This window comes from Ranitomeya variabilis, chromosome 2, assembly GCF_051348905.1.
Source record: "Ranitomeya variabilis isolate aRanVar5 chromosome 2, aRanVar5.hap1, whole genome shotgun sequence".
NCBI lineage: Eukaryota > Metazoa > Chordata > Amphibia > Anura > Dendrobatidae > Ranitomeya > Ranitomeya variabilis.
In genome coordinates this window covers 219,903,871-219,975,959 of record NC_135233.1, presented here as the reverse complement: position 1 = coordinate 219,975,959, position 72,089 = coordinate 219,903,871, and the positions used below count along the sequence as shown (strand labels likewise).

Sequence of the window (72,089 nt, the reverse complement as noted above, 5' to 3'; positions counted from 1 at the left end):
ACTCCGGTAGTTCGTGGTGGGTGAGGTTAGTTGACACTCAGGACATGTGTCACAGTACTTTGTAACCTCAGCGTAGACACCAGGCCAAAAAAAACTCTGTAATATGCACTCTAACGTCTTTTTGGCCCCCAAGTGCCCCCCCAACATGTGAGTGTGAGCCATGTCGAGCACCGCCCAACGATAGGGTTGGGGCACTACCAGTTGTTCCACCACCTCATCCGGATTTTATCAACCCTGTACAGTAACTCCTGGTTGATCATCATCCAGGGAAACTCCTTTTCTGCACCAGGTTGTTGTGCCACCCCATTCACCTCGATTACTCTTTCCCTTGCCTGGGTCAGAGTGGGATCCTGGAGCTGGGCAGTCCCAAACTTACCAGGTGACACCTCCAGCTCAGGAATTGGTGGATTCTCTTCCACTTCTCCTACCAACACCTCTAGGGGAAACCTATCGGGATTACACACTGTCCCTATCGTGGCGACCCCTACGGCAGGTGTCCCTGACTCGGGATCTTTGGGTTCTGCACCCGGAATGTTTTTTACCCTGAGAGGGTTAACTCTGGTCTCCCAGAGGGACCAGAACAAGGGCAAGTCTCTACCCATCACAGTCCCATACGGAAGAGTCTTTACCACTCCCACCACATGTTTTATCTCTCCACATGGGGTGGAGAACGTGACCTCCGCAGTCGGGTACTCTCGGAGGTCCCCATGTATGCACAATACCCCCACCTTTCGTCCATTAGGACTGTCCCCAGCAACCAGGGACCTGTGTACGAGGGTCACCAAGCTCCCCGAGTCCAAGAGAGCATCCATCTGGTACCCGTTAATGAGTACTCTGCACAGCTGAGGTTCGGTACCGGCAGGGTCTGTAGTGGCAATGCAGACTGGCTGGGCATACATAGACACCCGGCGGGTATACCCGCAGTCCATGGGTTCTGTTGTTAGGGGGCAATTAGCAACCACATGTCCAGGTTCTTGGCACCGCCAACACGTAACGACTGTGGCACGAGGTAACATTGGGGCCAGTTTAGGGGACACAGGTCTGTGTTCACTCTCCTTCCGAGACAACCCCTCAGCACAGACTCGGTCCGGTTTTGTCCCAGTGGAGGGTCGTGGACTTTTCTCAGACTCCTGAGCTGGTGGAGCCTTTCGTGACAGCCGAAGCGGAGCAGTGTCCCGTATAAAGTCCTGGGTGGCCTTATATCGCTCTATCAGACCTACAACCTGGTCTAGGGTACCCGGGTCCCCTTGACCCACCCAACGCTGTATGGCTGCTGGCAGAGCCCTCACCAGTCGGTCGACCACCACCCTCTCCACTATCTGACTTGTGGTTAAAGTCTCAGGTTGGAGCCACCGTTTCACAAGCTGCAGTAAGTCAAAAATCTGAGACCGGGCAGGCTGGGCTTCCACAAAAGTCCAAGAAAACACCCGTTGAGCTCTCACATAAGTATTAACCCCCAGTCGGGCAAGGATCTCACCTATTAGCTTGGAATAGTCCTGGGCATCCTCCCGACTGAGGTCAAAGTAGGCCTTTAGCGCATCACCCCTCAAGAATGGAGCCACAACTTCAGCCCACTGTGCTGCTGGCAGATTCTCCCGCTCTGCCGTGCGCTCATAGATGGTGAGGAAAGCTTCCATGTCATCTTCCGGACTCAGTTTCCTCAAAGAGGAGCGGACCTTGTCTCGGGCATCACGACGTTCCGGGGTCGGTGCTGGAGGTGCCTCACACAGGGCTGTAATTTGCTGCAGCAACAGGTTATTAGTTTGTTGCTGTTGTTGCTGAGTGAGGACCAGCTGCCTCAGGATCTCCTCCATTTTGTCTGTAGGCCTGAATTGTAATGTAGCAGGCTTGATAACAGACATGCAAATGGTGTTGGGGTATGCCTTAATTCACACTGCCCGCATTCTCCACCATATGTGATGTAGCGATGTCCTTGCTGTGCAGTGAATAGGCAGTGACCCATATAAAGTTCAAATAAAGTCTTGTTTATTTCACAGCATACTCACAAACCGGAAAAAGTAAGCAAACAAGTCCTTCGGTATGCAGCCGGGAAAAATAACAACAGTCCACAATCCGTTGCGGTGAACGTATTACACCACCGTGTAAGTTGGGGTGTCAGGCTTTTCAGGCTCTGCCTGGCCCGTGTTGCACCACACGGACAGAGCTCCTCATAAAGCTCCTGCTAGGTCTGACTCCCAGACCAACACTGACACACCCAAACTCTCTTGCAGGGTTTTTTTTTCTTTCCTCCAGAGTCTATGGCCATGGGCCACTATAAGATCTGGGCTGGAGGAAACGGACCGGCCCCACTACCTTCCTGCAGTCCGTTTCAAAAATAAAAGCCCATACCGGGTTTTCCTGAATAATTTCTGGGTCAAATAACTTGATCCAGTTCACACTCACTTTTATTCTTCCCTGTGGCTCACAGGCAAACCTGCTGTGAGCACAGGGCACTCCAAGCGGATCTAATATGCTTCTAAGCACATCCTGGGGGATACATAGCGACCCTCGCATATGACACCGGTCACTGCCTTACAATGGGAGAGGGGAGAAGGGAGGGGTGGATATAGAGTGAGTGACCAGAATGTGTTAAAGGGCGGGAGAGTTGTGAGAAAGCAGAAGTAAAAACAAATAAGAAGCAGATTGCTATGATCAATGCATAATGTAGTATGACTGACCAAGAAGCATGATTTTTTGGATAACTTAAGCACCTTACCTGTCTCCTGCCATTGTCTAACTGCCATTGTCTAACTGCCATGCACTTTAACCCCTTAGTGACAGAGCGAAATTTTTGAAATTTGACCAGTGTCACTTTATGTGGTAATAACTCCGCAACCCTTTAACAAATTCCAGTGATTTTGAGATTGTTTTTTCATGACACATTATACTTTATGATAATGGTAAATTTAAGTCAATATGCTTTGTATTTATTTATAAAAAATATAAAAAAATTAGCAAAAAATGTAAAAAAATTTTTAATTTTCTAAATTTGAATGATTATCCCTTTAATCCAGATAGTCATACCACAGCAAACCATTAATAAATAACATTTCCCACATGTCGGCTTTACATCAAGACCATTTGTAAAATGTTATTTTATTTTGTTAGCGTTTTAGGAGGTTTAAAAATGTTCCCAAATTTCAAGGAAATTTACAAAATTAATTTTTTTAGGGACTTATCCATGTTTGAAGTGACTTTAGGGGTCTCATATATTGGGAAACCCCCAAACGTGATACAATTTTAAAAACAGCACCCCCTGACATATTGAAAACTACTGTCAAGTAGTTTATTAACCCTTCAGGTGCTTTACAGGAATTAATGCAAAGTGGTATGACAGAAATGAAAATGTGTATTTTTACCACCTAAATGTCTCTAACTTGTGAACAGATTATTATAGCAGTCAGACTCTAAGGCCGCTATTTGGTCATGAATTGCCATGGCAAACATCAGGACCATACAATCATGATCTGAGGGCACCAATTTGGATAAAGAGGGAGCCCCCACAGTCTGTTAACCATTTATAATGATGTAGTCACTATTGACAGCAGCATCTAAGGGGTTAAACAGATTTGGATGGGGCAAACAGTGATTGTGGCTGATACAGCAAGTTGTCAGCTATAGTGGACAGCTGACAGCTTCTGGATTGTCACCTGTATGGGGAGGCTATTCTCTTATATCTCAGGTCAGTTAAAAGACATATTGTCTGTCATTAAGGGGTTAAACCGTTGCATTTAAAATCTGTTGCACATGCGACCACGCACGCGTCCTATCCCAGCCAGACTAAATATATATGAAAGGAAATGACTGCTAGCATCATGAACCAAATGGTCACAATCAGCAATTAACCAATTAGCATAAGGCCAGAGCAGGCATTACTATGCAGGGTAAACAACCAATGCGGAGCAAGGCCATAAAACGGTGGGAAGAAAAAAACAAAAACAAAAAAAACTTTGAACACTTTGAATCAGAGACCAAAAGCAGAGGAAAAAAAAAACAAAAACAAAAAAAAACACAGGAGCGATGGAAAAATTACCATGAGCAAAGCTTGCTAAATATGGATCTGTTCACACTTGCAGTCAGCACACAAATGGATGATGGAAAAATTACCTGTGTGAAGAAGAAAATACACTCCCTATAGTCCTCCATATATTAAAATACAATGCTCAATCCTCCATATAGCATAATACACTCCTCATAGTCCTCCATATAGCATAATACACTCCTCATAGTGCTCCATATAGTATAATGCACCGCCATAGTCATCCATGTAGTACTATTCACGTCCCATAGTATAATGCACTCCATAGTTCTTCATATAGTATAACATATTCCCCATAATCCTCGATACAGTATAATGCAGCCCACATATAGTATAATGCAGCCACCACCCTACAGAATATAATGCAGCCACCCCAGAGTATAATGCAGCCACCCCATAGAATATAATACAGCCCACCTCCCCATAATATATAATGTAGCCCCCATAGAATATAATGCAGCCCCCCCATAGTACAACACAGCCTCCCCATAGAATATAATATACCCCCACAATAGTATATAACAGCCACATAGTATATAACACGGCCTCTCCCATAGAATATAATATACCCCCATAGCATATAGCACAACCCGCATAGCAGATAACACAGCCCACGTAGCAGTATACAGCACAGCCCATGTAGCAGTATACAGCACAGCCCACATAGTAATATACAACACTGCCCACATAGTAGTATACAGCAGAGCCCACATAGTAGTATACAGCAGAGCCCACACAGTAGTATACAGCACTGCCCATACAGTAGTATACAACACTGCCCACATAGTAGTATACAGCAGAGCCCACATAGTTCTATACAGCACAGCCCACATAGTAGTATACAGCAGAGCCCACACAGTAGTATACAGCACTGCCCACATAGTAGTATATAGCACAGCCCACATAGTAGTATACAGCAGAGCCCACACAGTAGTATACAGCACTGCCCATACAGTAGTATACAACACTGCCCACATAGTAGTATACAGCAGAGCCCACATAGTTCTATACAGCACAGCCCACATAGTAGTATACAGCAGAGCCCACACAGTAGTATACAGCACTGCCCACATAGTAGTATATAGCACAGCCCACATAGTAGTATACAGCAGAGTCCACACAGTAGTATATAGCACAGCCCACACAGCAGTAGTATATAGCACAGCCCACATAGTAGTATATAGCAGAGCCCACATCTCTCCTCCCCCCTAGAATGGCCCCACAGTCCAGTAAAAAAAAAAAAACACTCCTCACCTCACCTCGTGCCTGCGGTGCTCCCTGCTCCTGTCTCGGCGGCTGCCACTGCACTGCCTGGGACACAGTGAGTGCGCGCGCACCCGCAGTGTCAGAGGCAGAGCGGGGAATGATGGGAGAGGGAGCGTCAGGTGACACTCTCTCCTCCATCATTGCATTCAACTGTACCGGCGTCATAGACGCCGGTATAGTTGAATTCGGCAGCGGCGGCGCTGGGGGGGAAGGGTGAGTCGGCGCGCAGCGGCCCACTACTAGCACCGGCCCTTCTGGCATTTGCCAGAACTGCCCGATGGCCAGTCCGGCCCTGAATCTACCTGTCCAAAAGATCAAATCAGGTGCTAAGAAGAAAACAGGTGTAAATCGGCTGAGGTGATATTATGAGACCCCCTGGGATGGCACACTGAGTAAAAATAGATCAAAACCCATAATACAATGCCTATAGATATAACAGGAGCTCTAAAACACTTAATCTAAGGATACCCCGGTATCTATTATTATGGTACCGCTAACCTGAGGGAAGTCTCTACTCAGGCATATAACTTGCAACAGCTGCAGTCAGTTCCAAGATCTTCATCATGCTAAAGCATGTCAATCTGGAGTAAGTGAAATTTGAATAGCAATACGGCTTTGGAGGATTAGGAAACAATATGAGAGGCTTAGCATAAAATTTGGCCAAATACTATGTGCCCATCAACCATCGTCAAGGTGGTCTCAGCCTGGTGGGTCCCTGGCCTGTGTGAATACCTCTTTTTTGTATATGGTGTATGGGAGGTAGCTCCTCCTGGTATGCACCTATTCACACTAGTCTGGATGTGCCAGTCAGTTTTTTGTCTTTTGTATGTTAGCCTACTGACAGAGCACTCCGCCCTCCACCAAGTGGTGATTTTAATTACAGCAGATCACTAATTACCCATAAATGCAGGCATTGCTGACAGAGGTGTCCACATTCACCCAGGAATTCAGTCATCAGCCTAAGGCTACTTTCACACATCAGGTTTTTTCATTCTGGCCCATTACGGCTCTTTTTCGAAAAAAAACGGAATCGGCGGGAAAAAAAAAACGGATCCTGTTTTTCCCAATTGACTTGTATTAGCGCCGGATTGTGCCGCATTGCCCACCGTTCCTTCCTGTCTTTTCTGGATCCAGCAAAAATTTCCATTCCGGCTTCTGGAAAAAACATCTACAGTAACGTTTTTTTGTCTGCGGCGAAAAAGCCAGAAAGGCTCGATCCGGCGCTTCTGGCTTTTTGCTACAATGCAAGTCTATGGGCACAGGAATGCGCCGGATCCAGAAAAAGAACCAATTGGCCGGCCCCAGGAAACATAAATAAACAATGCCAGTGAGGTCCTCACTCATTACCAACCATCAAGAGAGCCTGCCTCCCAGCAAGAGAGCCAGCCAGCAAGAGAGCCTGCCTGACATATAGTTTTCAGGGGGCCAATCACATTTTGGAGCCTCCCAGGGACGTTTTTGAAAAACCAGATAAAAAATGGAAGAAATGGACGCAAACCTGAAAAACCGGATCCGTTCCATCAGGTTTTCACAATTTACACTGGATCCGGCTCTGCGGCACGACGCCGGAATCGGCATGGCGCCAAAAGCCTGATGTGTGAAAGTAGCTTTAGAGAGGTATTCACACAGGTCAGGGACCGATGAGACTGAGACCATCTTGACGTTGGTTGATGGGCACATAATATTTGGCCAAACTTTAAGCTAAGCGTCTCATATTTTTTCCTAATCCTCCAAAGCCGTATTGCTATTCAAATTTCACATATTGCACATTGACATGCTTTAGCACGATGGAGTGCAACCTTTGTTTGTGTATTGTATATGGAGGTAGCTCCTCGTGGTATGCACCTATTCACACTAGTCTGGATGTGTCAGTCAGTTTCTTGTCTTTAGTTCCAAGATTTTCGGTGCCAAAACAGCTATAGAAAAACAAAGTTCTGCATCTTGTCGGCCGATGCCGAGCCCACATGCCGGGGACTTACAGCTCTGTAGCCTCAGGATACAGTACGGGATAGCACTTCAACGGGGTTGTCCGGGTCCCTCTCAACACAGAAGGTACAGGATACCGTCTCTCTTTCAGCAGTCACTCACGAATTCTCCTGAGAGCAATCCGCCTGAATCTGCACAGGATGTTTTCTATTGCTTCTAAGCTCAGCACAAAAGGTACTCCATAGAGCTCCACAGGCACACAGCTCTGAAGAATGCTCTGTCCTTGTTCCACAGCAGAACCACAGGTTCCCAAGATGAATTGGTTAACACCTTGACACACACGCTGGCAGCAAACTGTCTTTACCAGTTCAGTCTCCTTGCTTTTTCTCAGCTGCATTTCCTCTCCGCTTTCATCATCGAGGTCGTACAATGAGTGGAAACTGTCTTTGTTGCCTATAGCAAGCAATCAGAACAAAGCTTTCATTTTTTAAACAGCTCTGGTAAAATGAGAGCTTCGTTTTGATTGGTTGCTATGGACAACAAAAAGATGTCCTGTTAGACAGTTTAGGCTTTTATTCACATGGGTGTATTATAATCTCTGAGTATTACTGAGGTCATACAGTACCTCAATGTGCCCCCAATTCTATACAAAGACTTCCAAACATTTGTGGCAAGCTCTGTATGGGAAAGTATTCTCCCATTGTTCAACCACTGTTTTACAGCTGTTTTCAGGGCATGCTGGGAGTTGTAGTCTCACAACAGCTCGCGTGCTGGAGGTTGCCGTTCCCATTTAATAAGCACAGTAATTAGAGATTATTGGATATGCCTAGATTGGAATTTGCCGAATCGCATGGATTTTACAGAAAAAATAGATTTGCAGCTAAATTATTTTCTGCAAATTGAATATTCCTTATTATGTTCTTTCATCTCTCGAGGCCTGCAGAACATAAAAAATGTAAAAAATAGAAAATAAAAAATTAATATTCACCGCCAGGGCTGGCTCCAGGTTTTTGTGGGCCCGGGCAAAAGAGTCTCAGTGGGCCCACATACCACGATTCATGATGCAGAGATACGGCAGAGAAATAAAGATATACTACACAGGGCCTAGCCTTCCCCCTCATCCTTCACATAGGCAGATATGTACACACACACAATACGCAGACATGTACACACATCTACAGTACACAGACATGTACACACACACATACAGTACGCAGACATGCACACGCATACAATACGCAGACATGCACACACACACACACAATACGCAGACATGTACACACATCTACAGTACACAGACATGTACACACACACATACAGTACGCAGACATGCACACGCATACAATACGCAGACATGCACACACACACACACACAATACGCAGACATGTACACACATCTACAGTACACAGACATGTACACACACACATACAGTACGCAGACATGCACACGCATACAATACGCAGACATGCACACACACACACACAATACGCAGACATGTACACACATCTACAGTACACAGACATGTACACACACACATACAGTACGCAGACATGCACACGCATACAATACGCAGACAGGCACACACACACACACAATACGCAGACATGTACACACATCTACAGTACACAGACATGTACACACACATACAATATGCAGACATGCACACACATGCAGTACACAGACATGCACACGCATACAATACGCAGACATGCGCAAACACACACACAATACAGACATGCGCACACATACAATACGCAGACATGCGCACACACACACACAATACGCAGACATGTACACACACATACAGTACGCAGACATGCACACGCATACAATACGCAGACATGCGCACACATACAATATGCAGTCATGCACACACATGCAGTACACAGACATGCACACGCATACAATACGCAGACATGCGCACACACAATACGCAGACATGCGCACACACAATACACAGACATGCACACACATACAATGCGCAGACATGCAAGCATACAATACGCAGATATTTACATACATATATTTGAAGACAAATTCACAAAAATACATAAATATATACAGTCATACACATTGATATACACAGATATGCACATCATACATGCATACACAGACATACAGACACAAGCCTCACTCACCTCCCCCTGGCTTGTCGCTCATCAGGCTCCTCTGGCATGTGGCTATGGAGGGCGCGCTGTTTGATGGCTGTCACTTAAACAGACATGGCCGTGCACAGTGCACTCTGCAGCTGTGTCTGCTACTAATGATGTGGTCAGGCTGGCACTGTGCCTTTAACTTTGCTTGTGTGTCGGCCACGTCATTACTAGCAGACATCGCTGCACAGTGCACTGTCATATTTGTTTAAGTGGCGGCTGAGCTCAAGTAGTGCCGAAGCTGCTGGGGGAGCAGCCAGGCCCCCTGGTGTCCCGGCCATGAGTGGGCCCCCCATTTGTTCATGGGCCTGGCACTTGCCCGGGTACGCCGGGTGCTGACGCCAACCCTGTTCAGCGCTCACCTGTCCCTTCGTCTCCAGACCCCGCTGCCTGGTCCTCGGCAACGCTTCTTTTCACCTTCCACCATTGCGCATATTGTGTTCAGTCTCTTCAATCCACACCACGACTTGAATAGGCCTTGGAGGTTATTTGGGCGCTGCGTTTTGTATCGCAGTGACATCCGGGACCTAGTCACGCCACAAGCCTCGGGATAGATTGAAGAGGCTGAAAAAAAATACACAAGATGGGGAAAAGAGAATATAAGAGGCGCCGAGGACCGGGCGGCGGGTCACGGAGATGGCGTGACAAGTGATCAGTGAAATGAGTATTTTTTATCAATTTAACCATTTACCGTCTTTCTATGGTTGAGTAAAATGGCGCAGCTGACCGCCGTTTTGAGTGAATTGCAAACTAATTCCTATTCTGGAGAATACAAAAATGCCCAGACTCCTATTAGTTAGTAAACTAAGCATCATCGCCTAGCTACCTGTATACCACTCCATTACAATATGCTAATAAAGAAGAAACAAAGGAGTTTTGTGGTAGAAAAAGCTTATAACAAATCTTTATTAACAAAATCACACATATATTGACAAACAATTGTTAAAAGATGTGATGGTACAGGATACCAATGAGCAACATACAGCACCATATAAATATAACGTCCAACAAACGGGACCAAAAGTGTGTGGTAAATAGCCCTACCCAATAGTGTGTCCAAACATATCCCCTCAAGGCCTCTAGAGGGAGCACAACACAGATTCTGTCCCAATGGTTAATGCATGATAATGTCCACAGTTCACAATAGCATACCTCCCAACTTTTGAAGATGGGAAAGAGGGACAAAGTTTGCAGCGCACAACGCGCGCCGCGGCAAATTTTAGGCCACGCCTCTGACCACACCCATTCATAATTAGTCACACCCATATCCACGTCCCAACCACACCTATTTAGCACTGCTGATCACACTGTTTCATATACAATAATTATAAACAAAAAAATATGGCCACACAGTGCTCCATACTGTATAATGGCCACACATGATGCTCCATACTGTATGATGACCACACATGATGCTCCATACTGTATAATGACCGCACATGATGCTCCATACTGTATAATGACCACACATGATGCTTCATACTGTATAATGACCACACATGATGCTCCATACTGTATAATGACCGCACATGATGCTCCATACTGTATAATGATCGCACATGATGCTCCATACTGTATAATGACCGCACATGATGCTCCATACTGTATAATGACTGCACATGATGCTCCATACTGTATAATGGCCACACATGATGCTCCATACTGTATAATGACCGCACATGATGCTCCATACTGTATAATGACCGCACATGATGCTCCATACTGTATAATGGCCACACAGTGCTCCATACTGTATAATGACCACACATGATGCTCCATACTGTATAATGACCACACATGATGCTCTATACTGTATAATGACCACACATGATGCTCCATACTGTATATTGGCCGCACATGATACTTCGTACCATATAATGGCCACACATAGCTACTCCTACACATGCAGCTGCGCTCCGTACACTTTGCACACACGGCTCCGCACACCTTGTACACATTTAGCTCCCCTCCGTACACCTCATACACACACGGCTCTGCTCCATACACCTCATACACACACGGCTCCGCTCCATACACCTCATACACACACGGCTCCGCTCCATACACCTCATACACACACGGCTCCGCTCCATACACCTCATACACACACGGCTCCACTCCATACACCTCATAAACACACGGCTCCACTCCATACACCTCATACACACACGGCTCCGCTCAATACACCTCATACACACACGGCTCCGCTCCATACACTCCACACACCTCGCACACACACGGCTCCGCTCCACACACCTCACACACACACGGCTCCGCTCCACACACCTCGCATACACACGGCTCCGCTCCACACACCTCGCACACACACGGCTCTGCTCCATACACCTGGCACACACACGGCTCCGCTCCATACACCTCTGTTGTGAACTCTATTTTTGGGCTCCCTCTAGTGGTCACAAGCGGTACTGTGTAGTGTTGTCTTTCTGCAGGTTGCAGCATCAGCTGGTTCGTTATCCTTGGTTGGTTTCCTATTTAGCTCACCTGGATACTCAGTTCCTTGCCTGCTATCAATGTATTCAGTGCTCTTCAGATTCCTTGTGGCTACCTTGCTCCCAGTCTCTCCAAGACAAGCTAAGTTTTTGTTTGATCATTTTTTTGATTATCAGCGTTCATTATGTTTTTAGTCCAGCTCGCTAAAATGTGATTTCCTCGCTTGCTGGTTGCTCTAGGGGACTGAGTTTCTCCCCCCACACCGTTAGTTGGTGTGGGGGTTCTTGAAATCTCAGAGTGGATATTTTGTAAGGGTTTTTTACTGACCGCATAGATTCCCTTTTCTATTTTCTGCTATCTAGTATTAGTGGGCCTCATTTGCTGAATCTGCTTTCACCCCTGTGTATGTGCCTTCCTCTTACCTCACCGTTATTATTTGTTGGGGGCTTCTATATCTTTGGGGATTATTTCTCTGGAGGCAAGAGAGGTCTTTCTTTCTCTCTAGGGGTAGTTAGTTCCTCAGGCTGGCTCGAGACGTCTAGGATTTTTAGGCACGTTCACCGGCTACTTCTAGTGTGTTTGGATAGGTTCAGATTTGCGGTCAGTCCAGTTTGCCACATCCCTAGAGCTTGTCCTATGTTTGTTACTTAGCTGGAGTAATTTGTGATCCTCAACCACTAAGGATCATAACACACCTCGCACACACACGGCTCCGCTCCATACACCTCGCACACACACGGCTCCGCTCCATACACCTCACACACACACGGCTCCGCTCCATACACCTGGCACACACGGCTCCGCTCCATACACCTCGCACACACACGGCTCCGCTCCATACACCTGGCACACACAAGGCTCCGCTCCATACACCTGGCACACTGTTATGGTTCTCAATGGCAAGAGAACATAGCCCAGCATACATAGGAACTAGCTCTTGGAAGGATGGAAACTTAAACTGACCATGAACTAAACCTGCCGCACAACTAACAGTAGCCGGGTAGCGTAGCCTGCGTTTTATCCCTAGACGCCCAGCGCCGGCCGGAGGACTAACTAATCCTGGCAGAGGAAAATATAGTCCTGGCTCACCTCTAGAGAAATTTCCCCGAAAGGCAGACAGAGGCCCCCACATATATTGGCGGTGATTTAAGATGAAAATGACAAACGTAGTATAAAAATAGGTTTAGCAAAATCGAGGTCCGCTTACTAGATAGCAGGAAGACAGAAAGGGTACTTTCATGGTCAGCTGAAAACCCTATCAATACACCATCCTGAAATTACTTTAAGACTCTAGTATTAACTCATAACATAAGAGTGGCAATTTCAGATCACAAGAGCTTTCCAGACACAGAAACGAAACTGCAGCTGTGAACTGGAACAAAATGCAAAAAACAAACAAGGACAAAAGTCCGACTTAGCTGGAAGTTGTCTGGTAGCAGGAACATGCACAGAAAGGCTTCTGATTACAATGTTGACCGGCATGGAAGTGACAGAGGAGCAAGGTTAAATAGCGACTCCCACATCCTGATGGGAACAGGTGAACAGAGGGGATGATGCACACAAGTTCAATTCCACCAGTGGCCACCGGGGGAGCCCAAAATCCAATTTCACAACAGCACACACACGGCTCCGCTCCATACACCTGGCACACACACGGCTCCGCTCCATACACCTGGCACACACACGGCTCCGCTCCATACACCTCGCACACACACGGCTCCGCTCCATACACCTCGCACACACACGGCTCCGCTCCATACACCTCGCACACACACGGCTCCGCTCCATACACCTCGTACACACACGGCTCTGCTCCGTACACCTTGTACACACACGGCTCCGCTCCATACACCTCGCACACACACGGCTCCGCTTCATACACCTCGCACACACACGGCTCCGCTCCATACACCTCGCACACACACGGCTCCGCTCCATACACCTCGTACACACACGGCTCCGCTCCGTACACCTTGTACACACACGGCTCTTCTACATACACCTCATATACACATGGCTCCGCTCCATACACCTCGTACACACATGGCTCTGCTACATCCACACTGTACACCTCCTGACCCCACACAAGGCATTACTTACCTCATCCTGCAGCACCATGTGGCAAGTTGGCAACCAGCACAGGCTGTGCAATCCACGGAGGTCCTGATCATGTGACCCCTGACTCCTCCCCTCCTGTGACCTCATAACAGGTCATGTGCGCAGAAAGCAGGCAGCCATACGGAAGGGTAAGGGCCCGGGGCATGGCTTAACACAAGGGGGCGTGTCGGTCCTGCTGTCTGCGGGAAGCAGAGTGTTCCGTGCTGGACAGCAGGGCAAAGGCTCAAAACCGGGACAGTCCCGCACAATGAGGGACGGTTGGGAGCTATGCAATAGCTCCGTCTCACATGCCACCATCTAGATACATAATTCTAACATGAGTGTTAGCCAGAAGAAATAAGGGTTACCAGTGCTGAAGTGCACAACTGGACGCACCCTGACGTACGTTTCACCTCTTCACAGCATGGCTTTCTCAAGGGGAGGTGTGCTTCCGCTCCCCTGCAGGACCTTAAGTATCCCTGGTAACCGGTCACATGATCGGCTGCTGCTGGGCTGTGTGTATACGGCGCAAGCGCCCGCGGTCGGCCCCAGCAAACCCGCACCACCCGGCGCGCCACCGCCCGGCGTCTGAGCAGAAGCAGGAAGTAACCATGGCTCCCAGTCAGACGCCAGCGGCGACCATTCCCGGACCCCGCATGGCAGCAGAAGACAGCAAGCGGGAGCACGCGCACCGCAGTCACAGCAGCAATTGTAAATATCAATGAGCCTCAGACACAATTACAATAATGCATGTATCATAAAAAGAATTTAACCGGATTATAACATTTTATGGCATCATGATGAAAATAATTAATTCTTCCAGTCTCTTATCTTCGTAGTCCCAAACCCAGTAAATTCTTCAAGGAGTATTCAAACAAAGATGGGGATAACAAAGATGTAAGGATCTGATGTAATTCATCATACCGCAGGGGATAGATTAACATAAAAAAAAAACTATTGAAAAAGAAAAAAAAAACAATAATTAAAATCTGATAAAAACACACACAAAAAACAGTTAAAAGTATACAAGTGGAAGAGAATACAAACAAAAAATAAATCAATGTCACCTCTAATTTTATCTACAGAAAGGGTGCAAAATTAAGGGCCTCATTGAGCCCGAATGGTTGCATTGTCCCCAGTGTAACAATCCATTTTAGTTCCCGCTGCGCCAATAATTTCTTGACATTTCCCCCCCTAATACCTGTATGGACCACATCAATTCCCCTAATCAAAAGTCCTCTCGGGTCACAATTATGAAAAGATCTAAAATGCCGCGGAATTGTTTTTAGTTCCGCTGGATCCTCTATGGACCGGGCTGCGCCAATGTCCCACACATGCTCCCTTACTCCTATTCTCAGCTCTCTTGATGTGAGCCCTATGTAGATCAACGAACAGCTGCACGTAGCATAGTATATTACATTAACACTGCCACAATTAATGTATTCTTCAATCTGAAATTGTTTTTTACCATCTGCGGAACAAAATGAGGAGCTGCGAAGGACATTGGCGCAAGCTACACAATGGCTGCAGGTATGACATCCCTTTGCTGGTTTGACTGACCCAAATAAACTTTTTGTTGGTGCTACATAATGGCTCTTAATTAGCATGTCCTTCAGGTTTCTCGCCCTCCATGAGGTCATAAGAGGACGGTCGCTAAGATATGGTCCCAGGGAGGGTTCTGTGCATCTTTTAACAATTTGTTGTCAATATATGTGTGATTTGTTTAATAAAGATTTGTTATAAGCTTGTTCTATTCTGGAGAATGTGGATTTTTGCAAAATTTGAGGAGAACTTAATTGCTCTCGAACTTATGGACTCATGTTTAACCCCTTAATGACCGCCAATATGTCTTTTAACTGACCTGAGATATAAGAGAATAGCCTCCCCATACAGGTGACAATCCAGCAGCTGTTGACTGTGCACTACAGCTGACAATTTGCTGTATCAGCCACGATCAGTGTTTGCACCATCCAAATCTGTTTAACCCCTTAGATGCTGCTGTCAATAATGACTACATCACTATAAATGGTTAACAGAGTGTGGGGTCTTCCTCTTTATCCAAACTGGTGCCCTCACATCATTATTTTGTGGTCCTGATGTTTGCCATGGCAATTCACGACCAAAAAGCGGCCTTAGAGTCTGACGGCTCTAGTAATCTGTTCAGAAGTTACCGACATTTAGGTGGTAAAAATGCACATTTTCATTTCTGTCATACCACTTTGCATTAATTCCTGTAAAGCACTTGAAGGGTTAATAAACTACCTGACAGCAGTTTTCAATATGTCTAGGGGTGCTGTTTTTAAAATGGTATCAAGTTTGGGGGTTTCCCAATATATGGGACCCCTAAAGTCACTTCAAACATGGATAAGTCCCTAAAAAAATAAATTTTGTAAATTTATTTGAAAAAATTTAAAATTGCTGCTACATTTTTAAACCTCCTAAAATGCTAACAAAATAAAATAACATTTTGCAAATGGTGCTGATGTAAAGCCGACATGTGGGAAATGTTGTTTATTAATGGTTTGCTGTGGTATGACCATCTGGATTAAAGGGATAATCATTCAAATTTAGAAAATTGCTAATTTTTTAACATTTTTCTCAAATATTTTATATTTTTTATAAATAAACACAAAACATATCGACCTAAATTTATCATTATCATAAAGTATAATGTGTCACGAAAAAACAATCCCAAAATCACTGGGATTTGTTGAAGCGTTGCAGAGTTATTACCACATAAAGTGACACTGGTCAGATTTTAAAAATGTGGCTCCGTCACTAAGGGGTTAAAAGTAATGTATGTTGTGGCACTTTTACTGAGTCACAACTGAGACGAGAGGAAGTTTCTTAAGGCGGCATGGCAGGTGCACTTTAAGACTCTCTCACAGCTCCCTGTTTAGCATTTCTCATTTTTGTAGGACTCAGCATTCAATGTCTTCCAATGCATGAATCACATGACTGGCAGTCAGCTGACGGCCGCTGTGGTCCTCATCACTGATTTCCTTCCTCAGCTGCAGAGATCACAGCAGACGGAGCAGAGACTGCAGGGGGAATCAGGAAAAAGTTCCAGTATGGGAGAGAAAAGTCGCCTACAGCGGTGGAGAGAGCGGATCAGTACCGAGCTGGACAGAGTCATGGAGTTCTGGACTCAACACTCCGAGGACAAGGAATTTGGGTAAATATGGCTTATTAAACGTCGGCATATTCCATCGAGCGAAGGGCTGGACGGCGCCGCTAACTTCCGAGCCGCGCTGATGACTTGTACCTTCACACACCTGCTCATATCAGCTTCCAAACCTGGAAATGACCCCTGAAATGTAGCTGGAAAAATATCTAGTATTCCTGTGCCTCCTAAGCGTATATGCACACCATGTATATTAGATGCTGGCGTACTTACCCACTGAGTCTTGTAAACAGAAGATGCAGTTGTTTATTGCGGCGAATTCGCCGTTGGCTTTTTAAAAAAAAAATATATATATGTAAAGCAGCAGCATCTTTCTGAAGCCGCCAGAATGGTCAGCTCACTACTTTTAACCGCTCCGCATCCTTACAAATGTAAAGCAGTTAAAAGAAGCTCGAAAGATGGGACACGTGCACAGCAAGTCGTTCTTACATATAAATGCATTTTGTTTATTCTTTTTACCAATTATTTACCGCTTTTTCAGGCACATTACTGAGCATACCTGCCCCCAAAAAGGCGTTGTGTGTACATAACCTAAATGGCCAAGAAACAGCTATCCCAGAAAGTTGTGGAATATGTCCCGATTTCAACGATATCTGCATCCTCAAGACCAAGCTATAGTTGACTACAATGGTGGAGAAGGGAGCCATCCGCTCTCTGCTCCACTGCTCAACCTGTGAGGCCGGGGTCACACTATCAGTATTTGGTCAGTATTTTACATCAGTATTTGTAGCCAAAACCAGGAGTGGAACAATCAGAGGAAAAGTATAATACAAACACGTCACCACTTCTGCATTTATCACCCACTCCTGGTTTTGGCTACAAATACTGATGTAAAATACTGACCAAATACTGATAGTGTGACCCCGGCCTGAGTCTGAGTCTCGGAGTTGCAGGTGCAATGAGGTCATTAGATCTCATCGGCTCCACAGACTGGAGCGATGTATTGTAAGAATGGTGGTAGGAGAGGTACGCTCTGGGGGATATATCTACTGCCGGGGCATCATACTGTGCATGTGGGGCATCCTACTATGTGTGGTGGGCATAGTGGGAGTGCTGTGTACGAGAAGGGACTGTGGAGGCATGATAATGTGTGGAGAGGGTATCATCCACTTGTGAAGACATCATATTATGTAGAACCCAAAAATGAAAAAGTAGTATCAGCACACCTCTAGTATTACACTTCTAGTTTTAAATGAATGCACAGGTGCTCAAATACGCTCTGTGTCCAATATACTAATATATATATATATATATATATATATATATATATTAGATGGTAGCCCGATTCCAACGCATCGGGTATTCTAGAATCTTTATGTAGTTTATTTATGAAGATTTTAGAATAATACATTAAATACACAGGATTCGGCCAACCGCGACCAATTAGCGAACCGTGGTTCAAATGCCGCGCTAATTCGCGGCCGGACTGCGCCTGTCGCTGATTGTTTACGGCCGGCCACGTAGTATATAGCACAGCCACGTAGTATATAACAGCCCACGGAGTATATAGCACAGCCCACGGAGTATATAGCACAGCCCACGGAGTATATAGCACAGCCCACGGAGTATATAGCACAGCCCACGGAGTATATAGCACAGCCCACGGAGTATATAGCACAGCCCACGGAGTATATAGCACAGCCCACGGAGTATATAGCACAGCCCACGTAGTATATTGCACAGCCCACGTAGTATATTGCACAGCCCATGTAGTATATTGCACAGCCCACGTTTTATATAGCAATGTGGGCATCATATCCCTGTTAAAAAAAAAAAAGAATTAAAATAAAAAATAGTTATATACTCACCTTCCGTTGGCCCCCGGATCCAGGCGAAGCGTTTACCGATGCTCCTCGTGCGCTCCGGTCCCAAGAGTGCATCGCGGTCTCGCGAGATGATGACGTAGCGGTCTCGCAAGACCGCTACGTCATCATCTCGCGAGATCGCAATGCATGGAGCGGTCACCGGAGCGTCGCGAGGAGCGGTAAAGGCCTGTTCTATTTTTTTAATTGTTTTTAACATTAGCTCTTTTTACTATTGATGCTGCATAGGCAGCATCAATAGTAAAAAGTTGGTCACACAGGGTTAATAGCAGCGTTAACGGAGTGCGTTACACCGCGGCATAACGTGGTCCGTTAACGCTACCATTAACCCTGTGTGAGCGCTGACTGGAGGGGAGTATGGAGCGGGCACTGACTGCGGGGAGTAAGGAGCGGCCATTTTGCTGCCGGACTGTGCCCGTCACTGATTGGTCGTGGCTGTTTTGCCGCGACCATTCAGCGACTTGGGATTTCCGTGACTGACAGAAAGACAGACAGAAAGACGGAAGTGACCCTTAGACAATTATATAGTGGAGATAGATAGATAGATATATATATATATATATATATATATATATATATATATATATATATATATATATATATATATATATATATATATATATATATATATATATATATATATATATATATATATACACTGTACATGATGCGTCAGGACACTGCGACTAATGAATACATGAACTCCAATATTGCTATAAAAGTACTTAGCGTTTTTTTTTTTTTAATCAAAGAGCGCAAAAGCCATCCATCCACGTCAAGGTGACCTTTAAATATGGATGGTCCCTAACCGCTAAATGTCTTACTTCTCTATGCGCCAAAACAGCCTCATGTGAATGGGGAATGAAAAGGAAACTAGGCATAGCTCGCAATTAAAACCTTATGTGAAAGAGATGGGTGGATGCTGAGCCCTTTTCTAGGGACCATCCATATTTAAAGGTCACCTTGACGGGGTTGGATAGATTTTGAGCTGCTTTTTTTTTTTAATCAGAAGCTGCTAACTGCTAAGTACCTTAACGTTTGCAGAAATATTGGAGTTCATATATCTATATGATCAAATTATGTAGAGTTGCATTGTGGGGGCATTTAAACCTATATATTCAATACAAAAATCAATTAACTTATTTTTCTTATGAATGAACAACATAAATGGTTAATCTGTACATTATACTATTTTTATGGTGTCAGATATCTGTTTCCTGGTATATGTACACTATATAAGATAAACCTTTACTCGGAGACTCTTTACTTAGAAGCAGCCCCACCGTTGGCTATGTTTGGTATTGGGGGTCTAGCTCATTAAAGTTGACAAAACTGAACTGCAATACCAGACACAACCTGTGCTATGAGTGGCGCTGTTTCTGAGACAAAAGCATGACTGTACATATTAATATGCATTGACTATCTGATATTACTCTGTTTGATGTTGTTAGGGGATTCTTCACGTGCCTCGGTCAGGAAGGAGCGGTGTATGATCCACTGAAGTATATCTGGCTGCAGGGCAGGCAGGTAAGGAGGCTGCAATATGGTAGGTCATCAATATGTAGTTGGTACACAGACTGGCGGTATGATGGCTTGTTTTTTGCAGAACAAGTTGTGTATATATCTAATATATAGAGCTGAATGTGTGTGTGTGTGTGGAGTGTGTGTATATGTATGTGTGTGTGTATGTCCGGGATTGGCATCTGCACCGTCGCAGCTACAGCCACAAAATTTTGCACAGTCACACGTCTGGACCCTGAGAGCGTCATAGGCTATGTTGTGAGGCGAAATTTTAACCCCGCGCGTTCCAATTCACCAATTTTGCCCCTATCTACATAATGGGGAAAAAGTGAAAGGAAAAGTGTTGGAGGCAAATTGACAGCTGCCAGATGTGAACAAGGGGGACTTAAAGAATGAGAGCGATGGCGCCAAAGAGTATATACCGTACAGTTGCTAAGGTGGGGCCCCGACATGGGATACTCACCACACACAGGGATATGAACACACACACAAAATGCGCCACACACTACCACGTGCTTGAACACATATACCACCCTCAGCACACATTTCACCACACATACACCAACCTTGCCACGTAAAATTCGAAACACAAAAGTCGCCGCTCAAAACTCGCCACGCGCAAAACTCGCCACACGTGCAAAACTCACCTCATGGAAAACTCGCCACACACAAAACTTGCACACGCGGAAAAATTGCCACATGCACAAAAGTTGCAACACATGCAAAAGTTGGCTCACACAAAACTTGCGCCTACTCAAAACGCACCACACATAAAACTCGCCACGTGCAAAACTCGCCATGCGCAAAACTTGCTGCACACAACTTGCTACACTAACCTGTCACATGCAACTCGACACACAAAAAGTTGCTACACGCATGTCACCACACGCAACTCAACACACACAACTTGACAGATGAAACTCTCCCTAAAGCACACACAAGTCTGGTATTATCATTCAAAAATAAAAATCTGATTAATAAGCAGACAAACTACAAGAGCAACAACTGTACCATATAGGAAATACGGCAGCTGTCAGTCACATGACCTGTCTATTATGTGTATGTGTGAGCTAATATATACTGCCAGGGGGAAGGGCTTCCTGTTGGCTGGGGATTTATCAGGCTGCCAATTTAGCTTACAAATACTGAGGTAAAAATACTGAGCAAATAACGTGTGAATGAGGTCTAATACAGGAGGAGATGACACACAGATATATACTATATACAGGAGGAGATGACACACAGGTATATACTATATACAGGGGAGATGAAACACACATATATACTATGTACAGGGGAGATGACACACAGGTATATACTATATACAGGAGGAGATGACACACACATATATACTATATACAGGGGAGATGACACACAGGTATATACTATATACAGGAGGAGATGACACACTGGTATATACTATATATAGGAGGAGATGACACACTGGTATATACTATATACAGGGGAGATGACATACAGGTACATACTATATACAGGGGAGATGACACACAGATCTATACTATATACAGGAGGAGATGACACACAGGTATATACTATATACAGGGGAGATGACACACACATATATACTATATACAGGGGAGATGACACACAGGTATATACTATTTACAGGGGAGATGACACACAGGTATATACTATTTACAGGGGAGATGACACACAGGTATATACTATATAAAGGGGAGATGACACACAGGTATATACTATATACAGGAGGAGATGACACACAGGTATATACTATATACAGGAGGAGATGACACACAGATATATACTATACACAGGAGGAGATGACACACAGGTATATACTATATACAGGAGGAGATGACACACAGGTACATACTATATATAGGAGGAGATGACACAGGTATATACTATATACAGGAGGAGATGACACAGGTATATACTATATACAGGAGCAGATGACACACAGGTATATACTATATACAGGAGGAGATGACACACGTATATACTATATACAGGAGGAGATGACATACAGGTATATACTATATAAAAGAGGAGATGACACATAGGTATATAGAGGAGGAGATGACATACAGCAGGTATATACTATATACAGGGGAGATGACATACAGGTATATACTATATACAGGAGATGACATACAGGTATATACTATATATAGGAGGAGATGACATACAGGTATATAGTATATACAGAAGAGATGACATACAGGTATTTACTATATACAGGAGGAGATGACACAGGTACATACAATATACAGAAGGAGATGACATACAGCAGGTATATACTATTTACAGGGGAGATGACATACAGGTATATACTATATACAGGAGATGACATACAGGTGTATACTATATATAAGGGAGATGACAAACATGTATATACTGAGGGGAAAATGAGAGGTGTGAGGTCGAAATGACAAGTGTGTGGGGGGAATGAGAGGAGTGTGGGGGGAATGAGAGGAGTGAGGGGGAAAATGAGAAGCATGATGGGAAAATAAGAGAAGTGAGGTGCTATAACTAACCACAGATATTTACTATGCCCAGGCAACGCCGGGCTCTTCAGCTAGTATATATATATATTATATATATATATATATATATATATATATATATATATATATATATATATATATATATATATATATATATATTACACACACTCACCGGCCACTTTATTAGGTACACCATGCTAGTAACGGGTTGGACCCCCTTTTGCCTTCAGAACTGCCTCAATTCTTCGTGGCATAGATTCAACAAGGTGCTGGAAGCATTCCTCAGAGATTTTGGTCCATATTGACATGATGGCATCACACAGTTGCCGCAGATTTGTCGGCTGCACATCCCAAAGATGCTCCATACAAGGCAGGATGGATCCATGCTTTCATGTTGTTTACGCCAAATTCTGACCCTACCATCCGAATGTCGCAGCAGAAATCGAGACTCATCAGACCAAGCAACGTTTTTCCAATCTTCTACTGTCCAATTTCGATGAGCTTGTACAAATTGTAGCCTCAGTTTCCTGTTCTTAGCTGAAAGGAGTGGTACCCGGTGTGGTCTTCTGCTGCTGTAGCCCATCTGCCTCAAAGTTCGACGCACTGTGCGTTCAGAGATGCTCTTAGGCCTACCTTGGTTGTAACGGGTGGCGATTTGAGTCACTGTTGCCTTTCTATCAGCTCGAACCAGTCTGCCCATTCTCCTCTGACCTCTGGCATCAACAAGGCATTTCCGCCCACAGAACTGCCGCTCACTGGATTTTTTTTCTTTTTCGGACCATTCTCTGTAAACCCTAGAGATGGTTGTGCGTGAAAATCCCAGTAGATCAGCAGTTTCTGAAATACTCAGACCAGCCCTTCTGGCACCAACAACCATGCCACGTTCAAAGGCACTCAAATCACCTTTCTTCCCCATACTGATGCTCGGTTTGAACTGCAGGAGATTGTCTTGACCATGTCTACATGCCTAAATGCACTGAGTTGCCGCCATGTGATTGGCTGATTAGAAATTAAGTGTTAACAAGAAGTTGGACAGGTGTACCTAATAAAGTGGCCGGTGAGTGTATATTTATTATATGTTCTGTATTTGCTTTTGAGTGACTATACAGAGTCATACGAAGTGCCTGCAGGTCTGTAATATGGCCCATAGGGTGAGCAGGCCCCATATTGTGTATAGGAACTAATCACACTATTTTATACAAATAAAAGCTAATCTGGCAATCTTCACGTGAGCGTGACCTCTACTGGTTTCTGGTCAACCTAGGTTTGGATGTATTGCCGTCTCTACAGAAAAGTGCCCAGATTCCACAGGGAAGAACTACTTAATTCTGCCATTGCAGGTAAGTTTTGAGTTTTTAAAATTTTGAAGAACATTAAAATTGATGACCTATACTCCACCAAGTACTGCTTCACCTGAGACTGTCACTTTAAGTTGCAATACCAGGCACAACCACCACAAAAAGTATGGCGCTGTGTCTGGTAAACTATGAAGGAGAAGAGGTCCCTATAAATGGCTGATAATCTGGTGCCGCCAAAAGTCGGTCCCCTCTCTGATCTTAAACTGATGGATTACTCTAGAAGAATAGGTCATACAATTTTCTCGTCCTTGAGAGGGAAGAGCATGACAAAGTAATGCTCTCTTAATGTTCTTTGAATCCCTGAGATCACGCGCGCATGGCATAATATGCAACAGGTTTCACTAGAGAGTTTATCTTTAAAGAAACAATCTCCAGGTCAAAAGTGGCCAGTTTTTTCTCTTATGTTATTCCCGCTACTCCCCTAAGTATTCCACTTTTCGTTCTTTATAAATCCTCGGTACGGTTTCAGAGATATGAGAATTTTTATTTAGTGCAATTTTTTTTTTTTTTAACCAAAGGGGCAGCGCTCACAGGGTAATAATGCAGAGCAACCTAAAGACACACCCCTGAGGATCCTATGAGCCACACCCCCTTATAAAGACCATAAAGAGCACTAAATAAGAAGGCCCTTATCTCTGAAAGTGTATGGCAGAATAAAATCAGAGCAAAAACTGCCCACTTTTGACCTGGTGACGTATCTTCTATAAAGGTACATCAAGGTTTGGCTTGGTCGAGCATTGATATGTTCTCTAATGGGAGGGCAAAGTAAGCCAATCACAGAATCCTCTGGGAGCAGCTTGTAAAAGGATCATCTATCAGGCAAAATGGAGAAATTTTCATGGTCGGACGACTCTAATCTAATATGTTTTCAGTCCTTAAGTTGGAGATGGACTTGAAATAATATACTCTGTTATTTGTTTCCTTTGATAATCAGGGGGCGAGTTCCTTATTGCTCATGCTCGCCCATCATCTGACTCCCTAAAATGTGCTTTTGTGGTGACACGTGATGGTCGAGCGGTGAAGATCCAGCGCACCATCTTCAGTGAGTGTTTCTACATCATGGCTATGGATGAACTATGGAGAACAACCCGAAAAGAGAAGTATAAGGTGAAAGAGAGGGGTGGGATTGCCAGGGTTGTGTGGGTGTGGTGTCTAATTTTCATGTAGAACATATAAATTTAATATGCTAATAAAATAGATGACAAAACTTTAGGATTTACTTTTGCACTTGTGAAAAATTAGAATTTATTGTTTGAAAAAGCCTCAACATCGGAGGATGCACCAATGAGGTGCACAATCGATAAATTCTAGGACCAGGCTATCAACTTTTGCTTTGTGAAGGTGGCTATACACATGATCGTCAGTGAGACTGGCTGCATGATGGTCTCCTGACTCAACATGCCCAATCCTTTTGTTTTTAAAAGGATTGTGCCATAAACAAGACATGTGTGACCCGACCACTACTCCTATAGACAACAAAAGGAAGAGTGGTCGCATATGCTCAGTACCAGTAAGGAGGTGAAGATAATGCATGAACAGACATCTGTAAGCGAACACAGCCCTCTGCTGTCTAAAGACTAAAAGGGAGGAAAATAGAATTGTGTCAACATGAATGGTAGAGCCCAGCGTGTGGTCCTGGTAGGGAGGAATTAGAAGAGACTCTAGGTCAGGTGAGAGTTGGGTCGCAGTTAGGAATTATATAAAGCCCGGAAAGGAAGAGGAGGGGAAGAGTTGGCACCTGGACCTGTAGCAGGACAGACGCGTTGAAGTAGCTGAGCTGGCTTATGGCCGCCATTGCTAGTGTGGACCCAGAGGCGAGGGAACCAGAGATGAGTGACCAGAGGTAAGTAACTAGACTGAGTAACCAGAACTCAGTGACCAGGACCAAGGAAACGGAGCCAAAGATAATCTGGCGAAGCAGAGCTGTGCGTCAAGAACCAGAAGAGAGGGGCCTGGGACGGGAGTATGGAGCTAGAACCATGTGAGCAAATAACAGGAAGGGGACATTCCTGTGAGCTGCGTCTCGAGGTGTGGAATTACGGTACTGATGGGACTAGGGTTCAGGGAACAGAGGCAGTGAGTGCCATGGGTGGTCGGATAATCTCATTGATCAGGGACTTGCAGCCTGTGTAGTAGGCCTGACTCCCATTGAGTTCTGGACAACGATCAGTATTGTAAAAAGAGCGAGAGAATGACAGGGTGACGAGCATGAGAATAACTGATAATACTTTCGCCTAGGGTGTTAGGACCCAGACACCTTTGACTATAACACTTGATACGGGTTTACTACAACATAGAGGAGCCAGAAAACCGCAGTGTCTGATTTCCTGCACTAATTAGAAGCACTACACCTTCATATTAAACAGTGCAGCTTTCTGCTAGCAGTGCTTGAGTTAATCTGCTCAGATGAGAGCTCCTGGAGCTTTCCTGCTTAGATGGTCTGAGCTGTTCAGTGTTGGTCACTCCCCTCTGCTATATATACTTGCCTCTGGCAAGCAGAGATTGCCAGTGTTAGTTTCATACTGCCTGGTTCTGGAGTTGGAGGTGTTGGTTGTTTGATGAGGTGTTGCTTGGTGATTTGTCTGTGTGCATATCCTCATCCTCTCCTATTTGTTTTTTCTTTCCTTTACTTCCCAGTGTTCCCCCTTTTGCTGTTTGTGAGTGCATATTTAAGTACTTGTTATTTTCATTTATCCCTGTATGTCTTACCTTGTTAGTCTGGTTTGTGTACTCTTATATACTACAACTCCCCACCTCACTGGGTGGGAGAGGAGACAGATAAGGGCTGATTTAGGAGCTCAGCAAGGCATGAGGCTTTGGCATCTTCACCATCAGATGTAATCTGGGTAGCAGGGATAGCTAGGGCACTCCTAGCCTTAGGGATAGAGAAGGAGCACATAGCCCCGGGATATCCTGCAACAGTGCCGTGACAATAGTTGTCTTTTCGTATTAGGAGAGTAGAAGTATGTGATTAGAATTGTGTTAATATCCTATATAGCTGAATTTCCATTGTAAAATAACTTGCTGCCTTCCCCTGTGTAATCGAATAAATTATTGTTGTTTCATGTTATCACTAGTCTACATTCTCTCCACTGTTGCATTTGCGTACCTGTTTACTGCTGCATTCAAATTGGAGACTTCGTGACCCCCAGTTCTCATGATTGGTGGTGGTCCTAATAGTCAGAGCCCAAGTTTAACATTTTTCACCTATAAATGGTATATATGTTGTTTTTGAGACAACCCCTTTAGGGAGATAAATACAGCTGCCAATAACTGGATTTGGATCAATGATTCCCGTTTTCTGGATATTGCACATTTTTATGAAATTTGAAGATATTTAATAATGAAGTCTATTTTCATGTAGAGAGAAGCGCGGATGATGATGGATCAGATAGTTCACTGGGTGCGAGTAGATCCATCTAATTTAGGAAGACCGGAGTTGCCTGGAGCTGAACCAGTGAACTCTATGGCGGTGCCAATGATGCTGCTGAATCTGGTGGATCAGTTATGTGAGGATGATGAAGAGGCAGCAATTAAGTACGCAGAACTGGGAACCTGGAGTGTGGAGAAGATCCTGCAGCACTTACAGGTACCATATATACTAAATGAACAGGAGATGGAAGCTATGGTAGAGGGGCAGGAGAATACCAACATGATTTTTCCCATCCCATGGGCAATAGCGTATTCATGGGCCATCCAAAACCGCAACAGTCACCTTGATCTGGTGACTTTCCCCTGCAGTGCCACCGTAGGGGAAATGAAGTACTACATAGTCAGGTCCTCCAGAGCAAGAGATGACCTTTGTAGTCATCTTTTCTTCTGGCTAATGGATGAGGGATCTGAAAGTGGCTTAAAGGCCTGAGCGGTCTAAAGGTCCCTCAAAGGATGCAGGTATTTTTTGCTACAGGAAGATCAAGTAATGCCACTAGGATCTGAACAGTAAACCCTAACCTTCTATGATTCCTCTCTAATTCCCTTAACCTTCTGGCTATTACAGAAACCTGGATTCAGCATTCAGACACCACCGCTGCTGCCGCTCTCTCGTTTGGTGGGCTGAAATTTTCACATACCACCAGACCTGAAAACAGACAGGGTGGGGGTGTTGGTTTGCTCCTTTCATCACAATGTGCTTTCCAGGTCTTCCCCCCTGGTTCCCTCACTTACATTTCCTTCCTTTGAAGTCCATGCCGTCAGACTCTTTAAGACCTTCTCCTTGCGGGTGGCGGTTGTTTACCGCCCTCCAGGCTCCTCCCGCCTGTTTCTAGACCACTTTGCCACCTGGCTTACTCACTTTCTATTCTGTGACATCCCCACCCTCATCATGGGAGACTTTAACATCCCCATCAATGATCCCCTCTCCCAATCTGCCTCTCATCTTCTTTCTCTAACTTCTTCATTTGGCCTCTCACAGTTTACTAATTCTCCTACGCATGAGGACGGGAATACTCTGGACCTGGTTTTCTCCCGTTACGGATCGCAGCACGACTTTACTAACTCCCCTCTCCCGCTTTTGGACCACAACCTTCTTTCCTTCTCTGTCAAGAATTGTCTCCTCACTCAGGACACCCCCACTTACCACACTTATCGGAATACACGTTCCATTAATACCCAGCAGCTTATGGACAATCTCCACACATCTTTAGCCCCCATCTCCTCCCTCTCCTGTCCAGACTTAGCATTGTCACACTTCAATAATACACTGAAGAATGCCCTAGATGAAGCAGCACCTTCTACATGCAGAAAGACCCGACACAGACAACGGCAGCCCTGGCACACTATGCAAACACGCTTTCTTCAGCGTTGTTCAAGGTATGCAGAGCGGCAGTGAAGAAAGTCTCTCTTAGCAGAAGACTTCATCCACTATAAGTTCATGCTCAAAACCTATAACTCTGCCCTTTATCTGGCCAAACAATCCTACTTCACCACCCTCATCACCTCACTATCCAACAACCCAAAACGACTTTTTGAAACCTTAAACTCCCTCCTGAAACCTAAAGTACAGGCCCCCATCACCAATCTCAGTGGTGAGGATCTGGCCACTTACTTCCTAGAAAAAATCAACCACATCCATCAGGATATCTCAGCCCAATCTCCTCAGTGCCTGGATCCCCTTCCCTGCCGCACCTCAAGCTCACTAGACATCTTTGAGCCTGTCTCAGAAGAAGAAGTTTCCAAGCTCCTCGCTTCTGCTCGGCCTACAACCTGCAACAGTGACCCCATTCCTTCACCTCTCCTGCAGTCTCTCTCACCAGTGGTCACCACTCACCTGACTAAAATATTTAACCTCTCTCTTTCTTCTGGTATCTTTCCCTCCTCATTTAAACATGCCATCATAACCCCTTTACTTAAAAAGCCATCCCTGGACCAGAACTGCACTGCTAACTACAGACCTGTCTCTAACCTTTCCTTCATCTCTAAACTCCTGGAACGCTTGGTCTACTCCCGTCTAATCCGCTATCTCTCGGATAACTCTCTTCTCGACCCCTTACAATCTGGTTTCCGCTCTTTACACTCCACTGAAACTGCCCTCACTAAAGTCTCTAATTATCTAATAACAGCTAAATCCAAAGGTCATTGCTCTCTGCTGATTCTCCTGGATCTCTCTGCCGCATTTGACACTGTGGATCACCAGCTCCTTCTCACTATGCTCCACTCAATAGGCCTCAAGGACACAGCCCTCTCCTGGTTCTCCTCCTACCTCTCTGACCGCTCCTTCACTGTATCCTTTGCCGGCTCCTCTTCCTCTCCTCGTCCCCTTACTATCGGGGTTCCGCAGGGCTCAGTCCTAGGCCCCCTCCTCTTCTCTCTATACACGGCCCCTATTGGACAAACAATCAGCAGATTTGGGTTCCAGTATCATCTATATGCTGATGACACCCAATTATACACTTTTTCCCCTGTCATCACCCCTACCCTAATTCAAAATACCAAGGATTGTCTGTCTGCTGTCTCTAACATCATGTCCTCCCTCTATCTGAAACTAAATCTCTCCAAAACGGAACTTCTTGTGTTTCCCCCTTCTACTAACCTCACTCTTCCCAACATCGAAATTACCCTGGAGGGTTCAACCATAACTCCCAAGCAGCATGCCCGCTGTCTTGGGGTCATATTCGACACCGATCTTTCCTTTACTCCCTATATCCGATCACTCACTCGCTCTTGTCACCTGCATCTTAAAAACATCTCCAGAATCCGACCTTTTCTCACCTTTGAAACTGCTAAGACTCTTACTGTCGCTCTTATTCATTCCCGTCTGGACTACTGCAACTCTTCTGATCGGTCTCACTCTTACCAAACTTTCTCCTCTCCAATCCATCTTGAATGCGGCAGCCAGGGTCATATTTCTGTCCAACCGCTTCACCGATGCCTCCATCCTGTGCCAGTCATTACACTGGCTACCCATTCGCTACAGGGTCCAGTATAAACTCATCTCTCTCACCCACAAAGCCCTCCACAGTTCTGCACCGCCTTATATCTCCTCTCTCATCTCTGTCTATCGCCCTACACGTGCCCTCCGTTCTACAAATGACCTAAGGCTAACCTCCCCCGTAATCCGAACCTCGCACCTCCGTCTCCAAGACTTCTCTCGTGCTGCGCCAGCTCTCTGGAATGCACTTCCCCAGACGATCAGACTGATACCTAGCCCCGACCTATTCAAGCGCGCTCTAAAAACCCATCTCTTCAAACAAGCCTACCACATCAACTACTCAGTAAACTAACTTTGCCCTGTTCCCTCCTTCCAAATATTATTCTGAATCTGCACCCTACTATTCATCTGTCTCCACACCCTCCATGCTCATGATAACTGCACTTGATACTTGACTATTGCACTTAAACACACGGGCTGATGACTGGATCATGCAGCTTTATATGAAAATCCCTATTTATTATAATTGCCAGACCTGAAATAACAAGCACTTTTCACCTATTGTGTCCCCCCCATTTCCTTGTAGATTGTAAGCTTGCGAGCAGGGACCTCACCCCTAATGTCACTGTTTAAATTGTCTTAACTTGTATTGAATTTGTCTGTATATGTCCCCGCTTAATTGTAAAGTGCTGCGGAATATGTTGGCGCTATATAAATAAAGATTATTATTATTATTATGATTCTTGTCCATATGACTATTTCCTCGTGCTCTTCTGCAGCGTGACGGTCAGGCTATTTTGGAGAATGTTTCTGAAGATGGAAAGGAGCTCCCAGGATGTGTGGGCAGACACCAGAACCCTGGTATGGTCACTTCACGCTCTTATACTCGGCTGTGCGGCTGCCGCCCCTTCCTAATATCTAGTTTCCATCACAGGACATGCCATTGAGGCTGGCTGGTTTCTTTTACGTCAAGCCTTCACTAACCATGACCATAACTTGGGGAAGATCGCTGTGGAAACGTTTCTACTTCTACCCTTTGAATCGGGATGGGACCAGGAGCATGGAGGACTGTTTTCTTTCCTGGATGTGGATGGACATTGCCCTACACAAGTGAGTGATGCAAAGTCTCAACTCATATTTTCAACTTGAAAAGAGTATTAATTAATTGTCTTGAATGAAGAACTATTTGGTGGGTTTTGACAAATAAAGACCTTCTTGAATAATAACATAAATGTCTTATTATGCCACATAATATTTCTAGACCATAAAGAATGCCTAAAAAGGGATGGGCTTAATGGTCCATTGTGGTCCAGGGCATGGTTGGATTACATAATGCGCTCTAAAGCTACTTCTGGGGTCTCCTCTTGGGGGATCGTAGGAAATGGAGAACTGGGCATTGCCAAGTTTGCTACATCCTAAAATCAGTCCTGATGAAATTAAAAGCAGAACTTGAAGCAGCGGACCTCAAATATAATGCATTTAAAATGCTGGTGTCTCCTTGTGGCAGAGGGGCTGTTGTGTCCCCTCCGGCACCAGGGCTCAGATGTGATTGAAAACTCTACACCTCCTACTGTTATTCCCAAGCGTGGAACCAAAATGAGCAAATGTGGCCTATTGTGTATATGGTTGTACATTGCAACTGTCGGGAGCATTTGTCAGAGTGGCCGCCATTTTGTATATCCTTATTCTCCATTTTGTATGCTTTCAGCTAATTATTTTGCATTTTATTAGCGCTTTCCTTGGCTTGATGCCCAGACAGTTTTCTTTTCTTGGTGTAACGCCCAAAATATTATCTTTTGAGAAACTGTTGAGATTCAATGTTTTATCTACAGCTGCAGGAATTAATTTTACTTCTTCCGTAGGCCTGGTTCCAGGGGATTATTAGGTTGGCTAAAATAGTAGATTCGCCAATTAATTTTTCTTTTGCACTTTATGAAATTAGCTACGTGACTTGTTACATAAACTTGTGTAACTCAATAGTTTGGGAAATCCATTTTTACTTACTCCTGAGTGCGGCTGATGTAACTACTCCTTATTTACAAGGAAGAGACTGCTGTAATCCATGCAAGGCTAGTCTAACAGCAATAGATGCATTGATGATAGATAGATGATGGATAGATAGATAATAAATAAATAGCACGGAAGTGAATGAAGGCCGTAGGAGGGCCTGGCAGTCACAGCTGTAGCTGTGATTGCAATGGTGAAGCAGTAGCCGATGTCACAGGTAGGGTTCGCTGTGTATTCTCCCCAGGTTATGCAGGGAGGTGTATGAAGGCCATAGGAGTGAATGGCAATCACGAGCGTAGCTATTACTGCAATGCAGATTAAAAATAATAAAAATAAGTGTTAGTCTTGGATATGCTAGTGTCCAAGACAGATGTAGGGAAAACTTTCTTTGGGATATTATGTTTTGAAACTGCCTGCAGTATGTTAGTGGTGCAGTCCGTTTCATTCCGAGCCCAGGTTTTCCATGTGGCTGAAGGCCACAGGTTTCTATGTTAAAAGCCCTGTAGTATAGGGTAGGGTGTGGCAGGTCCAGTGTCAGGGCCAGAGTGAGTTGGTGATTGTTACTGTGCAGAGCAGTTGATGTTACAGATCATGGCTTGTGAGCGGAGCCAATAGGCCTGGCACCCGCAGCATACACAGCAGTGCTGTCGTCCATGGTAACTGGTCTCGGATGTGGACAGTCCTGTGCCCAGCGGTGAACCGGAGGTGGATGTCCTGTGCACGAAGGAGGACTGTCGTGTTTAACGGCTGCAAACAGGTAGATATGGTTCTCGGCTGCGATCCGGAGGATATCATGGACTGTGTACGGCTGTCTGAGTAAAAAGACATTAACACAGCGGTAAGTTAACCTGCGGTAACTGGTCTCAGATGTGGACAGGTCTTGTGACCGGAGGTGAACTGGAGGTCTTGTGACCGGAGGTGAACTGGAGGTCTTGTAGCCCGAAGGAGGACTGGCGTGTGTAGTGATGGCAAACTAAACAAGTAAAGCTGTGAGTAAAGAGACAGTAACACAGCGGTGCGGTCACCCACAGAAAATGGTCAGAGGAGGACTGGCGTGTGTAGCGATTGCAAACTAACTGAGTAAAGCTGTGTGAGTAAAGAAGTTGATACGGTGGTGTAGTCGCCCACAGAAACTGGTCAGAGGAAGACTGGCGTGTTTAGTGTCTACAATATGAAGGATATCGTGTTCTGTGCAAACTAATGAAGTGAAGCTGTGTGTAAGAGACTTTGTCATGGCATGCAATCGCCCACGGAGACTGGACACAGGGAAGTCCGGCATGTTTAGGGACTGTGATTTAAAGCTGTGTACTATGTAGTGCTATGAACTGCTGTGAACTGAACACCAATGAGATGCACTTGTGTGAATTTGGACTTTAATGCTGTGAAGATAACACATTAAAGAGACTTTTGTGTTTGAATTTTGTGGGTCACTGCCTCATCACTGTGTACGATGCTACCGCTGCATACATGATAGATGATACATAGATAGATAGATGGATAATAGATAATAGATAGATGATAGATAAATGATAGATAGATGATAGATACAGTGCCTTGCGCAAGTATTCGGCCCCCTGGAACTTTTCAACCTTTTCCCACATATCATGCTTCAGACATAAAGATACCAAATGTAAATTTTTGGTGAAGAATCAACAACAAGTGGAACACAATTCTGAATTTTAACAAAATTTATTGGTTATTTTAAATTTTTGTGGAAATTCAAAAACTGAAAAGTGGGGCGTGCAACATTATTCGGCCCCTTTACTTTCAGTGCAGCAAACTCACTCCAGAAGTTCATTGTGGATCTCTGAATGATCCAATGTTGTCCTAAATGCCTAATGATGATAAATATAATCCACCTGTGTGTAATCAAGTCTCCGTATAAATGCACCTGCTCTGTGATAGTCTCAGGGTTCTGTTTGAAGCACAGAGAGCATCATGAAGACCAAGGAACACAACAGGCAGGTCCGTGATACTGTTGTGGAGAAGCTTAAAGCCGGATTTGGATACAAAATGATTTCCAAAACTTTAAACATACGAAGGAGCACTGTGCAAGCGATCATATTGAAATGGCAGGAGTATCATACCACTGCAGATCTACCAAGACCCGGCCGTCCCTCTAAACTTTCATCTCAAACAAGGAGAAGACTGATCAGAGATGCAGCCAAGAGGCCCATGATCACTCTGGATGAACTGCAGAGATCTACAGCTGAGGTGGGACAGTCTGTCCATGGAATAACAATCAGTCGTACACTGCACAAATCTGGCCTTTATGGAAGAGTGGCAAGAAGAAAGCCATTTCTCAAAGATATCCATAAAGAGTGTCGTTTAAAGTTTGCAACAAGCCACCTGGGAGACACACCAAACATGTGGAAGAAGGTGCTCTGGTCAGATGAAACCAAAATCGAACTTTTTGGCAACAATGCCAAACGATATGTTTGACATAAAGGCAACACAGCTCATCACCCTGAACACACCATCCCCACTGTCAAACATGGTAGTGGCAGCATCATGGTTTGGGCCTAGTTTTCTTCAGCAGGGACAGGGAAGATTGTTAAAATTGATGGGAAGATGGATGGAGCCAAATACAGGACCATTCTTGAAGAAAACCTGTTGGAGTCTGCAAAAGACCTGAGACTGGGACGGAGATTTGTCTTCCAACAAGACAATGATCCCAAACATAAAGCAAAATCTACAATGGAATGGTTCAAAAATAAACATATCCAGGTGTTAGAATGGCCAAGTCAAAGTCCGGACCTCAATCCAATCGAGAATCTGTGGAAAGAGCTGAAAACTGCTGTTCACAAACGATTTCCATCAAACCTCACTGAGCTCGAGCTGTTTGCCAAGGAAGAATGGGCAAGAATTTCAGTCTCTCGATGTACAAAACTGACAGAGACATACCCCAAGCGACTTACAGCTGTAATAGCAGCAAAAGGTGGCGCAACAAAGTATTAAGTTAAAGGGGCCGAATAATATTGCACGCCCCACTTTTCAGTTTTTGATTTTCCACAAAAATTTAAAATAACCGATAAATTTTGTTCAACTTCACAATTGTGTTCCACTTGTTGTTGATTCTTCACCAAAAATTTACATTTGTTATCTTTATGTTTGAGGCATGATATGTGGGAAAAGGTTGAAAAGTTCCAGGGGGCCGAATACTTTCACAAAGCAGTGTAGATGATAGATAGATAGATAATAGATAGATAGATAGATGATAGATAATAGATAATAAATAGATGATAGATGTAAATAGGAGCAGCAATAAGACAGTATGGATGCAAAGCCTCCTTGGCAAAAAACCAAACCATCCAGACTAGAAACAACGACTGGATAGGTTTGTGCGCTGGAATCCACTCTGCCAGCCAAACAGAGGCCAGCAGCTGACATCGGTGTGCACATGACTGGGGGTACATGGCAGTGACGTCATGCGCTACCGTCACTTACACGCTGAAGTCAGCTGCCATCTTCAGAAGAGGACACCGCACAGTGGGGGAGCAGGAGGGAAGGTGAGTAGAATCATTTTTTTTCTATGTATTAAAGAATAGTGGAAGAATGGGGGACATGTATACCAAGATGGGCCCAGGATGGAGAATATATATATACCAGGATGGGGCCCAGGATAATAGACATGTATACTAGGATGCGGGATATATACTAGAATGGGGCCCAGGATAAGAGACATATATTCCAGGAAGGGGGACATATGTATACCAGGATGGGCAACATATACACCACAATGGGAACCAGGATGGGGAACATCTATACCAGGAATGAGACCAAAATTGGGGATGTTATTACATAATCGGGGAGGGAAGGCAACTCGTATGTCCGTCTCTCAGACATACCAGCCCCAGTCACTGGAGGGTTCTCTTGCATTCTTTGAGTTATCTTTTATACCTATTTTGGAGCTTGAGATCTTCTTTGCCTATTATTGGATGGTGTCATTGCCATTAGATATGTCCTCTGGCAAGATGGCGCTTTCACCATCATCTAACCTTTAGCCTTGCCTTTGGCTTTCCCTGCATGTGATGATGCGTATTATCCCATTCTTTTTGATTGAGCGAGTGCGCGCTGCGCTCCTAAACCTTTTCCAAGATGGCGTTGGTTACTTCATTTCTCTATCACGCATGCGCAAAAAAATGCACCAATCACCTGATCCTGTATTCTGCCATGCGAATCTGGTTGATTAGAACGCCGAATATGTCGGTTTTATTCTCTAAGATAGATAAATAGATAATTGGCCATATAACGCGTGCAGATAATCATTCGTTGTCTTCTCCAGCTTGAGTGGAGCATGAAAATGTGGTGGCCGCACACAGAAGCCCTCATCGCCTTCCTGCTTGGCTATATGGAAACCAAGGATCCACGACTACTTGACAACTTCCAAAAAGTTTATGAATACGCATTCAGCCGGGTTAGTAAAATATGTGATTTTAGTTTTTGAGTAACTATCACTATTAAGGACAACTGAGGTGCAGGCGCTCGTAATCCACGTATAGACTAGGAAGGCCAGGTACTTCATGGTTTTTCTCCATCCTCTTCTGCTTCTAAATTCAGTTTTTGGACCCGGAGCACAAAGAGTGGTTTGGCTACTTGACTCAAGAAGGGAAGGTGGCACTCACCATCAAAGGAGGGCCGTTTAAAGGTAATGTTAGTATTAACACTTAGTTGTAGTTGTGCTGGGTGTTGCAGCATTATCCCACCTAAGTATGGATGGATCCATATAGAGCAAACGTCGGAGAGATACTGACAAACATATACTGACCCTCGCCACTCCACGAAGATGTTGATTTTCCTCCATGGAAGTGACTGCAGTTCCTCCTTTTTTTTTTCTTGCAGGATGTTTCCATGTCCCTCGATGCCTGTACATGTGCGAAGAGATGCTGACCAAGCTCATAGAAGAGGAAGACAATGGGGCAAACCCGAAATGAGTCTTCACCAACTTCTTCCCTTACCTTAAATTGATTGAATACGACCTAATTGTCTAGTATGCTACGCAGAAACCATCAACAAGTAGGATTGCTACTGATGGGTCTTAGTTTTCGGCTTCTTATGAAGTTGTCTACCTGGCGCACCATGTCTTGAGTAGTCGTGTGATTTACCAAGAGATTTTTTTGGGAAGATCTCAGGAGAGGTGTGCACTGTCCCTACCTGGTCTACGGTCCCCTGTGCAGCTCCGCATCAAAAAGTACAACTAAATGCACAATAAAAAATGAAAAAACTTTACATAAAAAGGAATCCTCTCAATTATTTCATTGTATACTTGTGTTATGTCCAAAAATGTGATAAGTATAGGTCATCAATATCAGATCAATGGGGGTCCAGCCCCCACCGATCCGCTGGCACCATGTACTACACTGGATCAGTCTTATTACTGTTCCGCTCCATTAATGTATAAGAGTTGCCGGATGCATGATAAATGGACGATCTTGTGATATGTGGGGTCCGCCATATTATATATACAGGTCCTTCTCAAAAAATTAGCATATAGTGTTAAATTTCATTATTTACCATAATGTAATGATTACAATTAAACTTTCATATATTATAGATTCATTATCCACCAACTGAAATTTGTCAGGTCTTTTATTGTTTTAATACTGATGATTTTGGCATACAACTCCTGATAACCCAAAAAACCTGTCTCAATAAATTAGCATATTTCCCCCGACCAATCAAATAAAAGTGTTTTTTAATAACAAACAAAAAAACCATCAAATAATAATGTTCAGTTATGCACTCAATACTTGGTCGGGAATCCTTTGGCAGAAATGACTGCTTCAATGCGGCGTGGCATGGAGGCAATCAGCCTGTGACACTGCTGAGATGTTATGGAGGCCCAGGATGCTTCAATAGCGGCCTTAAGCTCATCCAGAGTGTTGGGTCTTGCGTCTCTCAACTTTCTCTTCACAATATCCCACAGATTCTCTATGGGGTTCAGGTCAGGAGAGTTGGCAGGCCAATTGAGCACAGTAATACCATGGTCAGTAAACCATTTACCAGTGGTTTTGGCACTGTGAGCAGGTGCCAGGTCGTGCTGAAAAATGAAATCTTCATCTCCATAAAGCATTTCAGCCGATGGAAGCATGAAGTGCTCCAAAATCTCCTGATAGCTAGCTGCATTGACCCTGCCCTTGATGAAACACAGTGGACCAACACCAGCAGCTGACATGGCACCCCACACCATCACTGACTGTGGGTACTTGACACTGGACTTCAGGCATTTTGGCATTTCCTTCTCCCCAGTCTTCCTCCAGACTCTGGCACCTTGATTTCCGAATGACATGCAAAATTTGCTTTCATCAGAAAAAAGTACTTGGGACCACTTAGCAACAGTCCAGTGCTGCTTCTCTGTAGCCCAGGTCAGGCGCTTCTGCCGCTGTTTATGGTTCAAAAGTGGCTTTACCTGGGGAATGCGGCACCTGTAGCCCATTTCCTGCACACGCCTGTGCACGGTGGCTCTGGATGTTTCCACACCAGACTCAGTCCACTGCTTCCTCAGGTTCCGGTCACCTCTTCTCGTTGTACAGCGTTTTCTGCCACATTGTTTCCTTCCAACAGACTTACCATTGAGGTGCCTTGATACAGCACTCTGGGAACGGCCTATTTGTTGAGAAATTTCTTTCTGGGTCTTACCCTCTTGCTTGAGGGTGTCAATGATGGCCTTCTTGACATCTGTCAGGTCGCTAGTCTTACCCATGATGGGGGTTTTGAGTAATGAACCAGGCAGGGAGTTTTTAAAAGCCTCAGGTATCTTTTGCATGTGTTTAGAGTTAATTAGTTGATTCAGAAGATTAGGGTAATAGGTCATTTTGAGAACCTTTTCTTGATATGCTAATTTATTGAGACAGGTTTTTTGGGTTATCAGGAGTTGTATGCCAAAATCATCAGTATTAAAACAATAAAAGACCTGACAAATTTCAGTTGGTGGATAATGAATCTATAATATATGAAAGTTTAATTGTAATCATTACATTATGGTAAATAATGAAATTTAACACTATATGCTAATTTTTTGAGAAGGACCTGTATATCTGTCATTGTGGGCCAGGTTTGGTGGAGTTTCCTGATGTTTTAGACCTATTCATCAATTGTGACTTTTTAAAAAGTTGCCGCAAATGTATTCCAGTCTCCCCTTCCCCCGCTGGAGTAATATTATGGATGCCAGATATATTCTAGTGCAAATTTTGGGACCTTTTAGCAGAATGTGTGACTTTTTGCTCTGAGGAGTCAATAAACCTCTTAAAAGGCAAAAAATAAAAGAGCATTTTTGATTTTGCATAAGTTTCATGAAACGTCAACAAACACTACAAGATAAAAGTTAATCCCATCATTATAATGTATCACCTATAAAGGGACAACTTGCAGATCGGCGGTGGGACCTTCATCGATCCTGAGAGCAAGGTTCTAAAAAGCTCCGTGAGGAAGGAAAGGCGAAACGCAGGAGTGCCACCACTTTCCATTCAAACTCTATGGCATTGCTGGGCACGGTGCTTGTCTTTTTTGTTCCCAAAGAGAATAAATAAAGTTCTATTCCAGAATGACGTTTCACAGCCGGATCTTGTGATTGAAGGTTCCAGCATCAGAACCCAGAGCTATCACCTAGGAGATCCTCTGTCCTGTGATACATGTATCTGTACCGACCTGCAGCTCAGATGGATTTTCATGCAGCGGAAACCTCCAAGGACTAAAATCCGGGACTGTGCCTAAAATCCGGGACTGTGTCTAAAATCTGGGACTGTGCCCAAAATCCAGGACTGCTCCTAAAATCCGGGACTGTGCCCAAAATCTGGGACTGTCCTGCTGGCTCTGGGGGAGGTATATGGTCTGCAGAGTGGTATGTTCTTATGCTCATTTTTCTGCTTCCGCACCTCAACTTCAAGGACGGACTGTTCACTTGCTGGACTTATAACCTGACACCGGTGACAGCTGATCGGTGGGCGTTCTGGGTGTAAGACCCCGGCCGATCACCTATACTAAGAATAGGTCATCAATGATAAATTAGTGGACATCCTCTTTAATGCCGCTGTCAATTCCTAACAGTGACATTTTAGGTCGTAGCGCATCCATTTGTGCACCCATCACCCGCCTAACGCGGGATCGTAAGGGGTGTACCAATGGATTGCCGTAGCAATCGGGAGTTTGGTGAAAAGCCCATGTCACCATCATGTTGGTAGGTAATAAGCCCACCCATGGGCCGGACATCATAAGAAACAATGATTTGTGCTGTATACTGCAGTACCAGGGCTGTGGAGTCGGCCAAACCTCCGACTCCAACTCAGTTTCCATGACACCGAGTCCGACTCCATGACTCCGACTGTCTGGGCTGTGGAGCCTTTAAGCCACACCTCCGACTCCTCAATTTCCATGACACCGACTCCACCAAAATGGGCTCCGACTCCACGACTCCGACTCCACAGCTCTGTGCAGTACTGACGTAAAAAGCGATCAAACAATCTCAGGGTCAAGTCTCCTATTGGGGGGAAAAAAAAGTAGACTGTAAAGTAAAAAAAAAATTATTTAACCCGTTCATGACCTATGACATATAGGTCCACCTGCAGCTGTTAACATGTTAAATGCCACTGTCAATATTGGAAAGCGGAATTCAATGCGAGCCTCAGTCACAAACCCTGCCCATCCGTGCCCCTGTCACATGATTGCGGGGCGCTGATGGGTTGGCATGATAACCGAACGGTCTCCAGAAGACCCCCCACTTGCTTGCCATTGCAAACCTCCTATGAAGGCCTGTGGCCGGCGTTCATGGAAGATAATGATTTCTGTTACATAATTTTTTTTTTTTACAAAATGTGGATTTTGTTTTCATTACTTAAATAAAGAACCTAGACATGTTTGGTGTCTATGAACTCGTAACGACCTGGAGAATCATAACGGCAGGTCAGTTTTAGCATTTAGTCAACATGGTTAAAAAAAAATAAATTGTAGAATTACACTTTGTTTTTTTCAATTTCACCGCACTTAGAATTTTTTTCCCGTTTTCGAGTACACGAGATGGTAAAACCAATGGTGTTGCTTAAAAATACAACTTGTCTCGCAGAAAAAACAAGCCCTCACGTGGCCATATTGATGGAAAGATGAAAAAAAAAAAAGTTATGGCTCTGGGAAGAAGGGGAGCGAAAAACAGAAACGCAAAAAAAAACCAAGGTTGTGAAGGGGTTAAAAAAAAAAACCCTAATAAAAATTCAAATGATTCAAAATAAAGAAATTAATAACGACAATAATAATAATTAACACTGAAAAGGAAAAAAAAAAATCTCAAGGCCAAAATTCCTCCTGCTTTTCGCTTTTTTTCCCCTCCGTTTCAGTACGTTACATATTATAGTAAAGGGAATCTTCCAAAACCTCAAAAAAACACCGTCTCCTGCCTCCTATAGCTGCTGTGTTGCACTGTCTATGGCTGGCTGCTGAATGAGTCAACTGAGAATCTATCAGCGAGCTCCTGGCTAACTCTTCTGACTTTTTCTTTTTTTTTTTAAAACTCTGTTGCAAAAAAAAATTGCAAAAATTTTTTTTTGTCCCCAAATACATGCATTACAAAAATAATAACAATTAAAAAAAAATCATTAAATTCTCCCCAACGCTGGAATCTCCCCCTGCTGCTCAATATCAGCTAAGTGCTAGCACAACCAACCCTTGTCTTACCGATATGTCAATCAACTGCACTAGGCCCGCCTACACTGAATTCATTGGTTAATCCAAGAGTCAATCAACATAACAGGAGCTCTGATTGGCTCAGCTTCCAGACAGCAAGCGTCTACACTACTCGCTATCTGATTGGCTTCCGGTCATGGCAACTAGTTTGTGATTGGTTGTGCGGCTAAATCGCTTCTGCGCCTGTGCGAAAAAGAACGTGCTGCTCCCGAGACCTGCGCCATGAATATCCGAAACGCACGGGTAACCGGGGGTGCATTTATCATGCGGGGTGCTGGGGCTCAGCCTGGAGACGTGGGTTCTTTCGGAAGAAATGGCTGTCACTTACCGAGCGTGTGAATATGTAGTTGGGGTGAGGGGATTATGGCTGAATTCCCCATGGTGCTTTGGGCTGGGTGTTGTGATGGAAAGGGAAGGGCTTTTTGGCATTTGTAGTCCCCCCCGTAGATGGCGTTATAGGAGGACAGGGGAAGAATCAAGGGCGGATTCCCAGCATGCACTGCGGCCTGTGATGACGTCACCAGGCAAGTGCATAAAGGGCAATTCCACAGTGACCAGTTGCTCTACTGTCCTGAGCATGAAGGGGCGGCCATGGCCGTTCAGCGCTGTGGACCTTCGTTGTTTTGGTCCCATTCACTTTAATGGGGATGAGCCGCAGTTGTCTGCACAGCTGCCGGCCGTGAAAGGGGGTCGCTGCCCCTCAGGTATCAGGATCTGTGTACGTTCAGTAAAGGAGCCGTCCACATCTGTATTATTGACGGCCTCCCCCAGTATCGGGGACTTGGGGGTCCGTATCGCTCACTGTGGTCTGTTTTCCATCACTAATTGCTTTACCCCCTTTTTTCTGCAGCCCGAGGACCTGATGAATATGCAGCACTGCAATCTGCTGTGCCTGCCGGAGAACTATCAGATGAAGTACTACTTCTACCACGGACTGTCCTGGCCGCAGGTGCGTGGACTGCGGATGTCCCCATCTGACCCGAAACGTGGCTGCTGCTGGAGGGGCGCCGGGCCGGACCCTGCACACAAGCAGCACTTTCCCTTGTCGGGTGTAATCTTGTTCCATGGTGGATGGGTCTGGAACTGCTTGGCGGGGGTCCGATGCTCGGAGCCGCAGCGATCTTCAGTACAGGCAATCGTTAGCCCCAACAGGACTCTATGGAACAGACGGAAAAAGCCGATCGCTGAGCTCAGAAGCCCCATAGACCATAACAGACCTGTGTATATAGTCATTTATGGGAAGAAATCAGCCCCATGTAAATATGGCTTTGCCTGAAAAAGTTTGGCTTGTTCTCTATAGAATGTGTCCTATAAGGTGGGACTTGGACCCGGCAGGTGTGTGTGGTGGTGGTGGGGGGGGGGGGTAGTAAGCGTCTCCTGTATACAGAGACTTGTGTCACAGGTGTTTGCAGATTAGTTGCCGATACTCAGATTTTTTTCCTTTTTTTCATTATTATGAGCGATCCCAGAGTTTTCCCGCTTCTAACGTTTCCTTAATTTTTCTCTCCCCTCGCAGTTGTCGTACATCGCCGAAGATGAAAACGGAAAAATTGTTGGTTATGTCCTGGCAAAAATGTGAGTTTGATTAGAGTGACTGTCACGAATCTGCACTGCTGCTTTATCAATGTATACGTGAGTGACGGAGATAGAAGAGTGCAGCACCAGCTATCTGCTCCAGACTTATAGTCAGTGAATGGAGCGCCACTGCAGAGTGACGGAGATAGAAGAGCGTAGTACCAGCTATCTGCACCAGACTCATAGTCAGTGAATGGAGCGCCACTGCGCAGTGACGGAGATAGCTTGGTACTGTGCTCTTCTATCTGCACCAGACATATAGTCAGTGAATGGAGCGCCACTTCATATCAATGCTTCCAAAGTCTTCTCATAAAGGCATCTACTTTTTGGGATGCAGTACATTGTTGCTACTAGTGAGGACGCTTGCTCTGAGATCTTTAAAGATGAGAGGATCCCTTTAGCTGTAATTTTATATTGGGATAAAGATTCTAGACCTGAATCTGAAACAATTCCTGATGCTTTATCTCTTCTCTTGTGCAGGGAGGAAGATCCAGATGATGTCCCTCACGGCCATATCACCTCATTAGTAAGTGAACCTTTTTGTTAGTCATGTCTGCACATTAGTCTGAAATTTAAAGGGGTTTGGCCACTACTTGTATATTGATGATCTATCTATGGGATATGGGCATACATTTCAGATTGGTATGGGGCCATCTTCCCCTCCGGTCAGCTGTTTTCAGCCAGAAATAATCAGTGTACAGAGCCGGAACGGTGCGGCTGCATACCCTGTGCTGGGTTCTGCATCTCAGCACCTATGCATTGCCATAGAAGCTGAGCCGCAGTACCCGAGGACGGATTCTGCAGACTGCACCGAGCTGAGCTGTTCTTACTGAATGGTCACATAGAATCTATGTAGAAATGGATCCACACAAAAGACACTTCAAATGTTCTTTGCTGCGGATCTGCTTCAAAATCCATGTAAAATAAACTCTTGTGTGAACAGACCCTTATAGCTGGTCATCAGTGTCCCAGTGGTGGACATCCCCTCTGTTGTATGGGACGGATGTGCTAATCAGTGGTTGCCTTTGCCCAGGCTGTTAAGCGCTCACACAGAAGACTCGGGCTGGCTCAGAAGCTGATGGACCAGGCGTCCAGAGCAATGATCGAAAACTTCAACGCCAAATATGTGTCTTTACATGTGCGGAAAAGGTAAGATACGGGGGAATTTTGAGATTTCTTCACCTCCAAAGAAAGTATCAGTGGAAGGGGGGGGGGTTGTTGTCGGAAAAAAACCCGCCAAAGCCAATGGAGAAGTATTGGTGCGTTGTGAATGGTGTCTCGCCATAAGAGTCGGAGGCTGGAGGGTTTTGTGTCCATTTCATCTCTTTGTGATTTCACTTTACAGCAATCGGGCGGCTCTGCATTTATATTCCAACACACTGAATTTCCAGTAAGTACCTCTTCTTCTTTTTATTATCCCAAAAATCTTCCTAGATCGAATACTGGAGCTGAAAACGGCCACAGGAGCGGATTCGGCCATTTCCAAGCCCCCTATTGAAATCTGTATGAAAAGTGGCTTAAAGCAGTTTTCCAGGTTCAGAAAACATGTCCCCCAGCTGTAATTTTTTTCATTTTTTAAATCTATATATTTTTGCTTTATTCTTCCTCCCTGGGTCAATCACTGAGTCCCCTACTTTGAAGATGTCATGTCCACAGCGCTGCTGCCAGTCATTGATTTCAGCAGCTCTGAGAGACTCATGCCGCCTACTTGCGCAGAGTCCCTGAGCTCACTGGCTTACAATAACACTGAGGGCAGCGGTGCTGGACCTGGGAAGAGTGTGAAAACAGCTATTTGCTTGCTTTTTTTATGGATTGCAGCTGGGAGATGAGTTTTCCGAAACCTGAAGACCCCTTTAGCCCTTCTTTTTTTTTTTTTTTTTTTTTTTTTTATAGCTAGCAAGCTTGCGCTACCCATCTCAACAGTTTGGAAATGGCCAACACCCGCTCATTTGACTTTTTTTCAGCGTCTGCATTCAACGCTGTGCAGATATACCTGGGGTATGCCAACAATGTGAGGTTGGTCTGACCACTGGGAGCTCTGCCAATCCCAAGAACGACAGTGGCCCCCTCCGCAGGGGAGTTGTAATATTACACGTGGTCCGTTCTAATAGGGTGCAGGGGCCGTTTTCTGGAGGCTTCTTATGCAGTTCACCTAGCGTCTGTATTCCTGTACAGAATCAGTGAAGTGGAGCCCAAGTACTACGCTGATGGTGAAGATGCGTACGCCATGAAGCGGGATCTGACCCAGATGGCTGAAGAGGTGAGGCGGTGGGGTGCGTCAGCGTATGGGATGTGGAATTGTACAACGGGGCTTTCAGCACTAGAGCCTTGAATTCCTATCATGAGACATGCGTGTCCGCATCCAATACAGTGCGACTATTACCCCGTATCATAGTCAAGAGCTGTATTCATAATTCTGCTGAATGTCGTTGCCATCAGACTTATCCCTAACAACTTTACCTAGGGGCTGCTCATTCCTCCTACATCAGATAACGATGCAACGCCCGGTGTAAAGACTCTCCACGGGACAAATTGTCAGCAGCCAATCAGGTAGTAAGGAATTCTGGGAGATTTTAGCTCTGAAGCCTTCAGAATTATTAATGCAGCTGAAAATAAGTAATGCTGCATATTTACACAGTTATTTTGTAGATGTTCATTCTGTCTGTCAATAATGGTTTGGGCTGTTTCATCCTGTTAAATGGGTAAAACTGCTAAGTGCTCGTTAAAACAAATAGTTTGACAATTTAACTGCGCTTAAAAATTCTCTCCGTTCTCAAAGGAGAGATTTTTAATTTTACTGCTCGTTCCTCCTAGGTTATTGGCCACCATGTCAGTCTGATGTCAGAGGTGGACACTTTCCTAGGCTAGGTGCGAGGCTTAATCTGGCCAGCTGTCATTTCCCCGCTCTTCTCCAATGCTGCCCCTGAGATTGCACAATTGTCCGTCATCAGGAGCATACCACTCCCCTGCCTCTCATGCTGCTGGTCCGAACTGTCCATCAGGAGCACACCGCTCCCCTGCCTCATGCGGCTGGCCGGAACTGTCCATCAGGAGCACACCGCTCCCCTGCCTCTCATGCTGCTGGCCTGAACTGTCCATAGTCACGAGAACACCGCTCCCCTGCCTCTCATGCTGCTGGCCCGAACTGTCCATCAGGAGCACACCGCTCCCCTGCCTCTCATGCTGCTTGCCCGAACTGTCCATAGTCACGAGCACACCGCTCCACTGCCTCTCATGCTGCTGGTCCGAATTGTCCATCATCAGGAGCACACCATCCCCCTGCCTCTCATGCTGCTGGTCCGAACTGTCCATCATTAGGAGCACACTGCCCCCTCCCAGGAAAGAAAGGAGGCAGATGAGCGGTGCGTTCCTGACGATAGGAGATGTGATTACTATTTTAATGGGAAGTAATCACCTGACCTAGGTGCATGCATATGGGAAGGTTTGTTAAAGCTTCAAAAAGAGATCTTATTGTAATTGTCTTGGACACTTCATTGGGAGACACAGGAAAAGCAGCTACGTGACTGTAAGCTAAACTGACTAGCTGGGTGTTGGCAAGCTTGGTGTAGCCTGTTGGGGAGGAGTTGACTTTTCTTAAAGGGGTTGTCCAAGTTTGCCCAAAATCTGTGTCCTCAGACTTGTGAATCCACACAGCAAACTTTGGCAGAATTCTCCGGCACTTGGAGAAGACGATTATGTGACTGCAAGTATGGCATCTGGCTATTCCCGTCCACATTCCAACTAGACGTGCGCACTTCTAGTCGAAATGTGTCCGAGAGTATGCAATATCTTTGCAGTCACAGTTGCCTCCCAGCACTGGAAAATCCTGACAGCATGCAATGTGGGAATGCGCAAGTCTGCCGTCGCATAGAGTGACTGCAGATTTTGAAGACAAACATGAACAACGCCTTTGAAGAAGTATCTTAAGTGTCATCCTCCAGGTAGCAGCAGATGTTTATGGTTTCCTGTATCACTCAATGAAAACTCCGAGAAAGATTTTACGGTGAGTACCAAAAATCCTCTTTTCACCTTAGAAAGTGATGGCATTTGAAATAGTCTCTGTGTGCAGAGAGTGGCTGGACGCAGCACCTAAGAAAATATTTAGGTCGGACCCCCAGCAATCGTTAAGTGATCATCGCTTACTAAGTAACATGAGATGCTGCATCATACAGCGACCTTTGAAGTCAGTGGTGGTCCGGGTAATACATTGTGGGGGCGAGGAAGCCGTTAGATGTCTCTGTATGTAGCAGATAGTAGATGACTCTTCATCATTTTCTGTCTTTACAGCAACTGAGGAAACAGATGGAGCTGAGAGATAAAAGTCGGCCACAGCCGCTGAGCTCCATACAGAATAAATCCGACAATCGATCTGGACACGTGGGCGACTGCTGCCGCGATGAGAAGTGTCTGAGCAACACCGGCAAGCGCGACGGTACCGAGGACAGCGGCGACAGCAAAGATGTCAGCGAAGTCAGCGAGGCCACAGAGAGTACCGACGTGAAGGACAGCTCCGAGGCTTCAGACTCAGCCTCCTAGGGGCGACGTCCGCACATTGGGGCTCCCACCTACCTGCAGTTTACTTCCCGCACTTGCTCTGCTTCTACGCTTCAATCCTTCCCAGCTCTCCATAACGTGAACATAATTGACTAGAAACCACGGCCCGAAACCAAGACAGATCTGTAAATACTAAAGGATATTAAAGTCTCTGATCAGATAACATCGCAGTTCCTAGCGCCAGATTCCATTTTCATACACAGAATTTAAGGGTAACTCCACTTTAATGCATCTGCTTACGATTTGAGCATTTAGTTTTAGTTTGCTTTCGAGCAGTTTTATCTGTTCAGTCTGATCAGTGGCTTTGTCTGGGTAGTCCTTGGAAACAGACAGCAGATCAGCTCCTGCGCGCTGTCACACACGTGACCGAACAGCATTTATGCCGCCGGTTACAGGGAAATCGGCAGATTTAGAATTTAGGTTTGAATGGAGAAAACATGGTGCAGCTAAAACACGGAAAATTGAAGCGTTTTCACCTAAGCAGTAGAAGTTTGTGCAAAGTGGAGTGCCCCTTTAAATATTAAAGCGTCCATAAAGATGCATGTAAATATAGATTAGTGAATGTTAAAACCCCCGTGATTTTTTTTTTTTACCTACAATGTTATGAAAAAATACAAAAAGATAAATACCAATGCAATGCTGCTCCTGTGCCCCTCTGATATGATGTGACCGCTACAGCCAGTCACTGGCTTTTATTGTGTCAATACATCATCACTACAAAGAGCTCGGGGAGACCGGGACAAAGACGGCACATTGGCTGCTGGGGGATTGGTAATAATATGATTGGAAAACTCCTTTAAGGTGAAATTTAACAGCGACCGAAAACATTTGTGTAACGCTGCGGCCATTGACCGTCGGGACACATAGTCGCCAGTGTCTTTACTCTACACATTTCTCCCTGCCTGCTTCCCCATGAATGTACACACATGGGGGGAGACCTGTCAATCATGTGGAGCGGGGAGATCCATTGTGGGTCAGGGCAAGACCAGTGGTCTCTCCCTGTAGTCCGGGCTGGTGCGGCATTTTAGGGTAAGTTATACCTGGCTGCAATGTCTCTGGTTCATGCGGGCCGTAGGTCAGACAGCATGAACAGGTTCCCTTTAAAGCCTCATTCAGACTTCATGTTTTGTTTTTTTTACTGCTTACGATAAAAGCATCAGTGTGTTGGATCTGATTTTCATCCATGGCTCAGTTTTTGACATCACTGTGGCATCTGTTGTTCTCATGCAGAAGAAAAAATATATATATTTCCCATTAAACAGTAAATAATGCCCAGCGCTCAGGTGACACGCACTATTCATCTTCTTTCAGATCCCCATTCACTTTCATGGGCGAGATTGATCTGCAAATGAGATAAAAGATGGACACGTCTCCTTATCTTTTTTTTTCTTGTGGACAATTGGTCCAGACCGACTTCCTCCCCCAACACATGAACAGCCCTATGGATTATAATATGACATGTTCTACAGTATATATAAAAAAAAAAAAAGCACGGACATGAAGGATGGACGTATAAGTAAGGCTGCGTTCACATGGTCCGGCCAAGCCTGCAAATTACATACCGGACGAGTTCAGGAACCGCCTGCTTTTACTTAGCATTAGTTCTGTTCAATCTGTGAACACCAATTATATATATATATATATATAATACACTGCCTAACAAAAGTAAAGGGATCAGTACGATACCACATCCTAGATATCACTGAATGAAATATTCCAGTTGCAAATCTTCATTACATAGTGGAATGTGTTGAGAACAATAAAACATAAAAATGATCAATGTAAATCACAACTAATATCCCACGGAGGTCTGGAGTTGGAATGATGCTCAAAATCAAAGTGGAAAATGAAGTTACAGGCTGATCCAACTTCAGTGGAAATGCCTCATGACAAGGAAATGATGCTCAGTAGTGTGTGTGGCCTCCACGTGCCTGTATGACCTCTCTACAATGCCTGGGCATGCTCCTGAGGAGGCATCGGATGGTCTCCTGAGGAATCTCCTCCCAGACCTGGACTAAAGCATCCACCAACTCCTGGACAGTCTGTGGTGCAACGTGACGTTGGTGGACGGTGCGAGTCATGATGTCCCAGATGTGCTCAATCGGATTCAGGTCAGGGGAACGGGCGGGCCAGTACATAGCTTCAATGCATTCATCTTGCAGGAACTGCTGACACACTCCAGCCACATGAGGTCTGGCATTGTCCTGCATTAGGAGGAACCCAGGGCCAACCGCACCAGCATATGGTCTCACAAGGGGTCTGAGGATCTCATCTCGGTACCTAATGGCAGTCAGGCTACCTCTGGCGAGCACATGGAGGGCTGTGCGGCCCTCCAAAGAAATGCCACCCCACACCATTACTGACCCACTGCCAAACCGGTTATGCTGGAGGATATTGCAGGCAGCAGATTGCTCTCCACGGCGTCTCCAGACTCTGTCACGTGGTCAGTGTGAACCTGCTCTCATCCGTGAAGAACACAGAGTGCCAATGTCGAGTCTGTCAATCTTGGTGTTCTGTGGCAAATGCCAAGCGTCCTGCACGGTGTGGAAGTCAGGCCCTCATACCACTTTCATGCAGTCTGTTTTTGACAGTTTGAGCAGACACATGGATGTTAGCAAAAAAGGAGAGACACCGAGCGCACTACTATAGGGTGAAATAGATCCAACTCGGGGTGCAAAAAGTGGCAGACAATACAGCAAAACAAGAAAAGATACCACTACAATGATGCACACCACGAGAATATATTACATAAATATACCAAATATAAAGAACAAGGTTTTTTTTAACACGCCACACAAATATAAAACATAATTAAAAACAAAACACATCAAAACTTGGTCCATTAATATGACATATGACAATTCAATATGTAATACAGTGCCTGCAAAATATCCTATATATATATATATATATATATATATATATATACACAGTATATATATATATATATATATATATACCCATTGGCCATGGGGCTAGAGAAAACAATGCATTTTTCACATATACATTACCCAAAATAAATTTCAGGCAGTTAGAAATAAGTCTGCCAAGGAACCTAACCGCAATAAGTATGCAGTGGAATAGAATAGCCCATAAGAAGTCCACGAAGGTCCAAAGGTAAGTTACCCGAAACCTAAAATTAGCCGGGGAACAAAGTCCCCATATGCAGGTCGGAACTGACCAAGGAACGCGGCCCCACGGGTATCGTCCTCACAATAGGGCTCCATCAGGGGACGTAGTGGTGTACTTGCCAAACCTTGTTTAAATACAGCTGAGAAAGTACTAAACCTGATAGACAGCCGGTGAAGATAGGAGCAGCCTGGGCGGAAGTCGGCATCACTTCAAGCTGCGCATGCGCCTAATAGAGCGCCTGTACGAGCCAGGAAAACAAGTAGATGCGCCATAAATGCGCATGCGTGAAATGAACCTGATGAACAGCTGGAAAGAGCAACAGAAGCCTGGCCGGAGGCTGACTTCGCTGCAAGCTGCGCATGCGCAGCCCGGACCATCAAATATGCAGCGCCAGATAGACACAACTGCACCAACAGAGATAATAAGTAAATAGGTGCGCCATAGATGCGTATGCGTGGCTGATAAAGTGTTACCCATCGAAACAGCCCGGGACCCAGTAAGCTGACTGTATAGGATGCCAGGGGGGGAAAGGAAGAAGAGATGGTTGTACCTAGGGGAAATTTCCAATGATAAATCCATACCCCCACTGTTTAGGGATAGAATAATCCCTTGTATTCCCAAAACAGTACCCCTAATAGGGGGTACATAATAGTTCAACAATAACCTCTCCTCCTGCTCCCTCTTTGATTGATTACAATCTGGCTTCCGTTCCCATCACTCAACTGAAACTGCCCTAACTAAAGTCACCAATGACCTACTAACTGCCAGGAACAAGCGACACTACTCTGTCCTCGTTCTCCTGGACCTGTCTTCTGCCTTTGACACTGTGGACCACTCCCTTCTGCTACAAATCCTCTCATCTCTTGGCATCACAGACTTGGCCCTTTCCTGGATCTCATCATATCTGACAGATCGGACATTCAGTGTCTCCCTCCGCCACACCACCTCCTCACCTCGCCCCTTGTCAGTCGGTGTTCCTCAAGGCTCTGTTCTAGGACCCCTACTCTTCTCCATCTACACCTTCGGTCTGGGACAGCTCATAGAATCCCACGGTATGCAGTACCATCTCTATGCTGATGACACGCAGATCTACCTATCCGGACCTGACCTCACCTCCTTACTTACCAAAATCCCGCACTGTCTGTCTGCTATTTCAGCCTTCTTTTCTGCTCGCTTTCTACAACTGAACTTGGACAAAACAGAATTCATCATCTTTCCCCCATCTCACTCTACCCCTCCACCAGACCTATCCATCAATGTCAATGGCTGCTCACTTTCCCCAGTCCCACACGCCCGGTGCCTCGGGGTGATCCTCGACTCTGCCCTCTCTTTCAAGCCACATATCCAAGCCCTTGCCTCCTCCTGCCGCCTCAAACTCAAAAACATTTCACGGATCCGCGCATTCCTTGACCGTGACACCACAAAAACACTAGTGCATGCCCTTATCATCTCCCGCCTCGACTACTGCAACCTCCTACTCTCTGGACTCCCCTCTAGCACTCTGGCACCACTCCAATCCATCCTACACTCTGCTGCTCGACTAATCTACCTGTCTCCCCGCTATTCCCCAGCCTCTCCCCTATGCCAAGCCCTTCACTGGCTTCCTATTGCCCAGAGACTCCAGTTCAAAACCCTCACAATGACCTACAAAGCCATCCACAACCTATCTCCTCCATACATCTGTGACATGATCTCCCGGTACCTACCAACACGCAACCTCCGATCCTCTCAAGACCTCCTTCTCTACTCCCCTCTCATCTCTTCTTCCCACAACCGCATCCAAGACTTCTCCCGTGCTTCCCCCATACTCTGGAACTCTCTACCCCAGCACATCAGACTCTCGCCTACCATAGAAACTTTCAAAAAGAACCTGAAGACTCACCTCTTCCGACAAGCCTACAGCCTGCAGTGATCTGAACCTACTGAACCGCCGCACAACCAGCTCTGCCCTCTCCTAGTGTATCATCACCCATCCCCTGCAGATTGTGAGCCCTCGCGGGCAGGGTCCTCCCTCCTTATGTACCCGTGTGCCTTGTTTTTTTTTGCTCATGTCTAATGTATTTGTCTATATTTGCCCCGTATTTCACATGTACAGCGCCATGGAATAAATGGCGCTATAAAAATGAATAATAATAATAATAACAGTGACCCCTTGTGGAAAGCCCAATATGTCAATGCATGAAATACAATATACGAACCCACAAAATATAAAGGTACATTCAAATCCATACATACAACATTCAACCCTCGGGGGTATACTCATACGGTTATCATTTAAACATAACAAAAACAAAAATACACATAATGCCATAATAAGCATGTGCTATAGAAACATCTTTATTATTGAATTTGAAAACATAAGAAGTCACATCCACAATATTTAAAAGGGTAATACCCAATAGTTTATTGCACAAGACCCCTAATAAGGCCGATTTAGGTATTGCACACTCACCCAAGAGACCCACCCAACAAAAACAACACATGATTACTTGGAACATGGCCTCAATCCTATGTGGACAAGAACAACCCAGAAAGGGAGTACCACGGAGAGTAGTAAGGGTAAGAACCTACAGAGAACGAGGACCCTGGTAAAGAACGTGGTTCAATGGGCCAACGGAACCTGGTGTCCATGGCCCCCAAGATGCCAGGAACATATGACATAGAGAAAGAGGTCCCCCCTATATAAAGGTGGCAAAAAACCCCATGAGCCAACATCTACAGCTTATAGAAGCCGTCAATAGTAATACCAACCATATATATGATGATCCAACTGGTAGGTGACACCTCAAACAATTATCGAATAGATGAAATCAACCCCATAAGGTATCTAATACATCCAGTCCAAGGTGTCACCCGACATGCTACAAAAATAGCACATCAAAAAAATAATATATCCATGAAGTCAGCCGCATAAGGTATCCAATGTATATAGTCCAGACGCAGTATAGGCCCCTGACTAGAGTCCTCTTGTCCAGTAAGGTAAAAATGGAAAACATGTCCAGCCTCCCCTCCGTGTGGTATCTTCATATTCAAACCAGCAGAGATGATCGACCCCCCCACATTACATGTAGGGTCCCACGAGAACCTTTCCCATAACCTGAGAAAAGAAGGAACAGGTATCATCCCAAGAAACCGGTAAACAGGAGCTCTTCATTAAGACCTGCTGGGGCCACCGAACCCAGATTGAAGATCCAACGAGACTCGGTACGCAAAAGACTTGGCTTGCATGGACCACCCCTATTGGAAATATAAATTTTTTCCAGCCCCACAACTTGTGTGTTCAACACACGACCTGCATGATGAGCCGAAAAATGGGCCACTACAGGGGTAAGTGTCTTAGAAACATCACTCGAGGCCAAATTAATTGTTGAGAAGTGTTTTTGGACCCTACGCCGCAACTCCTGCGACGTTTGGCCCACATACACCAACTGGCATGGACAGATCAGTGCGTAAATAACGCAAGACGTTTTACAATTGATGTAAGACTGTAGCCTATGCTCTGTTCCATCCAAGGGGTTGGTAAAGACATCCCTAGTTGCCACCATGTGGGAGCAGATGTTGCAGGAACCACATGCAAAAGAACCATTGAGTCTAATCCCCCGATTAGTTCTCGTGGATTGTCTCTTATAGTGACTCCTAGTAAGAAGATCCCTAAAATTCGGGGCCCTCCTTGCTGTAAGCAAAGGTCGCTCCCCCACTATTTCCGAAGTACTGAGATCAGTGGTCAGGATCCCCCAATGCATCTGTAGGATGGCTTTAATGCTGTCCCAATTGTTATTAAAACCGGTAATGAACCTGGGCTTACCATCACGTACCTTGGCCTCAGTATCCAGAAGAGACTCCTGCGTGTGGGCCCTGGCCCGCTGAAACGCCATGGAGATGATTCTACGTGGGTAGTGCCTTTCCCTGAAACGGTCCATCAGATTCCATGCCTCCGTTCGAAAGTCTCTGTTGGCAGTACAATTTCTTCTTACCCGCAAAAACTGACCAGTTGGAACCCCATTCCTAGTATGTAACGGGTGAAAACTCCTGTAGTCCAGCAGGCTGTTGGTGGCCGTTGGCTTCCGAAATAGTTTTGTAGAAATGGAGCCATTATCAAACATTACCTGTAGATCCAAAAAGTCACTAAAGAAGACAACATGGAGTATGAGAGCAAAACATTGTGTGTTGACATTCAAAGATTCAATAAATTGATAACACTCTTCCGTAGTCCCCATCCAAATGAAAAACAAGTCGTCTATATACCGTGACCAATGGCATATTTTATTTTTAAAGACCGGTGATGGGAATACTATTGTAAAAAATCAAAGTTACTCACCTGTGTGCAGATAATCCATAATGCTTATGTCCCAAACAAGCCCCTACTCTGCTAAATCTGGTTGCATTGCTGAGTGGTGACAAATGTTTCAATATCCATGGCCCCTTCCCAGTCTGAGAATACCAACCCCCAGCTGTCTGTTTTATCTTGTCTTGTTTTCAAAATGTAGGAAATTCCACGTAATTTTTTAAATTTATTTAAATAATTTTTTTTTAACCCCTTAGTGACAGAGCCAATTTGGTACTTAATGACCGAGCCAATTTTTACAATTCTGACCAGTGTCACTTTAAGAGGTTATAACTCTGGAAAGCTTTATCGGATCCCGCTGATTCTGAGATTGTTTTTTCGTGACATATTGTACTTCAAGTTAGTGGTAACATTTCTTCGATATTACTTGCGATTATTTATGAAAAAAATGGAAATATGGCGAAAATTTTTAAAATTTTGCAATTTTCAAACTTTGTATTTTTATGCCCTTAAATCAGAGAGATATGTCACAAAAATAGTTCATAAATAACATTTCCCACATGTCTACTTTACATCAGCACAATTTTGGAAACAATTTTTTTTTTTTGTTAGGGAGTTATAAGGGTTAAAAGTTGACCAGCAATTTCTCATTTTTACAACACCATGTTTTTTTTAGGGACCACATCACCTTTGAAGTCATTTTGAGGGGTCTATATGATAGAAAATAACCAAGTGTGACACCATTCTAAAAACTGCACCCCTCAAGCTGCTCAAAACCACATTCAAGAAGTTTATTAACCCTTTACGTACTTCACAGGAACTGAAACAATGTGGAAGAAAAAAATGAACATTTAACTTTTTTTTGCAAACATTTTACTTCAGAACCATTTTTTTTAATTTTCACAAGTGTAAAAACAGAAATTTAACCACAAATTTTGTTGTGCAATTTTTCCTGAGTACGCCGATACCCCATATGTGGAGGTAAACCACTGTTTGGGCGCACCGCAGAGCTTGGAAGTGAAGGAGCACCGTTTGACTGTTTCAATGCAGAATTGGCTGGAATTGAGATCGGACGCCATGTCGCGTTTGGAGAGCCCCTAATGTGCCTAAACAGTGGAAGCCCCCCACAAGTGACACGATTTTGGAAACTAGACCCCTTAAGGAACTTATCTAGATGTGTGGTGAGCAATTTGAACCCCCAAGTGCTTCACAGAAGTTTATAACGTAGAGCCGTGAAAATAAAAAATCGCATTTGTTTTCACAAAAATGATTTTTTCGCCCACAAATTCTTATTTTCACAAGGGTAACAAGAGAAATTAGACCACAAAAGTTGTTGTGCAATTTCTCCTGAGTACGTCGATACCACATATGTGGAGGTAAACCACTGTTTGGGCGCACCGCAGAGCTTGGAAGTGAAGGAGCACCGTTTGACTTTTTCAATGCAGAATTGGCTGGAATTGAGATCGGACGCCATGTCACGTTTGGAGAGCCGTTGATGTGCCTAAACAGTGGAGACCCCCCACAAATGACACCATTTTGGAAACTAGACCCCTTAAGGAACTTATCTAGATGTGTGGTGAGCACTTTAACCCCTTAAGCCCCGAGGGTGGTTTGCACGTTAATGACCGGGCCAATTTTTACAATTCTGACCACTGTCCCTTTATGAGGTTATAACTCTGGAACGCTTCAACGGATCTTGGCGATTCTGACATTGTTTTCTCGTGACATATTGTACTTCATGTTAGTGGTAAAATTTCTTCGATATAACTTGCGTTTATTTGTGAAAAAAACGAATATTTGGCGAAAATTTTGAAAATTTCGCAATTTTCCAACTTTGAATTTTTATGCCCTTAAATCACAGACATATGTCACACAAAATACTTAATAAATAACATTTCCCACATGTCTACTTTACATCAGCACAATTTTGGAACCAACATTTTTTTTTTGTGACGGAGTTATAAGGGTTAAAAGTTGACCAGCAATTTCTCATTTTTACAACACCATTTTTTTTTAGGGACCACATCTCATTTGAAGTCATTTTGACGGGTCTATATGATAGAAAATACCCAAGTGTGACACCATTCTAAAAACTGCACCCCTCAAGGTACTCAAAACCACTTTCAAGAAGTTTATTAACCCTTCAGGTGTTTCACAGGAATTTTTGGAATGTTTAAATAAAAATGAACATTTAACTTTTTTTCACACAAAATTTATTTCAGCTCCAATTTGTTTTATTTTACCAAGGGTAACAGGAGAAAATAGACCCCAAAAGTTGTTGTACAATTTGTCCTGAGTACGCTGATACCCCATATGTGGGGGTAAACCACAGTTTGGGCGCATGGCAGAGCTTGGAAGCAAAGGAGCGCCATTTGACTTTTCAATGCAAAATTGACTGGAATTGAGATGGGACGCCATGTTGCATTTGGAGAGCCCCTGATGTGCCTAAACATTGAAACCCCCCACAAGTGACACCATTTTGGAAAGTAGACCCCCTAAGGAACTTATCTAGATGTGTGGTGAGCACTTTGACCCAACAAGTGCTTTACAGAAGTTTATAATGCAGAGCCGTAAAAATAAAAAATCATATTTTTTCACAAAAATTATCTTTTCACCCCCAATTTTTTATTTTCCCAAGGGTGAGAGAAGAAATTGGACCCCAAAAATTGTTGTGCAATTTGTCCTGAGTACGCTGATACCCCATATGTGGGTGTAAACCATTGTTTGGGCGCAGGGCAGAGCTCGGAAGGGAAGGAGCGCCATTTGACTTTTCAATGCAAAATTGACTGGAATTGAGATGGGACGCCATGTTGCATTTAGAGAGCCCTTGATGTGCCTAAACATTGAAACCCCTAACAAGTGACACCATTTTGGAAAGTAGACCCCCTAAGGAACTTATCTAGATGTGTGGCGAGCACTTTGACCCAACAAGTGCTTTACAGAAGTTTATAATGCAGAGCCGTAAAAATAAAAAATCATATTTTTTCACAAAAATTATCTTTTCACCCCCAATTTTTTATTTTCCCAAGGGTGAGAGAAGAAATTGGACCGCAAAAATTGTTGTGCAATTTGTCCTGAGTACGCTGATACCCCATATGTGGGTGTAAACCATTGTTTGGGCGCAGGGCAGAGCTCGGAAGGGAAGGAGCGCCATTTGACTTTTCAATGCAAAATTGACTGGAATTGAGATGGGACGCCATGTTGCATTTAGAGAGCCCTTGATGTGCCTAAACATTGAAACCCCCCACGAGTGACACCATTTTGGAAAGTAGACCCCTTAAGGAACTTATCTAGATGTGTGTTGAGCACTTTGACCCAACAAGTGCTTCACAGAAGTTTATAACGCAGAGCCGTAAAAATAAAAAATCATATTTTTTCACAAAAATGATCTTTTCACCCCCATTTTTTTATTTCCCCAAGGGTAAGAGAAGAAATTAGACCACAAAAGTTTTTGTGCAATTTGTCCTGAGTACGACGATACCCCATATTTGGGTGTAAACCATTGTTTGGGCGCATAGCAGAGCTCAGAAGGGAAGAAGCGCTATTTTACTTTTCAATGCAAAATTGACTGGAATTAAGATGGGATGCCATGTTGCGTTTGGAGAGCCCCTGATGTGCCTAAACATTAAACCCCCCCACAAGTGACACGATTTTGGAAAGTAGACCCCCTAAGGAACTTATCTAGATGTGTTTTGAGAGCTTTGAACCCCCAAGTGTTTCACTACAGTTTATAACGCAGAGCCGTGAAAATAAAAATTATTTTTTTTTTTCACAAAAATGAATTTTTAGCCCCCAGTTTTGTATTTTCACAAGGGTATCAGGATAAATTGGACCCCAAAAGTTGTTGTCCAATTTGTCTGGAGTACGCTGATACCCCATTTGTGGGGAGGGACCACTGTTTGGGCGCATGACAGAGCTCGGAAGGGAAGGAGCGCCATTTGGAATGCAGACTTAAATGGATTGGTCTGCAGGCGTCACGTTGCATTTGCAGAGCCCCTGATGTACCCAAACAGTACAAACCCCCCACAAGTGACCCCATATTGGAAACTAGACCCCCCAAGGAACTTATCTAGATGTGTTGTGAGAACTTTGAACCCCCAAGTGTTTCACTACAGTTTATAACGCAGAGCCGTGAAAATAATTTTTTTTTTTTTCACAAAAATGAAATTTAGCCCCCAGTTTTGTATTTTCACAAGGGTATCAGGATAAATTGGACCCTAAAAGTTGTTGTCCAATTTGTCCTGAGTACGCTGATACCCCCTATGTGGGGGGGAACCACTGTTTGGGCGCATGACAGAGCTCGGAAGGGAAGGAGCGCCATTTGGAATGCAGACTTAAATGGATTGGTCTGCAGGCGTCACGTTGCATTTGCAGAGCCCCTGATGTACCCAAACAGTACAAACCCCCCACAAGTGACCCCATATTGGAAACTAGACCTCCCAAGGAACTTATCTAGATGTGTTGTGAGAACTTTGAACCCCCAAGTGTTTCACTACAGTTTACAACGCAGAGCCGTGAAAATAAAACATATTTTTTTTCCCACAAAAATGATTTTTAGCCCCCCAAATTTTTATTTTCCCAAGGATAACAAGAGAACTTGGACCCCAGAAGTTGTTGTTCAATTTGTCCCTAGTACGCTGATACCCCATATGTTGGGGTAAACCCCTTTTTGGACGCACGGGAGAGCTCGGAAGGGAAGGAGCACTGTTTTACTTTTTCAACGCAGAATTGGCTGGAATTGAGATTGGACGCCATGTCGCGTTTGGAGAGCCCCTGATGTGCCTGAACAGTGGAAACTCCCCAATTCTACTTGAAACCCTACCCCTAACCGTTTACTGAACATTTTCTGACAGTCATAAGTGCCACGTATATAAGTGCCACGTATATAAGTGCCACGTATTTAAGTGCCACGTATTTAAGTGCCACGTATTTAAGTGCCACGATATTTCAGTGCCACAATATTTCAGTGCCACAATATTTCAGTGCCACGTATTTCAGTGCCACGTATTTCAGTGCCACGTATTTCAGTGCCACGTATTTCAGGCACTGAAAAATACGTGGCACGTAAATACGTGGCACGTAAATACGTGGCACTTAAATACGTGGCACTTAAATACGTGGCACTTAAATACGTGGCACTTAAATACGCGGCACTTAAATACGTGGCACTTAAATACGTGGCACTTATATACGTGGCCACTGAAATATCGTGGCACTTATATACGTATATACGTATATAAACGTATATTTCAGTGCCACGTATTTCAGTGCCACGTATTTCAGGCACTGAAAAATACGTGGCACGTAAATACTTCAGTGCCACGATATTTCAGTGCCACGATATTTCAATGCCACGATATTTCAGTGCCACGATATTTCAGTGCCACGTATTTCAGTGCCACGTATTTCAGGCACTGAAAAATACGTGGCACGTAAATACGTGGCACGTAAATACGTGGCACTGAAATACGTGGCACTGAAATACGTGGCACTGAAATACGTGGCACTTAAATACGTGGCACTTAAATACGTGGCCACTGAAATATCGTGGCACGTATATACGTATATAAACGTATATTTCAGTGCCACGTATTTCAGTGCCACGTATTTCAGGTTAGGGGTAGGGTTAGGGGTAGGGTTAGGGTTTTTTGTTTTTTTCTTGTTTTCTTGTGTTTTTCTATAAAAACGCATGCGTTTTACCGCGTTTACATGCATTTTTTCACACATGCGTTTTTTTTAAAAAACGCATGCAGATAAAAACGCAAGTGTGAAACCAGACTAAAAGACGCTTTTTATAGCAAAAAAGTTTTTGCGTCTCCACATTTTGAGACCTATAATTTTTCCACATTTTGGTCCACAGAGTCATGTGAGGTCTTGTTTTTTGCGGGACGAGTTGACGTTTTTATTGGTAACATTTTCGGACACGTGACCATTTTTTATCACTTTTTATTCCGATTTTTGTGAGGCAGAATAACCAAAAACCAGCTATTCATGAATTTCTTTTGGGAGAGGCGTTTATACCGTTCTGCGCTTGGTAAAATTGATAAAGCAGTTTTATTCTTCGGGTCAGTACGATTACAGCGATACCTCATTTATATCATTTTTTTATGTTTTGACGCTTTTATACGATAAAAACTATTTTATAGAAAAAATAATTATTTTGGCATCGCTTTATTCTGAGGACTATAACTTTTTTATTTTTTTGCTGATGATGCTGCATGGCAGCTCGTTTTTTGCGGGACAAGATGACGTTTTCAGCGGTAACATGGTTATTTATATCCGTCTTTTTGATCGCGTGTTATTCCACTTTTTGTTCGGCGGTATGGTAATAAAGCGTTGTTTTTTGCCTCGTTTTTTTTTTTTTTTTCTTACGGTGTTTACTGAAGGGGTTAACTAGTGGGCCAGTTTTATAGGTTGGGTCGTTACGGACGCGGCGATACTAAATATGTGTACTTTTATTGTTTTTGTTTGTTTTTTTAGATAAAGAAATGTATTTATGGGAATAATATTTTTTTTTTTATTATTATTTATTTAGGAATTATTTTTTTTTTTTTTTTACACATGTGGAAATTTTTTTTTTTACTTTTTTACTTTGTCCCAGGGGGGGACATCACAGATCGCAGATCTGATAGTGTGCACAGCACTCTATCAGATCCGTGATCATACTTTCATCGGAGCAGGCTGCAGCTTTCATCTGCAGCCTGCTCCGACCCGGAAGTGCTCCCTGCAGGACCCGGATACAGCCCCTCGGCCATTTTGGATCCGGGGCCTGCAGGGAGAAGACGTTCGGTACGAGGTGAGTACATCACCTTGTACCGATCGTCTCAGGGAAGCCCGCAGGGAGCCCCCTCCCTGCGCGATGCTTCCCTGTACCGCCGGTACACCGCGATCATGTTTGATCGCGGTGTGCCGGGGGTTAATGTGCCGGGGGCGGTCCGTGACCGCTCCTGGCACATAGTGCCGGATGTCAGCTGCGATATGCAGCCGACACCCGGCCGCGATCGGCCGCGCTCCCCCCGTGAGCGCGGCCGATCGCGTATGACGTACTATACCGTCACCGGGAATTAAGGCCCACCCCACCTCGACGGTATAGTACGTCATATGGGATTAAGGGGTTAAACCCCCAGGTGCTTCACAGAAGTTTATAATGTAGAGCCGTGAAAATAAAAAAATCGCATTTTTTCTACAAAAATGATCTTTTTGCCTCCAAATTTTTATTTTACCAAGGGTAACAGGAGAAAATGGACCCCAGAAGTTGTTGTACAATTTGTCTTGAGTACGCCGACACCCCATATGTGGGGGTAAACCACTGTTTGGGCGTATGGGTGAGCTCGGAAACAAAGGAGCGCCATTTGACTTTTCAATGCAAAATTGACTGGAATTGAGATCGGACGCCATGTCGCGTTTGGAGAGCCCCTGATGTGCCTAAACAGTAGAAACCCCCCAAAAGTGACCCCATTTTGGAAACTAGACCCCCCATGGAATTTATCTAGATGTGTAGTGAGAACTTTAAATGCCCAAGTGCATCACAGAAGTTTATAATGCAGTCGTGAAAATAAAAAATATATTTTTTTTAACAATAAAGATTTTTTAGCCCCCAAGTTTTTATTTTCACAAGGGTAACAAGAGAAATTGGACCCCAAAAGTTGTTGTCCAATTTGTCCTGAGTATGCTGGTACCCCATATGTGGGGTAAACCACTGTTTGGGCGCTTGGCAGAGCTCGGAAGGGAAGGAGCGCCATTTTGGAATGCAGACTGATAGAATTGTCTGCAGGCGTTATGTTGCGTTTGCAGACCCCTAATGTACCTAAACAGTAGAAACCCCCAACAATTGACCCCATTTTGGAAAATAGACCCCCCAAGGAACTTATCTAGATATGTGGTGAGAACTTTGAATGCCCAAGTGCTTCACAGAAGTTTATAATGCAGAGTAGTGAAAATAAAAAATATTTTTTTTTCCCACAAAAAAGATTTTTTTAGCCCCCAAATTTTTATTTTCACAAGGGTAACAAGAGAAATTGGACCCCAAAAGTTGTTGTCCAATTTGTCCTGAGTATGCTGGTACCCAATATGTGGGGGTAAACCACTGTTTGGGCGCACGGCAGAGCTCGGAAGGGAAGGAGCGCCATTTTGAAATGCAGGCTTTGATAGAATGGTCTGCGGGCGTTATGTTGCGTTTGCAGAGCCACTGATGTACCTAAACAGTAGAAACCCCCCACAAGTGATCCCATTTTGAAAACTAGACCCCCCAAGGAACTTATCTAGATATGTGGTGAGAACTTTGAATGCCCAAGTGCTTCACAGAAGTTTATAATGCAGAGTAGTGAAAATAGAAAATATATTTTTTTCCACAAAAAAGATTTTTTAGCCCCCAAGTTTTTATTTTCACAAGGGTAACAAGAGAAATTGGATGCCAATATTTGTTCTCCAATTTGTCCTGATTATGCTGGTACCCCATATGTGGGGGTAAACCACTGTTTTGGCACACGGCAGAGCTCGGAAGAGAAGGAGCGCCATTTTGGAATTCAGACTTTGATAGAATTGTCTGTGGGTGTTATGTTGTGTTTGCAAAGCCCCTGATGTACCTAAACAGTAGAAACCCCCCACAAGTGACCAAATTTTGGAAACTAGGCCCCCTAAGGAACTTATCTAGATATGTGGTGAGAACTTTGAATGCTCAAGTGCTTCACAGAAGTTTATAATGCAGAGTAGCGAAAATAAAAAAATATTTTTTTTTCCCACAAAAAAGATTTTTAGCCCCCAAGTTTTTATTTTCACAAGGGTAACAGGAGAAATTGGACCCCAAAAGTTGTTGTCCAATTTATCCCGAGTACGCTGATGCCCCATATGTGGGGGTAAACCACTGTTTGGGCGCACGGCAGAGCTCAGAAGGGAGGGAGCACCATTTGACTTTTTTAGCGCAAAATTGGCTGTCGTGTTTGGAGACCCCCTGATGTACCTAAACAGTGGAAACCCCCAAATTATAACTCCAACCCTAACTCCAACACACCCCTAACCCTAATCTCAACCCGATCCATAATCCTAATCACAACCCTAACGATAATCACAACCCTAACCCCAAAACAGCCCTAATCTCAACCCTAACCATAACCCTAATCAAAACCCTAAATCCAACACACCCCTAACCCCAATCCCAACCCTAATCCCAACCCTAACTTTAATCCCAACCCTAATCCCAAACGTAACCCTAATCTCAACCCTAATCCCAAACGTAACCTAATCCCAACCCTAATCCAAACCCTAACCCTTATCCCAACTCTAACCCTAACTTTAGCCCCAACCCTAACCATAACTTTAGCCCCGTCGTCACAAAAAAAGTTCAATGTAACCTTTTTTTTGTACGTCGCGTCCGCCATTTCCACGCATGCGTGGCCGTAACTCTGCCCCCTCCTCCCCAGGACATAGACTGGGCAGCGGATGCGTTGAAAAACTGCATCCGCTGCCCACGTTGTGCACAATTTTCACAACGTGCGTCGGTACGTCGGGCCGACGCATTGCGACCGCCCCGTACCGACGCAAGTGTGAAAGAAGCCTAAGGCTACTTTCACACTAGCGTTGTACTCGGCCCATCGCAGTGTGTCGGGCCGACGTACCGACGCTAGCGTAAGCGCCGCACAACGGGTGCAGCGGATGCTGTTTTTTCAACGCATCCGCTGCCCCATTGTGAGGTGCGGGGAGGCGGGGGCGGAGTTCCGGCCGCGCATGCGCGGTCGGAAATGGCGGACACGTCGCACAAAAAAGTTACATGTAGCTTTTTTTGTGCAGACGGTCCGCCAAAGCACGACGCATCCATCGCACGACGGATGCGACGTGTGGCAATCCGTCGCAATGCGTCGCTAATGCAAGCCAATGGATAAAAAACGCATCCTGCACTTTTGCAGGATGCGTTTTTTCTCCAACGACGCATTGCGACGGAAGCCAAAAAAACGCTAGTGTGAAAGTAGCCTAACCCTAACCCTAAATTTAGCCCCAACCCTAGCCCTAACCCTAACCCTAAATTTAGCCCCAACCCTAACCCTAGCCCTAACCCTAACTCTAACCCTAGCCCTAACCCTAATTTTAGCCCCAACTCGTCTCTCCTGCCGGCCGGCAGATGGCAGCAGATGGCGGGCGCTCTGCGCATGCGCCCGCCATGAGGAAAAAGCCGGCCGGCAGGAGGAGACAGAAGAGGACCCAGGGACACCGGGTGAGTATGATAGGGTCCCCAAATCCCCCTATTTCTCTGTCCTCTGATGTGCGATCACATCAGAGGACAGAGAATTACAGATCGCTTTTTTTTTTTTTGCGGTCGCCGGTAAACTGTTAATTACCGGCGATCGCAAAACAGGGGTCGGTGCAAACCGACCCCGATCATGTTCTTTGGGGTTTCGGCTACCCCCGGCAGCCGAGACCCCAAAGATCTTCCAGGTGCCGGGCGGCGGGCGCACTGCGCGTGCGCCCGCCATTTTTTCCCCGGAAAAAAGATGGCGGCGCCCATCGGGAGCCACGAGGAGCACCGGGGGAGATAGGTGAGTATTGGGGGGCTATCGGGGGCCATCGGGGACCCTATTTCTCTGTCCTCCGATGTGCGATCACATCGGAGGACAGAGAAATTAAATGGCAAATCGCGGTTTTTTGTTGTTGTTGCGACCGCTGGTAAACGGTTAATTACCGGCGATCGCAACTCGGGGGTCGGTAAAAACCCCCCGAATCATGTTCTCTGGGGTCTCGGCTACCCTCGGCAACCGAGACCCCAGAGAAAATGCGACTCTGGGGGGCGCTATTCACTTTTTCCACAACGCCGTTAATTAACGGCGCTGTGGTTTAAGTACCCTTAGCGGCCGCCGTTAAAAGGCGTATTGGCGGTCGTTAAGGGGTTAAAGTGCGGGAACCCATCTATTTTTGATAACTAGCCAAGATAAAGCTGAGTGCTGCAGCCCACAGCTGTCAGCTTTACCTGCTCTGGTTATCAAGAATAGAGGGGGACCGCACATCATTTTTTTTTTTTTTTTAAATAATAATAAAAAAACGCTGGCCAATCACAGCTATGCCAATACTTGACATGGCTGTGATAGGGCCGGTAGGGCACATACAGGAAAAGCTTGTTGATTGCCTGCACTTTCAACAAGGTTTGTTCGGGCTGCAAAACCCGAAGAGGAACACGGAATTCTGAGAGAAGTACATATTCGGGGTTTCCTTCAAATGTGGACTGATTGTTAGTGCTGACATTGATGCACCCAGAGCCTGCAGGACAGCTTTAATTTCTTTGGAACTTGATTGTGGCTGCTTATCCACCATCCGGACTCCTCCTGTGTTACAACCTTTCATTAATTTTTCTCTGCTGTCTATGCCCAGGGAAATTAGCTGCAGTGCAATGGGTTGTAAACCTCTTGATTATGTTGCTCACCTAGGCAAAGAAACATCAAGATCTCTCAAGATGGACCTGTAACCTTGAGATTGTTGATATTTTTCCACAATTTTGGTTCTTAAATCCTCAGACAGTTACCTTCTCTTTCTGTTCTCCATGCTTAGTGTGACACACAATGCAAAGATTGAGTCAATTTCTCCCCTTTTTATATGATTTCAGGTGTGATTTTCATATTTTCCACATCTGTTACTTGCCACAAGCATCACATGCGTGAAACAAAGTTGTTTAGCCAAAAGTGTAGAAAAATGCCAACAATTTCAAGGGTGTCAACACTTTTCAACCATGCCTGTATCTTTAAAAGGAACCTGTCACCCCCAAAATCGAAGATGAGCTAAGCCCACCGGCAACAAGGGCTTATCTACAGTATTCTGTAATGCCGTAGATAAGCCCCCGATGTATCCTGAAAGATGAGAAAAAGGTTAGATTATACTCACCCAGGGGCGATCCCGCTGCGGTCCGGTCCGATGGGTGTCGCGGTCTGTGTCCAGCGCCTTCTTTCTTCATAGGATGACTTCCTCTTGTATTCACGCTGCGGCGTACTTTGTCTGCCCTGTTGAGGGCAGAGCAAAGTACTGCAGTGCGCAGGCGCCGGGAAAGGTCAGAGAGGCCCGGCGCCTGCGCATTGTAGTACTTTGCTCTGCCCTCAACAGGACACATAAAGTATGCCTGTGCCAGAGCCGCAGTGTGAAGACAAGAAGAGGACGTCATCCTATGAAGAAAGGAGGCGCTGGACCCGGACCGTTATGCCCATCGGACGGGACCGCCCCTGGGTGAGTATAATCTAACCCCTTTTTCTCACCTTTCAGGCTTATCTACAGCATTACAGAATGCTGTAGATAAGCCCCTGATGCTGGTGGGCTTAGCCCATCTTCGATTTTGGGGGTGACAGGTTCCCTTTAAATTGTGTTCTTCGGAAACTATTTGGGTAAGAATACAAGGAGAGAACAACAGAAAGGACACCATTGTAGGCATTTACTACAGGCCGCCTGTGCAAGCTGGAGATATGGATGAACTCTTTATGCATCAAATGGCCAAGTTCTCCAAAAAATATGACATAGTTGTCATGGGAGATTTCAACTATCCAGACATTTGTTGGGAATCTCAGGCAAAACTAACAGGTCAAACAAATTCTTATCCTCTCTTGCTGACAATTTTATCTTCCAAAAGGTAGGGGAGAAAACAAGGGGAACTGCTACCTTGGATCTAATCCTCATAAACAGGGAGGAAATAGTTGAGGAGGTAAGAGTGACTGGGACCCTAGGAGGTAGCGACCATGCTATTTTAGAATTTTGGATAACTAGAGGAGGAAGACCTGTGAAGACTCAGATATCAAGGTTAGATTTCAGAAAGGCAGATTTTAAGGGACTCAGAAAGAAAATCGGAGGGATCCAATGGCTGGATATCCTTAAGGACAAAATGTCCAGGAAGGTTGGGAAATCTTGAAAAATGAGATTCTCAAAGCACAATCGTTAACAATTCCAAAAAGAGGGAAGAATAGGAAGAATTTAAGGAAATCAGGATGGATGAACACAAAACTTAAACACATGCTAAACAGGAAGAAAGAAATGTTTATCAAATGGAAAGAGGGAGGCATATCTAAAGAAGAATATAATGTTGTCTGCAGAACCTGCAGGGCACGAATCAGATTATCTAAAGCTGACAATGAATTAAGGCTTGCAAGAGATGTCAAAATCAATAAAAAATTATTTTGGGGATATGTCAAAAGTAAAAGAAAAGCCAAAGATGCTATTGGATTTTTACAGGATGAAAATGATGAAATGGTAAGAAATGACGTGAGAAGGCTGAACTTTTCAATTCTGATTTTGCATCTGTTTTCTCTAAGAAAAGAAATGTAACATCAACTGATCTTCACTGTCCAATTAAAGAAACAGAAGAGTCCAGGATATCTATAAACAGAAAGATAGTGAGGAAACACTTGGCTAAAATAAATGAATTCAAGTCTCCAGGTCCAGATAAATTACACCCCAGAGTACTGAAGGAGATAGCATAAGAGATTTTTGAACCACTCTCCATAATCTTTGAAAATTCTTGGAGAACAGGAGAAGTCCCAGAAGACGGAGAAGAGCAAATGTTGTTCCTATCTTCCAAAAGGGGAAGAAGGTGGACCCAGGGACCTATTTGCCTGTGAGTCTGACTTCTATACCAGGAAAGATCTTTGAACAAATTATTAAACATGTATGTTAGTACCTGGATAAGAATGAAGTGATTAAACAGAGTCAGCATGTGTTTGTAACTAATAAGTCATGTCAGACTAACTTAATTTCCTTCTATGACAGAATCACTGACTGGGTGGATCAGGGAAATGCTGTAGATATAGTACAAGTATATCTTGACTTCAGCAAAGAATTTGACAAAGTATCTCACACCATCCTTATTGAAAAAATGACTAAGTATGGAATGGACAAGGCAACTGTTAGGTAAATTCATATCTGGCTTATTGATTGGACCCAAAGAGTGGTCGTAAATGGCTGCACATCCAGTTGGAAGAATGTCTCAAGTGGAGTACCACAGGGTTCTGTCCTGGACCCTGTATTGTTCAACATCTTTATCAATAATTTAGATGAAGGAATTGAGGGTAAACTGATTAAATTTGCTGATGACATAAAGCTAGGAGGGATAGCTAATACTAGAGAAGAGAGAGGATTCAAAAATATATAAATAAACTGGAGCAGTGGGCAGCAACTAACAGAATGGTTTATAGCAAGGAAAAATGCAAAGTCCTACATCTGGGCAATAAGCATATACAAAATGGGAGGAATAGGGCTAAGCAACAGCACATGTGAAAAAGACTTGGGTATACTAATAGATCATAAACTGCACGAGTCGACAGTGTGATACAGCAGCAAAAAAGGCAAATTAAATTCTGGGATGTATTAACAGAAGCATACAGTCTAGATCACGTGAAGTCATTATTGCCCTCTACTCCTCTTTGGTCAGACCTCACCTGGAATACTGTGTCCAGTTTTGGGAACCACTTTTTAAATAAGACATCAACAAACTGGAGCAAGTTCAGAGAAGAGCAGCCAGAATGGTGACCGGTCTGCAAACCATGTCCTATGAGGAACGGTTGCAGGATTTGGGAATGTTTAAGCTTGCAGAAAAGAAGACTCAGAGGACACTCAATAGCTGTCTACAAATATCTCAAGGGCTGTCACATTGTAGAAGGATCATCTCTATTCTCATTTGCACAAGAAAAGACTAGAAGCAATGGGATGAAACTGAATGGGAGGAGACAGGGTGATCAATGAGTGGAACAGGCGGCCACGAGAGGTGGTGAGTTCTCCTTCCATGGAAGTTTTCAAACAGGCTGGACAGACATGTGTCTGGGATGATTTAGTGAATCCTGCTTTGAGCAGGGGGTTGGACCAGATGACCCAGGAGGTCCCTTCCAACTCTACCATTCTATGATTCTAAGTTTCCAACTGTGACATCTGTGGCCCCTTGAGATCTCTATAAATATATCCCGACACTGGCCAGTAGGTGGTGCTGTGTGTATAACATATAAGGTAACCTTGAACACGGCAGGATGGACGGCAGTCACACACAGATCGCAGTGCTAGAGCGCAACATCCCATCTAATGACTGGTGTATAACCTGTCTGTAATTTACAGCAAACAGCACACAGATGTGAGTGCAGCGTAAGGCCATATTCACACGGTCAGTATGTGGTCAGGATTTTACATCAGTATCTGTAAGCCAAAATCAGGAGTGGGTGATAAATACAGAAGTGGTGACGGGTTTCTATTATAGTTTTAGAGATATTACACGCTCCACTCTGCCACACGCACTTATATTAAACGCTCCGCTCTGCCACACGCACTTATATTACACACTCGGCCCTGCCACACGCATTTATATTACAGCTCTGCCGCACGCACTTATATTACACACTCGGCCCTGCCGCACGCACTTATATTACACTCGGCCCTGCCGCACGCACTTATATTACAGCTCTGCCGCACGCACTTATATTACACGCTCCGCTCTGCCGCACGCACTTATATTACACACTCGGCCCTGCCGCACGCACTTATATTACAGCTCTGCCGCACGCACTTATATTACACGCTCCGCTCTGCTGCACGCACTTATATTACACACTCGGCCCTGCCGCACGCACTTATATTACACACTCGGCCCTGCCGCACGCACTTATATTACAGCTCTGCCGCACGCACTTATATTACACGCTCCGCTCTGCCGCACGCACTTATATTACAGCTCTGCCACACGCACTTATATTACAGCTCTGCCGCACGCACTTATATTACACGCTCCGCTCTGCGGCACGCACTTATATTACAGCTCTGCCACACGCACTTATATTACACGCTCCGCTCTGCTGCACGCACTTATATTACACACTCGGCCCTGCCGCACGCACTTATATTACACACTCGGCCCTGCCGCACGCACTTATATTACAGCTCTGCCGCACGCACTTATATTACACGCTCCGCTCTGCCGCACGCACTTATATTACAGCTCTGCCACACACACTTATATTACAGCTCTGCCGCACGCACTTATATTACACGCTCCGCTCTGCTGCACGCACTTATATTACACACTCGGCCCTGCCGCACGCACTTATATTACACACTCGGCCCTGCCGCACGCACTTATATTACACACTCGGCCCTGCCGCACGCACTTATATTACAGCTCTGCCGCACGCACTTATATTACACGCTCCGCTCTGCCGCACGCACTTATATTACACACTCGGCCCTGCCGCAC

The 72,089-nt window shown here is 44.7% G+C and overlaps 2 protein-coding genes across 7 annotated transcripts; both read left to right on the top strand.

The window, feature by feature from the left end:
- Positions 1–16,808: 16,808 nt before the first annotated feature.
- On the top strand, positions 16,809–37,914 carry RENBP (renin binding protein). The gene is made up of 10 exons (XM_077283661.1): positions 16,809–17,108; positions 20,392–20,467; positions 24,215–24,290; positions 25,243–25,415; positions 27,673–27,897; positions 31,455–31,536; positions 31,610–31,785; positions 36,968–37,099; positions 37,243–37,330; positions 37,525–37,914. The coding sequence occupies exons 1-10, from the start codon at positions 16,879–16,881 to the stop codon at positions 37,614–37,616; spliced, it is 1,350 nt and encodes a 449-aa protein (XP_077139776.1). The 5' UTR covers positions 16,809–16,878; the 3' UTR covers positions 37,617–37,914.
- Positions 37,915–42,491: 4,577 nt separating this feature from the next.
- On the top strand, positions 42,492–48,646 carry NAA10 (N-alpha-acetyltransferase 10, NatA catalytic subunit). 6 transcript variants are annotated; one of them, XM_077283658.1, is made up of 9 exons: positions 42,586–42,706; positions 43,205–43,303; positions 43,871–43,929; positions 44,410–44,455; positions 44,963–45,078; positions 45,275–45,319; positions 46,105–46,189; positions 46,394–46,479; positions 48,217–48,646. In XM_077283658.1, exons 1-9 carry the CDS (start codon positions 42,668–42,670, stop codon positions 48,221–48,223), a joined length of 582 nt encoding a protein of 193 aa, XP_077139773.1. In that variant the 5' UTR covers positions 42,586–42,667; the 3' UTR covers positions 48,224–48,646. The 6 variants fall into 6 exon arrangements, with proteins under 6 accessions (XP_077139771.1, XP_077139773.1, XP_077139770.1 ...); XM_077283654.1 differs by lacking the exon at positions 42,586–42,706 and adding an exon at positions 42,917–43,072; XM_077283656.1 differs by lacking the exon at positions 46,394–46,479 and having other exon boundaries at positions 42,492–42,597.
- Positions 48,647–72,089: the final 23,443 nt, after the last annotated feature.

Coding starts and splice junctions, on each gene's coding strand:
- RENBP (XM_077283661.1), top strand. CDS start 16,879: ATGAATCACATGACTGGCAGTCAGCTGACGGCCGCTGTGGTCCTCATC. Junction 17,109..20,391: donor TCCGAGGACAAGGAATTTGG/GTAAATATGGCT, acceptor TGATGTTGTTAG/GGGATTCTTCACGTGCCTCG. Junction 27,898..31,454: donor AGATCCTGCAGCACTTACAG/GTACCATATATA, acceptor GCTCTTCTGCAG/CGTGACGGTCAGGCTATTTT.
- NAA10 (XM_077283653.1), top strand. CDS start 42,932: ATGAAGGGGCGGCCATGGCCGTTCAGCGCTGTGGACCTTCGTTGTTTT. Junction 45,320..46,104: donor TCCAACACACTGAATTTCCA/GTAAGTACCTCT, acceptor ATTCCTGTACAG/AATCAGTGAAGTGGAGCCCA. Junction 46,190..48,216: donor TGACCCAGATGGCTGAAGAG/GTGAGGCGGTGG, acceptor CTGTCTTTACAG/CAACTGAGGAAACAGATGGA.